This window comes from Leopardus geoffroyi, chromosome B4 (assembly GCF_018350155.1).
Source record: "Leopardus geoffroyi isolate Oge1 chromosome B4, O.geoffroyi_Oge1_pat1.0, whole genome shotgun sequence".
Lineage (NCBI taxonomy): Eukaryota > Metazoa > Chordata > Mammalia > Carnivora > Felidae > Leopardus > Leopardus geoffroyi.
In genome coordinates this window covers 43,916,385-43,987,106 of record NC_059341.1, presented here as the reverse complement: position 1 = coordinate 43,987,106, position 70,722 = coordinate 43,916,385, and the positions used below count along the sequence as shown (strand labels likewise).

General features: G+C 39.8%; 4 protein-coding genes across 14 annotated transcripts in view; 2 read left to right on the top strand and 2 right to left on the bottom strand.

Moving 5' to 3' along the window:
- The window catches only part of CLEC12A (C-type lectin domain family 12 member A), an 11,970-nt gene extending 1,040 nt beyond the window's left edge, over window positions 1–10,930 (bottom strand). The window contains exons 1-7 of one of the 3 annotated variants that reach the window (XM_045464144.1): window positions 10,719–10,832; window positions 8,831–9,064; window positions 6,012–6,110; window positions 5,528–5,716; window positions 4,455–4,606; window positions 2,735–2,841; window positions 1–221 (exon numbers count right to left, since the gene is read on the bottom strand). The exon at window positions 1–221 is cut by the window's left edge and continues 1,040 nt beyond it. In XM_045464144.1, coding sequence (XP_045320100.1) covers window positions 44–221; window positions 2,735–2,841; window positions 4,455–4,606; window positions 5,528–5,716; window positions 6,012–6,110; window positions 8,831–8,849 — 744 coding nt within the window. In that variant the 5' untranslated portion in view covers window positions 8,850–9,064; window positions 10,719–10,832 and the 3' untranslated portion in view covers window positions 1–43. Of the gene's footprint in view, window positions 222–2,734; window positions 2,842–4,454; window positions 4,607–5,527; window positions 5,717–6,011; window positions 6,111–8,830; window positions 9,065–10,718 lie in introns of all 3 variants that reach the window. The other 2 variants (XM_045464143.1, XM_045464145.1) reach the window with 2 other exon arrangements.
- Window positions 10,931–22,241: 11,311 nt separating this feature from the next.
- LOC123590905 (early activation antigen CD69-like) lies at window positions 22,242–32,562 on the top strand. Of its 3 annotated transcripts, none has more exons than XM_045464536.1 (5): window positions 22,242–22,400; window positions 22,927–23,016; window positions 28,520–28,707; window positions 29,586–29,692; window positions 32,385–32,562. In XM_045464536.1, exons 1-5 carry the CDS (start codon window positions 22,325–22,327, stop codon window positions 32,497–32,499), a joined length of 576 nt encoding a protein of 191 aa, XP_045320492.1. In that variant the 5' UTR covers window positions 22,242–22,324; the 3' UTR covers window positions 32,500–32,562. The 3 variants fall into 3 exon arrangements, with proteins under 3 accessions (XP_045320492.1, XP_045320494.1, XP_045320493.1); XM_045464538.1 differs by having other exon boundaries at window positions 22,897–23,016; XM_045464537.1 differs by lacking the exon at window positions 22,927–23,016.
- A 2,786-nt stretch (window positions 32,563–35,348) lies between these two features.
- Window positions 35,349–55,512, top strand: CLEC2A (C-type lectin domain family 2 member A). Of its 5 annotated transcripts, XM_045464336.1 has the most exons (6): window positions 35,350–35,539; window positions 38,058–38,139; window positions 46,362–46,436; window positions 50,368–50,537; window positions 52,912–53,015; window positions 54,996–55,512. In XM_045464336.1, exons 3-6 carry the CDS (start codon window positions 46,385–46,387, stop codon window positions 55,102–55,104), a joined length of 435 nt encoding a protein of 144 aa, XP_045320292.1. In that variant the 5' UTR covers window positions 35,350–35,539; window positions 38,058–38,139; window positions 46,362–46,384; the 3' UTR covers window positions 55,105–55,512. The 5 variants fall into 5 exon arrangements, with proteins under 5 accessions (XP_045320289.1, XP_045320292.1, XP_045320290.1 ...); XM_045464333.1 differs by lacking the exon at window positions 38,058–38,139 and having other exon boundaries at window positions 35,349–35,539; XM_045464337.1 differs by lacking the exon at window positions 38,058–38,139 and having other exon boundaries at window positions 35,510–35,539; window positions 50,453–50,537.
- Window positions 55,513–62,920: 7,408 nt separating this feature from the next.
- The window catches only part of KLRF2 (killer cell lectin like receptor F2), a 16,448-nt gene continuing 8,646 nt past the window's right edge, over window positions 62,921–70,722 (bottom strand). For 2 of the 3 annotated variants that reach the window (XM_045464625.1, XM_045464626.1), the window contains 3 exons: window positions 67,392–67,540; window positions 67,010–67,125; window positions 62,921–63,975 (listed from right to left, as the gene is read on the bottom strand). In XM_045464625.1, the coding sequence (XP_045320581.1) occupies window positions 63,858–63,975; window positions 67,010–67,125; window positions 67,392–67,540 (383 nt within the window). In that variant the 3' untranslated portion in view covers window positions 62,921–63,857. Of the gene's footprint in view, window positions 63,976–67,009; window positions 67,126–67,391; window positions 68,221–70,722 lie in introns of those variants that run through there. The other variant, XM_045464624.1, reaches the window with a different exon arrangement.

The window sequence follows — 70,722 nt, the reverse complement described above, 5'->3', positions numbered from 1 at the left end:
CGTGCAGTTGCCTAAATGGCAGCATAATAGCAAATTACTTGCACTAATCATATTTTTCATCTGGTATTTCACTCATTAGTGTGTTCTCAATCTTCACTGGGTTAGCCAGCTTCTCACATATAATATTCTTTGAGTCAGAGCAGAGTGTATAGGAAACATATATTGTGTCTATATATCCACAAAACATGGTGTCATCTACGTCCTGTGTATTTCGTACAAACCTAAAAGAGAAAAGAAAGAATGCGCTCAGCAAGTAGAAAGTTTGGAATGGATTCACAGGAAACAAAACTACTTTTCCAACACATCATTGCTCCTGGGTCTCCCTTGTCTAAAATACATTTTAATTATTATTTGGAGCATGAAGAGTATCCCGGCTACTCATATGTATCAGCAGATATGCAATAGCTAATGCTATCTTATTTCAGCCTGCCTCTTCCGGTTTTTTACACCTGAAATATTTGCTATCTTTTACTTCCAGATGGTACCGCCTCCTTTCTCCAATACTTAATATGATTTAGAGTAATACGATTCTATCAGATTCTCCAGTCTGGCCGCAGTAGTAAATCTTCGACAATGTCTTTTCAAATATTTTTCATAATCACTCAAATCAAGAATTAACCTAATATGTGACACCCTCAGTTCAACATCGTCTCCAAGTGACATTTCCCCCCAAGCCATTTTTCAGAGATTTTATTCTGAATAATTACCAGCTCCTAATATAAGATTACTGAGCAAGGACTATGCATCCAAGACAAACTTATAAATTGAAAATATTATCTTTTGGGAAAAAAATGTAGCATCAATGCTTGGGTCAACAAATAATGATCACCAATAATCATTATTAATGATTAATAAGTAAGCTCATCAGTTAATAACAAATAAATAAGTTCATCAGTTAAATTTTCAAAAGTGAAATTTCCTTATTGGAAGTGACATAATACAGATGTCATTGATCACAACCCCTTTCCAGAAATAAATCCCAAAAATAACATTATTAATAAAAAACAAAATGAAATATACATTCATATATACACATGTATATACATTCATATATACATACATATATGTATATTCATACATATTCATATACATACATATTCATATATATTCATATACATCCATATATACACATATATACATTCATATATAATTATATATTATATACGTATATAAGTATATAACGTATATATGTTATTATATACTTTTTTTTTGGTATTATTTCTTAATAATTAAAAATATATACTATGCTTTCTATTCCACCATAGATTATCTTCCCATTAGCAATAATAACAAATAAACTCACGGAAATTCTTCTTTTTCTAACGTTTATTTATTTTTGGGACAGAGAGAGACAGAGCATGAACGGGGGAGGGGCAGAGAGAGAGGGAGACACAGAATCGGAAACAGGCTCCAGGCTCTGAGCCATCAGCCCAGAGCCTGACGCGGGGCTCGAACTCACGGACCGCGAGATCGTGACCTGGCTGAAGTCGGACGCTTAACCGACTGCGCCACCCAGGCGCCCCAAAATTCTTCTTTTTCAAAACAAGATTTCATCTGTACTCTCTCCTGATGTACGCATTACCTTTACCGCTAGTCCTTTACCCCAAATGAGATTTTAAAAATATTTATCCTTCTGTCCTCCGTTTGTACACATAGTATCCCCCCTTTATTCTGTCATTGCAAACTCCCAAAGACACAGCTGCTTAGTCTTCCTGACCCATATTCTTACATCTACTATTCCTATCTGAAGGAAAAAAAAAAACAAAACAAATTCATCAATACTTGCATTTGCTTCTGGCCCACTGTGAGGAGTGTGCAGGAATCTCAGGGTATTTAGTGTGGCTGGACCTCAACATAACTGCCCTGCAGTCATACCTGCTTGACGTGTCCTCAGCCGACAAATATGAATAAATGTGTGGGCTTGTGGCAGTATACTGCAGGTTGACGTTCTGGTTTCTTTCTTTAGTCTAATCCTGTCTCTTTCCCAATTTTCAGGCATTATAAAATACAAATGGGAATTTTGACATTGTTTTTATATGTGCTTTGTCTGTCTCTCCTCCCCTCATTACAGGTAGAACAAATATATGAATCAATTTGTAACGGTATAGTTATAAGCACTTTCTTAATATATTACATGACAAAATATTTTATGTATGCCATATATATAATATACCATGCCCATGCTCATTTTATCCTCTTTGCTGGAAGTGTTCTAGTCTATCTCTAAATTTTTCGCTCAAAACGGCCATTTTAAACGTCATTTACAACACAAATTTCAGAGCTAAAATTTATCTTTGGTTGTTCTATGTATTCTTACTGAAGGATTTATCACATTATATCCTTTTTATATATAGAATTGTTTAGTCTGTGCATGTAATCAATGGTTAAGTAATGAAGGGAAGAATCAGTCTTTCTTTCACCTTTGAATCTCAGCACTTAGTCAAATTTTAAGCACGAGGGTAGAGCCCATTGAATTTTGTTGGCCTCTATAATTTTCTGAGTTAAAAGTCTCACAGGAATTCCCTTTTATTTTACTACTACAAATACGTTCACTAGTGGCCTGTCAAGATAATGAGAAGACGTTTGTAGCAACGTTTTTGCATCATTAAGCGCATTAAAGATGTTGAGGGTGCAATTTCAACCACAGCTCGTTTAAATTGTAATCTATAATGCTAATGGAGAGCACACCTTTACTCCAACCAACTACAAAAGTTCAAATAGAATAAAGACTTACCAGTCAGAGGAGAAAATTGTCTCATCCACCATCTTGTAATCTGCATAATATTTTCTGGGAGATAACCCCAGCCAGTATTTACGTAAGTTCCTGGATTTTACAAAATCCTACAAGAAATAGAGGTTGAAAACAAAAACAAAAACAATTGTCTCCCATTTCTGTGTATTACTTCACAACATAATTTGTGACAAATTACTGTTTTAAGGTAACATCTTTTGACATTATACTACTACTTTTTGAGGTCATTAGAAAAAAAATGAAACAAAGTGCCCCTTACTATAAGATTTCCTGCAACGCTTATATATCATTTACTGCTTCACATGGGAAAGTATCTACCGGTCCATGCATTACTTTAACTTAGGCTCTGTGAAGTTCACCAACTTCAAGATTCAAATATAGAGCAGTAGTCTAGGGGCAAAGGAGGTGGTTAACCACTAAAACACAAGTTAAGAGAAACAGAAAAAGCAGGGGAAAAACATCGCAAAGTCAGACGAGAAGTGGTTACAGACTAGAATTTAGATCCAGTCCAGACTTTTGTAGCCAAAGTAAGGTTTTCTCACTCATATCCAGACATTTTTTTTTTTTTTTTGAGTAAATAACTATGAGTGGATCCTTTGAGAAGGACGGGGTGTAGAAGTGACCGTAGTTTCCTTTCCCCTGCTGCTATAAAGGCGGACAAAGATTCTCACAGTAGGGAAGCCGAGACTTTTGGGAACATGAGTTTTTTTCCTTAAATAATATGTGAATATTATCCAAGAGAACAGAAATGCCGAGGAATAAGTAATGGTATGGAGACACCACTTAGACATTAGAGAAAAAGAAAATGAATAAATATAAATATATAAATACACACACACATCTTCTACAGAACTCACTTTTCCTGGAACCCAGGGAATCAGTATAACATATCCGCTTGGCACTTGCCTTTGACATCCCATCTTAATCCCTACTTTTTTTTTTCTTTTTTTTTTCTTTTATTTATTTTTTTTTAATTTTTTTTTCAACGTTTATTTATTTTTGGGACAGAGAGAGACAGAGCATGAACGGGGGAGAGGCAGAGAGAGAGGGAGACACAGAATCGGAAACAGGCTCCAGGCTCTGAGCCATCAGCCCAGAGCCCGACGCGGGGCTCGAACTCCCGGACCGCGAGATCGTGACCTGGCTGAAGTCGGACGCTTAACCGACTGCGCCACCCAGGCGCCCCATTAATCCCTACTTTTTTATACATATGTTATCCAACCTATCTTCTTATTGTAGGTTGTGGCGTTGACTTTTTCTCTTAGTTAAAAAAATACAAAATGGTAGAAACAAAGAATCTTCCTGATGTAAATTTTATGGAATTGTAACCCTTAAGAATGATTTCCAGGTCTTCTATTTTTTTAGATAAATTCTCAGAAATTGTGTTCTGAGAGTTGATTCTAAAGTTGTGGTTTGGAAAGCCTCACAACCCAAAAGATTTTGGGTACCCCAAATCTACCCATCTGCCCAACCTCTGAGATTCCATGGATGTTAAGGTCCTAAGCTACGGTTTTGGATCACACCCCAGATATACTACCTCGCAATAAACGTACTAAGTGTTAGTCACCTCATACCCTAATTAAAATAAGTGAGAATCATGTCTGGATTAGTACAAATTTTCTCCAACACGCCTCAATCCTCTCTATTCTATGATGGGAAAAGTGACTTCCTTCTTCACAGGCAGAGATACAGGGGATCTTACCAATACACTTTTGTTCTTAATCATCAATAGGCTGGCATTTTGAGCAGAACAGAACATGGCATTCTTTTGCCATGTTACATAATTCTTAGTTACTAGGTAACAGTTGTCCTCATGCCATATCCACTTCTTTGGGCAAGGTTTACATTTGTGCTCTGAAAGAAGAACGTAGTTTCATTTGGTTTGGGTTGATGATCTTCATTTCTCTCATTATTCCCATTGTCCTCTGTGTTGAATTTACCAAATTTACTTGCCTTTCTTGCTTTTACATGAAAGGTGAAGAACCTGAATCTTGTGTTCCAGGTCCCTGTATACCACCGCAGTGCATCCAAAACATAATCTGAACAATACATTTCAAATTAAATGTCCAGGGTATTCCAGTGTATTTTCTTAACTCCGGAGTCCAGAATAATGATGAATTAATTTACTTTTCTCTCTTTGCCGTTTTTTAAATTACTACATGGCAATGAAAGCTAATCACAAAAACATTGTGTGGTAAGAATCAACCCCGCAGCCTGCATCAACCCATCTCCAACTAGGGCGTTTCTGGCTGTCTGACATTGAATACTTGGGGAGTTTTCAAAAGCACAAAGAACATATTTTAGTTATAATAACTATAGGAACTTTAGAGATATTGAAAGACCAATTACTCCCAATTCGAATGGCAAGACTTAACTATTTCTTTGCTATTGATTCTCATCAAACATTGACGCTTAGGAACAAGGTCACCTATAAAGACCTTCTCTTCTATCCTTTAAGAAGGACATAAAGAGGTGACTTATCTTCTCCTCCTTATTTTCTATTGACCTCAGTGCCGAGAATAATAGTAAATTTCAGATTAGAGAAACTGTATGTGGTCTAATATTTTATTAGTTGTTATCCTCTGATAATTTGGGGCCTACAGTTGTTATTTTCTTATTTTTCTTTGCACAGTGAGTCCTTTGTCAAGTACGTTTAATTCCTCTCTCCAAATAATGGCATCCCAGGGAAAGGCTGCTAGCTTTTGATGAAATAATTCTCAGTGACTCCAAGGTTTTGTTCATTGTCTAATAGCTCACAGAGGCATATAGGATTACCTGGTTCTCTTTGGTAAAGCTCATGACATAATTTGGTGGCTATTTCTTGCAGCGTGAGAGATAGGTTCCTGATCATCTGGGAACTATTCATGCTATGCATCAATTGTACAGAAACATTTCTCTGAAGTTCTTCTTTGATGTTTTGTACTTTATTCAATTTTCTCATTTCTTTCTTCAAAGTTATGTAAACTTGAGGTAAAAAAAAAAAAAAGAAAAGAAATGACAAAATATTTTAATCCCTCAACCCACCCATCACCTTCTTTCTGCTGAACTAGTATTATGCCCATGGGTGATGGAGGGAAGGAGTCACTTCACGGGAGTGAGGGAAACAGACTACCGTATTTAAGTACCTAGCTGTCAATACCTTTTGTGGGTATCTCACCTACAACCATCCCAAAGCCTCAAATCAAGAGTATACTGTCTTGTGAAACTCATAGAATTCTAAGTGTCTTTCCCTTTCCGTCAAAACATAGGTAATACGTACATACGCTTCCTAAGATTCCTAGTCCAATCAGCAGCAGAAGGCATAGGAGAATCAGAGCCACGGCTCTCTGATGCCACACATGGGAAGTAGCAGCGGGTGCTGTGGAAAGCAAAATGAGGGAACAGGCCGGAAATGGTATGTATCTTCATTTGAATAATTCATTCATTCATTCATTCATTTTGCCTTTATTTCTTTCTGCCTCTGGAGTGAGTAAAAACTCCAGGCCATTTAAAAATAGCTTTTCAAAGAATAAGTAAAAAACATGTTGCTAATTGTTTTGCACGCAAACTCGTTCTCACAGGAGAGGCCGTTAATTGGTAGGCTGATCCAAGACACAAGGAGGCAAAGATGGGATTTAAAAAGGAGACTTGAGAAAACCAATGTATAATATATAATGTATCTTTTCTGTACAAATTTGGGGGAAAGGGGGAGCTGGTGACTAATAGAGAGGTCAATCAGAGCAATCCTGTCTTGAGTAGATGATTGTGACTGTCAAAGAAAATCATTTGTTATTTAGGTTCTTCCTCCCCAGATCCTGAGAATTTGGCTGTGGAACATAATTGATAGACTGTCTCTTGTAATGTCTCCGTGTGTCCTCCCTTCAGCCAAACCTTAGGCCAGATCGATATCATTGCTACATCCGAATTTCTTCATATTATTAACAACAAACTTCTGTCGGATGTTTCTCTTTTGCTAAACACAGAAACCCTCAAATAGATCATTTCCCTATTTAAAAAAAAAAACAAGAATTGCAAACTTTATATTATAAATTATTCATTATTAAATCACTACCTGATTTAAATTATCATCATTGGTATATACATGGATACTAGATGTTTCCAAAAATATAATTCAGGAATAACATGATAAGCTCATTATATTTCTGATCTGTGTTGTGTCCCACATCTCTTAGTTGCTGCTGTAACACTGTGAAGTTTAGAGAGAATTGAAAGTATAATGTAAAACAAATTTTTAGACTTTGAACAATAGTTAACGGTGAAAGAACTATACAGTCAAGATCTTATCTAAGGTGAAAAATATGACTTCAAGTGCTATCTTTCGTAAGAATTATGTTCTCGTCTATTTATGTATTCAACTAGTCAAAAGTTCTGTTCAATAGGAAAGGTTTAATGAAGAAAGGAAAATAATTGAGTTGTGTTTTGCTTGTTTGTTTGTTTTGGTTTTTTTTGGAAAGATCACTGTTACTGCCTCTGGACAACAAATTCATCATAGGGCTCAGTGTTGGAAGCAGGGAGAACAGCAAGAAAACTATTGTAGCATGCCATTTGAGAGAGGATAGTAGTTTGCTTTACTAGGAATAGAGAATGTGATGACCCACGAATCCATTAAGAATACATTTTGAAGTTAGAATCTATAGGACGAATTTATGAAATGTTTCCAAGACGTTTTTTCCTTGACAGAGGTGGTAGATAAGAAACATACACACTTAGAGGCAGTATAGTGAAGTAACAAAAAGAAAAAAAAATGCGCAGCACATTCCTAGGGCTAGGGTGCCTGGGTTTTTTTTTTTTTGTTTGTTTTGTTTTTTTAACGTTTATTTATTTTTGAGACAGAGAGAGACAGAGCATGAATGCGGGAGGGTCAGAGAGAGAGGGAGACACAGAATCTGAAACAGGCTCCAGGCTCTGAGCTGTCAGCACAGAGCCCGACGTGGGGCTCAAACTCACGGATGGTGAGATCATGACCTGAGCCAAAGTCGGACACTTAACCAACCAAGTCACCCAGGCGCCCCCCAAATGACATTTTTAAGGTTTTCTCTGTCTCTCTTTTTTCTCTCTGTTTCTGTCTTTCAGATACACACACACACACACACACACACACACACACACACACACACTTTTCCTCCCCTTTCCTTTCCTTTCCTTTCCTTTCCTTTCCTTTCCTTTCCTTTCTTCCTCTCTCTCCCTTCTTCCTCCCTCACCCTCCCTTTCTTTCTTTTCTTTCTCTTTTCTTTTCTTTTCTTTTTTTTCTCTTTCTTTTTTCTTTTCTTTTCTTTCTCTTTTCTTTTTTCTTTTCTTTTCTTTTCTCTAATAATTAGGCTTAACATACCAGAATTGTGGTGTGTGTATGTATATGAGTATTTTGTAGCCTCCAGTAAACATTGTTTTTTCCTTTTCTAAATGATGAGTTAGATTCTGGAAACATTAACTGCATCATATGGCTATAAAGTCACATTGAAATCAAGTATCAAACTATTAAGTTCTGCTGAACAGTTCAACCAAAGCAGTCACTTCTTTTTAAATTAAAAACATTTTTTTTCATGTTTATTTATTTTTGAGAGAGAGAGAAAGAGACAGAGCATGAGCGGGGATTGGGCAGAGAGAGAGGGAGACACAGAATCCGAAGCAGGCTCCAGGCTCCGAGCTGTCAGCACAGAGCCCGACGTGGGGCTGGAACACACGAACGGTGAGATAATAACCTGAGTCGAAGTCAGACGCTTAACCAACTGAGCCACTCAGGCGCCCCCAAAGCAGTCACTTCTTAAATGCCATATATAAAATGAGAAAATTTAATCCAAAATATAACCCATACTAGGGAAACTAAATTAAGTAAAGATTTATGAAAAAGAGCTCTATTCCCATTCAACCATAATATTCCCTGAGCTATTATCTCATCATTCAAAGAATGAATAGACCTAACAGTAAGCTAATGAGATGTGATATAATCTGATTTTACGAATAATATATCTAACAGTGTGGTAACACGTTCATTCACAAAATTCGAATTTGTAGATCTAAACACTATTATCTCACTCTTTATCTACCATTATAGTTTAATGTTAAAGAAAACTTCCTCACCTTTCAGTCTGAAGTTCATGCACTCCTATGTAATTACATATTGCTACAGAGGACTGCTTAACATCCTTCTCTGAACAAAATTTGATTTCTCAGATGGTAATGGTCATATTGGAGCAGTTAAAAGTAACAGAAGTTAAATTCCTTTTAATACGCCTTTCCAAAAAATCTTCTTGACCTTATAAATTATTGTCATTCTTTTTGAGAGCCTCTCATTTTCATTTTTGGCACCTGGAACTGAAAATATGGTTAACTTGGGGCACCTGGGTGGCTCAGTCCGTTAAGCGATCGACTTTGGCTCAGGTCACGATCTCACAGTTTGTGGGTTTGAGCCCCGCATCGGGTTCTGTGCCGACAACTCAGAGCCTAGAGCCTGCTTCGGATTCTGTGTCTCCCTCTCTCTCTGCCCCTCTCCTGCTTGCAGTCTGCCTCTCTCTCTCTCTCAGAAATAAGTAAACATGAAAAAACATTAAAAAAAAAAACAAGTGTGGTCAACTTTAAATATTAAAGAAATATGTACTAGGTTAAATGAATAAGCAAAAAATGATGAATGAAATCGTGGCCAAGAAGAAAACATTTTACGGGCACTTGGGCGGCTCAGTTGACTAAGCTTCTGACTCTTGGTTGGGGCTCAGGTCATGAACTCGCAGTTTGTGGGTTCAAGCCCCTTGTCAGGCTCTGTACCGGCAGTGTGGAGCCTGCTTGGGATTCTTTCTCTCTCTCTCTCCCTCTCTGTCCCTCCCCCCTTCTCGCTCTCAAAAAGAAATGAGCATTAAAAAAAGAAAACCTTTTATTGGTGTATTTCCCATCTTTATTTATCTATCTTTCATGGAAACCTCACAAAATAATCATTAAACATGTTAGCCTTTTTCAAAAGGGCACAATTAGCATACACTAAATTATGGCTGCAAGCTCATAATTAAGCAGGTATTGTTATCCTATTTTATAGATGAGAGCACAGAGCTTCAAAGGGTCAAATGAGTTATTCCCCTCTGATCAGTTCCGAACCCTCTCCTCCATAATTCCGGCAGGTCAATAAAGTAGAGAGGCTTCCCCAATCCCCAGACATACATGTGACACTCAAGCACACCCTGTCCTCACTGAACCCATGTTTCTCTGCTGAAAAACAGCGATGCCCAGGCTTATGTCATAAGACAAATAGGATAGTGCTTGTCACATGGCCGGGGGGTGGGGGGTGGGGGTGGAATGAGAGCCAGTTTTCTTATTGTATTTGTGACTAGCATTTTCTTAGCAAAAAGAAGAATATGCACGACCATGACTCTCCCGGGCAACATGGGCTTCTTGTTCTAAGACTTCATTTCACTGAGGAAAAAAAAAAAAAATGTTTCACCATCCAGTAAAATCAAAATACGAGTCTATCCCAATCATCTTGAGTGTGATGTTAAAACACAGAAAATTCGCAGAAGATGGAGGGTGGGTTCGATGCACTAATTAGCACCTTTAAGAAAAACCCTTTATAATCATTTTGTACATTAGTAGCTTTGGTCACAATGAGAGGCTTAATTTAAAATTTCATGGAGGGGCACCTGGGCGGCTCAGTCGGTCACGCGTCTGACTCTTGATCTCTGCTCGGGTCATGATCTCACAGTTCGTAAGTTCGAGCCCCAACATGGGCTCTGTGCTGACAGAGCAGAGCTTGCTTGGGATTAATCTCTCCCTCTCTCTCCCTGCCCCTGCCCTGTATATGCTCTCTCTCTGTCTCTCTCTCTCTTTCACTCTCTCTCTCTCTCTCTCTCGCAAAATAAATAAATAAACATTAAAAAAATAAATAAATTCACACTAAAGGATCATGGTCAATTCACTAATACCTAAGGCCTTCTACCCTTCCACTCCTATCAACCTGCAACACCTCCCAAGTTCAGCGTCTTACCTTTGATTCCAACTGTGTCAAACTCCTGGATACTTTTCTTTCCACCGGAGTCCTGAAAATTGAGGTCTGCGTAAGTAACCTCTTCAGACATTGAGGCTATGAAAAGGAATCCCCCCCCTCAAATTATTACTCTTTTAAAAAGATGAAAGTGAACTAACGGAGTTGAATGTTACACAGGAATTGTGGCTTTGAACTTCTGTGTGTAAACCAAAACTTACACTTAAAAGCTTACACTTCTCTTTTCGCTGTACCAATCCTGGGAGTCTACAGATGAGCTGCAGCCTATGAGAGGCCTTAGATAGATACAGACACAGTTGCAAGACTGAAAGTATTTTTTTTTTCTTATCTCTTCCTTTTTCTCATTTCTCAATATCTACCAACTACCAAAAGTGGCTTTCAAAATTGTTTTGGATATGATCAGGGCCATGCAAGGGGGCACGGATCACCAGCAACACAGGTGCAGATATACAGAATTATTGGAGAACAACCTTCCAGCAAAGAAATAACAAAAGGACACAGTCCTCCAACACTCATTGTTCTACAGCAATGGCCTGGCACAGACGTTCTCTCTCGGTCCCTGCCTAGGTCCTGATAGGATTTGCCTTTTTGGGAGACCGCACAAACCCAGAGCACCCCAGGGAGACACAGAGGACAAGCCCCACTCTGTAACTCTGTTACATAGGAATAGGTTAGCCTAAGAGGAGCGAGGGGACATCTAGTTTCTCTAGTAGCAAGAAATAGATTAAGGGATCTGGGGCCCAGGAACCACACCACGGGGTACACATGCTAACGGCCAAGGTGGGTATATCAGAGGCCCCAGAAATTGCTTTGTAGTCCGGGAAAACCGACGTCAGCCTTGCTGTCTCTCCACAGACTGGCTCATTCTTTTGTGAGCCAGCTCTCAGCTAACGCCTACTAAAAAGGAGATGTAAATGAGTCTCGGGGGTCATGCAGGTCAGGATCTCATAAGGTTGATGCAGTCTTCCTAGGAGGCGGGGGTCCATTCATTTACTGATCAAGTGTAGAAAGTGAAGGTGGAAGTCGGGGCATGATTGTTTCTGAGTAAGTTCTTTCCTCATTCTTATTAATAAATCTGATGTTTTCAGTCACATAATTGAGGAGTTGAGAGACCACAGTGAGACTGACATACTCAGGTTCAAAAAGGAGACCCACAGTCAGGATCCAAAGACAAAAAGCAAGTATATGCATTAAAAGGGGAGTTTGAAGAGAAGAAAATAAAATGACAATTTGTAAGATGTGGGTAGGCGCAAAAGAATATAATAATAACAATAATATTTATGTATCATATAATATATAAATATATTTATTATTATTATGGAATATATAAAATTATTATTATTATTATTTTCCCTTGAGTCTATCCACATCTCGCAAATGGTCCCTTTACTTGTATTTAATATTTGAATCTGTCACTGTGAACAATATTAACTGTTGCTTTAGGGGCGTGGGAAACACTGTCGCCAATAGTGACCTGCCTCAATTTCCAACTTAACAGAACCATGATTGTGCTCCTTCCACACACACCAAACACTCCAAACCCTAGTCTGGCGAACCAGCAGCAAAAATTCGTCTCGTGAGCTCTCACGTATAATACATAGAGCAGCTACTTCTGCTTCCAAATCAGTTCCCAGACAACACGCTGTGAATATAGGGCGTTGACCATATTCTGACAGGTGTTTTCAAGCATGTACAATAGGTTATAAGGGGGCGCTCCGAACCCCTACACGACCATCTCCCAGGCTCTTAAGTCTTCAAAAGCGTTCCAGTCATTTCTCCGTTCTACCAAGCTACCTGTTCTGAAGAAGTGGGCCATCCATTAAGTCCAGCGAGTTGTTATTCACGGCTCCCTTCCTTTGCCTTGAAATTAATTTCTTTGTCAGGAGGCATGTTGTAAGAAATGCCATGGAGATTAAGAAATTGATCTGTAAAGCCATGACTAATGGGGCTGTCTGATGCATTGACTAGAAGAAAGACAAATCTGGGTCTGCATCGGTGTTCCAGTTTTTTTTTTTAAACTCAATTTTCACTCGCTCCTCAAATATCCCACACACGCACGCACGCGCACACACACACACACCCTCCCTTTAGCTAGAGTCTCATCAATCCAGTCCAATCTGAATTCTTCTCTTTCATTTAACAAAACAGCAAAATGGATCTCATTAAGCTCATAGTTAAGATTGTATTTTCACTACATCCATCGAGTATTTCTCATATATCATCTTAACTTACAGGTAAGAAGTTTATCTGGCACAACATTTCCTAGGAAAGAGTATCACAGATAAGAAGCCATCGCAGTTCCTTAAATTTCCTTTCTTAGAAGTATTTGAAGCCAGTGGCTGCTCCTTTCTCTTTAAACACTTTTCTTTCTTGGATTCCATCTTGCCCTCACTTAATCCTTAATCAAATTATTCTTAATTTCAGTTATTATTTATTTCTATTCTAGGGTTTTCATTCGACTCTTGAATTATTTCCATGCGTTGACATTCTTTATATTTTTTTTCTCTTCACTTAAACACACTAACCATTTTTGTTTTAAACTTCCTGTCCAATATCATCACTATCTGAAAGCATTTGCAACTCATTTTTCTTTTTATTAATATAATTTATTGTCAGATTGGCTTACATACAACACCCAGTGCTCATCCCAACGAGAAGCTCATTTTTTCTCAATTTGGCTTGTCAGTTGGTGTTTTGCCAGTTAGCTTTTTCTTTTCTTTTTTTTTTTTTTTTAGGATGCCTCATATTTTTTTTTATTAAATGCCAGATATCGTATGCAAAACCAGCAGAGATTATGAATATTTTTTTTTTTATTAAAAGGTGGGTTTTGTTTCCTGTTTTCCTGGCAGGCAGTTACAATAGAAACAGTAAGCCTTGATCGGTTCGAGTCCCTCAAGTTCTGTCTTGTTGGTTCTTTTTATAAATTTTGTTCAACCTTTATAGTGATCATGTGATACCGGCCATGGTTCTATGGCCAGAACCTGAGATCTCCTGGTTGCTCACTGTGTAAAACCTACTGAACACACGTATAAGAACTCGTGGCCAAGCAATACATCTACTCCGTTTTTTTTCCGAAACGACCCATACTAGGGACAGTATCACAGATGCATTAGCGGTGACCGTACTTCCCTGTCACCTGTTACACTATAGGGTCATGCACAGGAATCTGGCAGGTCTGGACGTGTCAGACTCCAGCTGGGAGATTGTGACGCTGCGCACGGTTGTTACAGGTGCAAGGCTGGGGAATCCTCAGCCCCGCTGCGGGAGCCAATGAAATTAGCTAAGAAATTTGGTCACGACGTTATGACATCGTGGTCAAGACGTCTCTGACGCTGCTGCCTCAGTATGTTCACCACAGAAACCGCCAGCTCACTCCTTACGTCTGTAACTGGAAGAGGTGTCGTGATTCCTCCCGCCACCCACACGGACTGTCTTAATCACTCGACCGTAGCCGGTTAACTCTGCAGATTCGCGGGAGCTAAAACGGAAGCAAATCCGTATTGGAGGAGGGAATGCTTTCCTCTCCTTCTTGTCCTGACTCTAAAGGGTGGCTGACGTTTATTCCACCGCAGCTGAGCAAACATTTCAACCTGGAAAGGCTGCGAGGCTGGATCACTGGGACTGGCAGCCAGCCCCTGGAGGGGAAGACTCAGTTTCACTTAGTGTGTAGAAAGCTGGAAAGGGCGTCACTCCTGCTGTTACAACAGCGTCCGTCTGGATGATCTGCAAAATGCATAACTTCCCTGAAACCCCTCGGAGACCTGAGGTCAAGGGCGGACAGCTAAGCTAAACTTCTAAGAGGCAGGGCTTACTTACTTGGGGCAAACACTCAACTCGTCTAAGCTGATGTAAAGAATGAAGCTAAAGTTTTTAACAAGTTGCTTAAGAGTGTGGGTTTCTATGATTGCCTCAAGACACCAGGGTATGTCATACCCACGTGCAGGCACTTTACAGACCTAACCAGATGCTGGAACTTTGAGGACCGTTCCGGCAACATTAGACAGTTTCCTTCATGTTGAAATGTTGGGGGGAGGTGAACAGCCAGTCACCGTACAAAAGATGTGAAGTCCCATCTGGAAATGTCTCCCCTGCGGAACAAAAGCATCCCTCTCAGGCCACAAACTGAAACAAATATGTCTATGCTCCCGGGAGGGGGAGGGAACTGGAAGGAATCCTGATAGTATTCACACCCGCTTCTACACTTACTCTGCTAAATGACGCTCTAGGCTCTAGTTACTCACAGTGGCTGCTTGTTTGACACCCAATCTGTCTCACTTCCCGTTTCTTCAGTGTTTCTCTCACCTTCCAGAAAACACAGCCTGCGCCAGCTTCTTCGGGTCTCCTGTTGCCTTTTTCCACTGTCCCTTTCTGGGGCCCTTTCTACCTTTGAAGGGGCAGCAGCGCATCTTTCTTGCATAGTCCTCACCTATCCTCAGTCGCTGGGTTTTGTGTCCCTATGTGAGGGTTCCCAGAGAGCTGTAAGAAGGGAATCAAGAAAAACCCCACACCAAGCCCTGGAGCACCGACCCATTTCAAAGATAAGAAAAATCGTTGCGCCCTGAATAGGGCTGCCCGAAGAAAGGCAAGACCTCTAGTGCAATCTGAAATTCGGCCCCAAAATGGTTTATTTATGTCGCGTGCAGCGTTTTCATTTGTTGTGTTTGTCATATTTGTTGTTGATCTGAAATTCAAATTTGACCGGGAATTCTATATTTTAATTTGCTACGTCTGGGCACCCCTCCGTAAGCGGGGTGGCTAGAAAAATGGAGACAGACATGTAGAGGTTGTAAACATTCTTTCAGTGAGAAGGAAGGTTTATCCTGACCACTCGCCCTACGGTATGTTTTCCCTACACCCCTGCACACACTTATCAGTCGACCTATCCAATACCCGAGCCCGTGTTTTTTCATGGTATTTACCAAATACCTAGGTGTCCAATTAATATTTTCCGAGTCACTGAAAGGCCTCCAGAAATTACTGTGTTTTGTTTTGGTTTGGTTTGTTTTGTTTTAATGGAATGGCTTCTTGCTACTTTAGGCTCTGCCCTTCACAAGTCACAGAAAGCTTACTGAATGAGGGAGCCCCACAGCCACTGAGGTGTCTGCCCAGTCAGTTTTCCAGGAAGAGAAACTATGTAGCATGAACCTCTAAACCCAGCCTGTCACAACAAGTGGAATAAAATAGCGCAAAATCGAACCTTGCATACTTCTGTACCAGAGAGCTTTATCCGGTAGTGAACATCTCTACCTTCGCTGACGTCTCAAGACAACTGGGGACCTGGTGGGGGACAAGCACTCCGCAACTGCAGCGCAGAATTTGCTGGAGAGGAGACTGGCCAAGGGAATCTTGCCAGGCAACAGGCTGAAGCCTAGACCGTATTCGGATCATTACTCAGGAGACACTGGTCAAGCTCATTGCCTGGAAACACTCTCTTTGCCAATTTCACCCTAGCACCTGTTGCAACACCATCTTCTTGGTTCCCGCACCCCAAAGCAGGTGGATTCCACATTTCGCAAAATGTTGCCGTGAGTAATATAATTGCTTTCTCCTTTCTACTTGGTATCCAAAACGTTGAAATGCTCATTGGAAAGTAGCTCCGCTCAACACCCAGGACTGTAAACATGAGCGAAATGAGGAAAAAAGGTTTAGAAGATACGGTACTTTCTGAAAAATCTGAAAACACTTCCTTAAGGGAGAGTTAATGAACTAAACAGAAGAAAAACTCAGCCATGAGATTCCAGGAAAACACTGTGTGTATTTCAAATGTAATTTGTACGGCTGGGATATTTTCTTACGGTTCTGTCGGCCTTCCCTCCCGCCTACCAGGAACTGATCGCCAAGTTTATCGTCAAGGAGGAACCGTAAACCTGCAACCTTCAGCTACGTTCATGAAAATGGGAAGAATGTACAGACAGGGATCAGAGGCTAGGAAAACAGATGAATCTGGTGTTTTGTAAGAACTGTAGCTCTGCGTGTGTGCACAGAAATGAACTTCAGTCTTTCATTGCATAAAACTCTCGGAGACTTTTCTCCCCCCGCACCTGAACAGTTTGGGGTCAGTCTCGTAGCTTTTGTGGTTCTTTTCAGAAATCGTTAAAGAGTCTTATTTCAGAAATTATTATGTCCAGCAGAATCTCCAAACTCCAAACTCTTCTATTCAAACTTAAATGTAAACCTCATGTTAAAAACACTATTCTCCTCTGCCTGGGTGGCTCAGTCGGCCAAGCATCCAACTTCAGTTCAGGTCATGATCTCACAGTTCGTGGGTTCGAGCCCCACAGCGGGCTCCGTGCTGACAGATTCTTTGGATTTTCTGTCTCCATCTCTCTCTACCCCTCTCCCGCTCACACTCTGTCTCTGTCTCTCAAAAATAAATAAACATTAATTTTTTTTTTTTAAGCGCAGTCTTCGTCCAGCCTATACCACTTCAGACCTGGTAGCCCACAGGAGATGGGATGGGCTGTGTGTTTCCAACCTCACATGGTGGAAGAGAAAACTGAAGAAGCACAGATGTGTGCTGCTCAGAGCTACCTTACTGAGTGATTCCGTGGGTTTTTCAGAAATCACCGTATCCACCTGTTGCTTACTTCCTGTCAGAGATTTTTCTGCCTCACCTTTTGGAGTTTTATGGATTCTCATTTATGAGGGTTTCACTGCCTACAGTCCTCTTCGGTACCATTCTAAACATATTTGTGGCCAAATACACATAATAGAAAATTTCCCATCTTAACTGTTTTGAAATATGTAGTTTAGTACTGGTAAGAGCATTCACACCATTTTGCAACCAGTCTGCAGAACCTTTTTCGTGTTGCAAAACAGAAACCTTAAACGCCTTAAATAACAACTTTGCACTTCCTCCTCCCCACCCCCTCAGTCCCTGGCAACTATCATTCTACTTTGGTCTCTATGAATTAAACTACTCTACATACCATATACAAGTAGAATCACACGGTGTTTGTTTTTCTGTGGCTGGCTTATTTCACTTAGCATTACGTCCCCAAGTTTCATCTACATTGTCAGAATCTTCTGCTTTTTCGAAGCTGGGGAATATCCCACGGTAGGTATATATCACGTTTCATTCATTCATCCATCAATGGATCCTCGGGATGCTTTCACATTGTGGCCATTGGGAATAGTGCTATTATGAACATGGGGTTTACAAATATCTCTTCAAAATCCTGCTTTTAATTCTTTGAGAGTATATAGCCAGAAATAGAATTGCTGATTCAGATAATAATTCAATGTTTAATGTTTTGAGGCACCACCCTATTGTTTTCCCTAGTAGCTGCACCATTTTATACCCCCACCAATACTTACCATAGTGCATACATTGTTGTAATGCATCTTTAATGTGCCCTAATCATCAGATAAGTAGACAAAAATAAGCATAGATAGGAAATACACACGCGCACGCGCACACACACACACACACACACTCCATTATGGGAACTCTACCCCCATTATCTCATCTAAACCCAATTACCTCTCAGAAGCCTCATCTCCTAATACCATTACATTGAGGGGGTAGGGTTTCACCATATGAATTTTGTAAGTACACATTTAGTCCATAACATAGGCATAAAGTATATATGTGCATAATGTGTGTGTATATATATATATATGTATATATACGTATATATACATATATATATATATAATGTGGGTGTGTATGTGTATATATTTTTATTTTTATATGTACCTTTACAAGAGAATGTATGTATGTGTTAGGGGTGATTGTACATTACTTTTTACGGTCTGATAGGCACAAAATTCATCTATCATGGTTGAGTTAAATAACACCATGTTCTAGCTACATGTTTCAAATTTTAGTTTTTCAGTATAGTTATGCATATTTATAATATATGCATGGTATATTTACTCTAATTGTATAAAGTACAAACTTCACTGCTCGTCTTTCAGCCTGCGAATCACGATGTATAAAGTAGATATGCATGGTGATCAATGACCAATCATGTAATGTCCTTGTAAGTCTGTCAATGACTAATTAATGTGCATCTGTTTTTAGTTAGCACCTAGACAATTAAGTGTCATGTTACGTTACCTCTTCACCTCATAATGATAAACTCATGTGATATCTTACAAAAATAAATAAGCAAAAGAGGGAACTGGTCAAAAATCATTAAAATGTAGCCAAGAAACGAAAAGTGATAGTGCTGAATGAAAGCCAAAGTCAAGTCAAAAACAGAAAGTCGAGTAAAAAAAAATAGTTGATCATGAGCATATTAATACTTCCACTTTTGGAGAGACTCTAGACATGCAGCCAGAGGAATTTTGTTCCAGATGCAAAAAAAAAAAAAAAAAAAAAAAAAAAAATGTGGAAATCCCATACTTAGAAGTATGAAAGTTTAAGAAAGCATAGAAAAGATGCTTGGACCATGGTATCGGTTACACAGCAAGAAGGCAAGACTGTTCAACTTTTGTTTTAATGCAAAACTTTTTTTTTTTAATTTTGTTTTTTAATTTAAAAAAGCGTATTGAGGTATAGTGGGCATACAATATTATATTAGTTTCACGTATACAATAGATGGATTTGACAATTCTATAAATTATCCAGTGCTCACCACGACACGTGTAATTATCATCTGTCACCATATCATTATAATATTATTGACCATATTCCCTATGCTGTACTTTTCATCCCTGTGACTTATTTATTTTATAACTAGAAGTTTGTACCTTACCAACAGCAACCCCCTTCCCCTCCCCTCTGGTATCCCCACTTTATTATCTATATTTATGAGTCCATTCCTGCTTTTTTTTGTTTGTTTATGTGGTTTGTTTTTTGGGCTTTTTTTTTTTTTTTAGATTCCACATATAAGGAAAACGATACGGTATTTGTCTTTCTCCATCTGACTTCTTTAAAAAAATATTTTTAATGTTTATTTATTTTTGAGAGAGAGCAACAGAGTACGAGCAGGGGAGGGTCAGAGAGAGAGGGAGACACAGAATCTGAAGTAGGCTCCAGGCTCTGAGCTGTCAGCACAGAGCCCGACGCGGGGCTGGAACCCATGAACCATGAGGTCATGACTTGGGCCAAAGTTGGGCGTCTAACGGGCTGAGCCACCCAGGCACTCCTCTCCGTCTGACTTCTGTCATTCAGCATAATACTCTCTAGGTCCATCCATGTTGTCACAAATGGCAAAATTTCATTCTATTTTATGGCTGAGGAATATTCCATTGTGTATATGCTATATCTTCTTTATCCATTCATCTATCTATGGACCCTTCGGTTGATTCCATATCTTGGCTATTGTAAATAAAACTACAGTGAACATAGCACTGCACATATCTTTTCAAATTAGTATTTGCATTTTCTTTGCATAAATACCCAACAGTGGAGAGGCACCTGGGTGGCTCAGTCAGTTAAGCCCCTGACTTCGGCTCAGGTCATGATCTCACGACTTGCGGGTTCAAGCCCTGAGTCGGGCTCCGTGCTGACAGCTCAGAGCCTGAAGCCTGCTTCGGATTCTGTCTCCTTCTCTCTCTGCCCCTCCCTGGCTCACGCTCTGTCTCTAAATAAATAAATAAATAAATAAATAAATATTAAAATTTTTTTTAAAATGCCCAACAGTGGAACTACTGGACTGTATGATATTTCTATTTTTAATATTTTGAGGATCTTCCTTCCACACTGTTTTCCACACTAGCAACACGAATTTACATTCTTACCAACAGTTCACCAGAGTTCCTTTTTCTCTATGTCCTTATCAATACTTGCTATTTCTTGCTTTTTTTATACTAGCCATTCTGACAGGTGTAAGCTGATATCTTATTGTGGTTCCGATTTGCATTTTCTTGGTGATTAGTGACACCGGGCATCTTTTCATGTGTCTGTTGGCCATCCGGATGTCTTCTTCGGGAAAATGTCTATTCAGACCCTCTACCCGCTTTTAAAAATATGATTATTTGGGGGGTTTTGGTGTTAAGTTGTATGAGTTTTTCATAGGTTTTGGATATTAGCCCCTTATCAGATATATCACTTGCAACGATCTTCTCCCATTCAGTAGGTTGTCTTAGCATTTTGTTGAAGGTTTCCTGCGCTGTGCAAAAGCTTTTTAGTTTGATGTAGTCCCAATAGTTTATATGTGCTTTTGTTTCACTTGACTGAGTAGGCATATCCAGAAACATGTTGGTAAGTCTAACGTCCAAGAGATTACTGTTTACATTTTCTTTTAGGAGTTTTATGATTTTAGGTTTTACACTATGTCCTCAATCCATTTTGAGTTTATTTTTGTGTATAGTGTAAGAAAGTGGTCTGGTTTTATTTTCAAAGTACTCTTCAAGCGGGCGTTGGTGGTATAGTGGTGAGCATAGCTGCCTTCCAAAGTACTCTTCATAAGTTTTTAGGCTTTTTAAAAAAAAAAATGAAACAAAAGACTTGAATTCTCAATGTTTCTGATGTTTTTTTTAAAAAATTTTTTTGATTTTATTAAAAAAATTTTTTTTAATGTTTATTTATTTTTGAGAGAGACAGAGGCAGAATGCGAGTGGGTTAGGGGCAGAGAAAGAGGGAGACACAGAATCCGAAGCAGGCTCCAGGCTCCCAGCCGTCAGCACAGAGCCCGATGTGGGGTTCAAACTCACAGAGCTGTGAGATCATGACCTGAGCCGATGTCGGATGCTCAACCGACTGAGCCACCCAGGCGCCCCTTAAAATTTTTTTTAATGTTTATTTATTTTTGAGAGGAGAGAGAGACAGCGTTTGAGCGGGGGAGGGGCAGAGCGAGGGGGAGACACAGACTCTGAAGCAGGCTCCAGGCTCGAGCTGTCAGCACAGAGCCTGACGCCAGACTAGAACCCACGAACCACAAGATCATGACCTGAGCCAAAGTCGGATGCTTAACTGACTGAACCACCCAGGCGCCCCTCAGTGTTTCTGATGTTTTAAATACAGTGTTGTAAAAAAAAAAAAGCTTTATAGGTTTTATTTATTCCCTGTATGTTTTTGAGGGAGAGTAACAGAGTTTTCAATATTTCAAAAAAAAATTTTTTAATTGAGGAACAATCATAATTTCCCCCTTTGATTATCAGAGTAATATGGCTTGGTTTTTGCCTGTGTGTCATTTTTTATCATCCCATTCCACTGTGGAAAAGGAAGACTGCCTATACATGAAACTAATTTTCATTCAAGCACTAAAATTTATCGAATTGTTCCTAAGCAGTCCATAGGGGGAGCTGGAACTCAAAAACTGAAAAGAATCGGGGGGGGGGGGGGGGGAGGGGAAGTATTTGAAAAAAGTAGGAGGGATAGCAAAGCCACTTTGTGGCTAGGTTTCAGGCTGTCGGTCCACATGTTATAAAATTGTCTCAGATTTGAGATTTTAGGGTGACTATATAAAGCCGTCCAAAATGAAGGGAATCGCCCTCCCCCTGCCCAGCTGGGGGGGTTAGCAGGTGGGAGGGAAGGAGCCAATCAGAGACTGAGTTCTCAGAGTCGTCTCTGTGGTCCAGCCAATCCCAGGCTGTTGAGCCCTGGCCCCTGGGGTAAAGGTAGCGGTTGATGCCTGCCCGCAGGCCGTTACTTCCCCAGCCTCATAACAGAAGAGCCTTGTCCGTGAGCCTCGGAGATGGAGAGCAGTAGGGCTGAGCATAGCGATGGTACTGATGGGATGCAGGCCATGGAGCAGAAGGTCACGAGGCCAGGTAAGGGGCGCCACGGAGCTTGACCTTGGGTACAGGAACTGAGCTCTCCCATGATTAGCCTACCATCCCTTCTGGTTCCCAGCTTGCAGTCCGAGCAGTGTTTCCTTAATTGTCCATAACCTGGCCCTGAAATAAAAGCAGGCATCATTAATAAAGCAAAGGATTCAAAGAAACGGTGGATCCACCGCTCTGCACCCGATTTTTTCCTTCTTAGAAGAGGCAGAAATTCATTAAAAAGTCCCAGGATGAAGTTTGGTTTTCTATTCTGGAAGCGGGGCAAGAGCACTGAATCAGTAAAATAATGGTCAGAAATGGCGCCAAAAATGGCGCCAAGCACTGCTGAGACTTTTGCTGCTGAAAAGGTCCAGCTCTTAGTACCCTTTCTCATTCCCCCATTTTCCAGTTGCTGGGTTGTAAAGCACCTAGAGCAGGTAGAGAAAAAGACAAATCTCACGCGAGTTTTCTGTTTGTTTGCTTGTTGTTTCTTTTTCTCTAGAAGATAAACAATGATATGCATCTTCCTTAGGTATAGTAACAAAGAAAATGCTAGTCATATCAAGTATATGTGGAGGCATCGCTTTACTTCTGTGGGTAATGTTAGAATTTCCTAGAAAATGTAAGTAAACAATTTCTGCTAAAACTATGTTCATTGTATTATCATTGATTCAGTCTGGTACCAGGGACTACTAGCCTGTTTTTCTTCCCTGACATTGAACAATTGGAATCAGAAAGCATTCTCCTTGCCAGAGCATCTGATTGTTTTTCAAACCCAGTCATCTGCTTTGCCTTCTAGAATGTTCGTTGTCTTAATATCTATTGAACTTCAGGCACGGTGCTAGGTGATGATGTTACCAAGATGAAAAAAAAAAAAAAAAAAAGAGAAAGAAAGAAAGAAAGAAAGAAAGAAAGAAAGAAAGAAAAGAAAAGGTGGTGGGGGGGGGTGGTGGATTTTGGCCTGAAAGGAATTAATACTTGATGGAAGAAACAAGCATCTATGCCAATAGTAACTGTAAAATAATTGTTAAATACAAGTATGTGCAATGTGAAGAGGAAGAAAAAGAGATTATGAATCTGCACTCGGTAGGTAAGACGTTATGAAGGTAGGGGTATTTGCGCTGAAACTTAAGGTCAAGTAGGTATTTAGGAGGGAGTGCCTTCGATGAGAGAAAGAACACGAGTGTTAGAGAATCACACCAGGAATAACTGTGATAAGAGTTCAAAAAATTGGAGTGAGGACTGGCAGTCGTATCACGTTTTCGCTACTGCGTTAACTCTCTCCCATACATGATTATTTTATACTTTCTCTTTTCTCTCCAGACCTTTCATGCCTTTTTCTTCATCTTCACTCTCGAGTCTATGTTTTGCTTTTCGTTTTACCTCATCAGTTATAACAATTACTAGAAAACTCCCAAAGACTCCCATGACCACATCTACTTTTTTTTTTTCAACGTTTATTTATTTTTTGGGGGACAGAGAGAGACAGAGCATGAATGGGGGAGGGGCAGAGAGAGAGGGAGACACAGAATCGGAAACAGGCTCCACGCTCTGAGCCATCAGCCCAGAGCCTGACGCGGGGCTCGAACTCACGGACCGCGAGATCGTGACCTGGCTGAAGTCGGACGCTTAACCGACTGCGCCAACCAGGCGCCCCCACATCTACTTTTTTACCTCTATCCCTACCCATATACCCTAGATTCCTAGTACTGTAAATGGAGTATTCATGCCCCACACTAGATTCTATAGCCTCTCACGGATCGGTTATATTACTCGGGTAATATTCCCCTCTCTCCTACATTATAGTTTTTTCACACTCAACTGAAACGTCTCCATCAGCAATACATGATGGTGATATCTCTCTTACCTTGAAAATAAAATTCAGGGGCGCCTGGGTGGCTCAGTCGGTTAAGCGTCCGACTTCAGCTCAGGTCACGATCTCATGGTCCAGTCCGTGAGTTCAGGCCCTGCATCGCGCTCTGTGCTGACCGCTCAGAGCCTGGAGCCTGCTTCAGATTCTGTGTCTCCCTCTCTCTCTGACCCTCCCCCGTTCATGCTCTGTCTCTCTCTGTCTCAAAAATAAATAAATGTTAAAAAAAATTTTTTTTAATAAAAATAAAAATAAATTAAAAAAATAGAAAATAAAATTCATTAGCCCTTACTCCTTCTTTAGCTACCAATTTCCTTCTTTTTTTTTCTTCTGTTACAGCAACCACGTTGAATTTTTTGCTAATTTTTTTTCTAAATTCTATCTTCCCATTTTCTGTTAAACGTACTCTGGTCAGGTTCCACTTCCTTTTCTGTCTACTGAATTTGTCTTTCAAGTTCATTGGCAACTTCTGTGTTGCCGCAAGGTATGCTTTCTACCTAATTTACTGGCTTCTTCCAGCTTTACTTTGCTTATTCTTTCTTCTCTCCCTGACCTCTTAACTTTGGGGTGCCTTGGGACTCAGTCCCTGAGCAGGTCCCCTCTGTATCTACCCTTGCACCCTGGGCAATCTGAACCATGCTTACAACTCTAAATGTCATATAATTCTGATCGCCTCCAAATACACATCTCCAATCTGGGTTTCTTCACTGAATTTCAAATATTTCGATCCACCAACTTGACTGTCTAATACATTACCCAAGTCGAAGTCTTAGTCTGTCTCTCTCCCATAACCTCTTCTATCTGGGTCTTCCTTACCTCAGGAAATAGCAACTTGGTCTTTCCAATTTTCAAACCAAAAATCTTTTTTTTTTTCCAGTAAAATTTTTATTTATTTATTTATTTATTTATTTTTATTTTATTTTATTTTTTTAATATATGAAATTTATTGTCAAATTGGTTTCCATGCAACACCCAGTGCTCATCCCAAAAGATGCCCTCCTCAATACCGATCACCCACCCTTCCCTCCCTCCCACCCCCCATCAACCCTCAGTTTGTTCTCAGTTTTTAAGAGTCAAACCAAAAATCTTATAGCCATGTTTGACTCCTTTTTCCAATCCACTAGCCTCCAAAATAATCGGCAAAGTCTTCCTGGTCTTTCAAAATATAACTAGTATCTGAGTCCTTTTCCCCACTTCTACTGTTACTACCGCGTACCTTGCCAGCATCCTCCTTTCTAAATGTTCTTCCCTCTCCCACCCTTTCCCTCTGAGAGCAAAGTTATCCACTGAAAATGTGATAGGGACCACAGACGACATTTATATTTTAGAAGCCCCACTAAGAAAGTCAAAAACAAATGAAAATTGGTTTAATTGCATTTTGTATTTAACCCAGTGTGAAAACTGAAATAATATGGGGTCATTTGTGTCAAGGTGTTTTAAAAGGCATCCAGGAGGTCATTAAGGAGGCGGGCCTTATGCACGTCCTCCTGAACAGCTGAACTGGGCCAAACCCCAAATAGTCCAAGGACTCCACCAGAACACCTGCGATGTGCTACAGTAATGGACTTTTGTTCAGTGACAAACCACCTGTGCTTAGCCAAGATTAATTTTTAGCTACCAGCACCAATTAAAATTCTTCGTAAGCAATATATGCTCTCGGGGCGCCTAGTTTGTCATAAAATATATCAGAGTGAAGGCGATTAGGATTATTGGTGGAAAGACTTGCAATTTTAACGCTGTAGTCAGGATAAGATTCAACCAGAGGTTAATATTTACTAAAAGTTTGAACCAACTGAGCTAGTGAGGAATATGCACATATAGGGGGAGATTTTCCCAAGCAAAGAGGAAAAAGAAAAAAAAAACAAAACAGTACAAAGGACCAAGGTGAAGTGCCTGGCTTGTTAATAAAAGGGTGCGGGTGCTTGAAGGTGCCCGGATGGCTCAGTCGGTTGAGCGTCCGGCTTCGGCTCGGGTCACGATCTCACAGTTTGTGGGTTCGAGCCACGCATCGGGCTCTGTGCTGACGGCTCAGAGCCTGGAGCCTGTTTTGGATTCTGTGTCTCCCTCTCTCTCTCTCTCTCTCTGCCCTCCCCAGCTAGCACTCTTTCTCAAAAACAAATAAACATTAAAAAGTTAAAAAATTAAAAAAAAAGAGAGAGTGAGGATGCTTGTACAACTGAAGACGACTGAGTGAAGAGGCAAGTAAGTAGCAGGGGATGAGATCACAAAGGTAATTGGGTGACTGAACCCAACAGAGCCTGGAGGCCATCTGCAAGAATGTGGCATTACTCCAACTGAATGAAAAACCAATGCAGCATTTTAAAGAGATCTGATTTGTTTTTTAAAAAAATGTGTTTAAAATATATTGTAGAAGCGTACTGAGCAGTACGGTGGCCACTAGCTACACGTGGCTATCAATCATTTGAAATGTGGCCCGTCCAATTCCAAATGTCCCAGAAGCATAAAATACACACGGAATATCAACAACGGACTACAACAATTTTTTAAATATCATGAATGATTAATCTATTGATACGTGGTGAGGTGATAATATACTGACCATACAGTTGTTAACCTGAATTTTTCAGGAGGCAATAATCAAGCAAAAGCATTGTTGTGGAATCAAAGAGTTGCAATTCAGGGTACACAGACTTGAGTACAATCCAAAATAGCATCCCACTTGGGAACAAAAGTCAGGGGTTCTTTAAGATGAGAGAGCAATGTTTTTTGCTTTTTTTTTTTAATATTTTATTTTATTTTATTTTATTTTATTTTATTTTATTTTTGAAGGAGAGAGAGAGAGCACGAGCAGGGGAGGAGCAGAGAGAGGGAGACACAGAATCCAAAGCAGGCTCCAGGCTCTGAGCCGTCAGCACAGAGCCCGATGCGGGGCTCGAGCCCACAAACTGTGAGATCCTGACCCGAGCCAAAGCTGGATGCTTAACCAACTGAGCCATCCGGGCACCTTCAAGCATCCTCACCCTTTTATTAACAAGCCAGGCACTTCACCTTGGTCCTTTGTACTGTTTTTTTCTTTTTTTTCTTTTTCCTCTTTGCTTGGGAAAATCTCCCCCTATATGTGCATATTCCTCACTAGCTCAGTTGGTTCAAACTTTTAGTAAATATTAACCAATGGTTGAATCCTATCCTGACTACAGCGTTAAAATTGCAAGTCTTTCCACCAATAATCCTAATCTCCTTCACTCTGATATATTTTATGATAAACTATATAATTCAGTAGACATGCAAGTCCCATAAAGCAAGGATTTTCTTTTTTGCATGTACACTGTTGTATTCCTAGAGCTACAAAAATATCTGCCACATGATAGAAACTCAACTGATAGTTGTCGAATGAATGAATGAGTGAATGAATGACAAAACTTGGTTTTCTGGTGACCCAGGTTCTGAACCAAACACTTGAGTTTTGCACAAGCTTTTTATTTCAACACCAAACTTTAACATCATTTTGAGCTTGATACTTTCCGTTAATTTTGGTGACCTGATTTTTCCACTTGGTTTTTATACCGGGGCTCATATGAATAGTCCTACACTGCTGTTTTCTTTCCCATTTGAAGATTCTCTCATTCATAGGCCTGACTATATACCCGTCATATATTTCAGATGTGAAGAGGTGTCCTTTTGGTGAGGCTTCTGTTTCTCAGGGCTATACCTTAACAAGTAACCTCATCTATCTAGTTGCAGCAAGTTGGAAAGTAAAAAGTGGATGGTAGAAAGCTCGTAAAATCCTGATCTTTATTTCCCTGCATTCTTTTGTGCTTAAGAACAAAGGAACACCTCCAACTCCTGTGGGAATGTTGTTCTTGAAAGACAGTCAAGTTTCAACTAAGTCAGCAATAGGAAACCACCCCTCTGATGCTATGGATATAGACAATTGGTTTATTTACAGTGGAAAGGAAGTGGATAAATAGGAAAGAAATGGATGAATAGAGAAAATGCCAGTAGTATAAAAAATGGGAGGAAACTGGCTAAAGATTAGTTTCTGGATGTTTATGTGTCTATTATTGCTAATCTTAAATTATACATACACCTTCGTTCTTCAATGCCGGTTTCTTTCATTCTATGTTCTTGATCTTTTCTTTTTTTGAGCTGAGGTTTGAAGTTAAATCGTTTGAATTGAATATGGAAGTAAAATACATTTTCGCAATCTGAAATATATCTTTTACCCTAAATGTGAGACTCTTCCTTTGTCCTATACTTTCTTCATTTTTTTTTTCTACCATTGTGTTAATTTTAGTTAAAAAGCCAAAGATACTTAATGACAATACATGCTCTGAGGATGAAACTATATGTCCACAAGACTGGAACCAAATCAGTAATAATTGCTTCTTTCAATCTGAACGTGAAAAAACTTGGATAGAGGGTCAAGAAAACTGCATAGCCTATCATGGATCTCTGGCCATATTCAACTCCAAGAATGAAGTGGTTAGATTTCTCTTTCACAATACAAATCTCATTTAATTTATTGACTAGCTATTATATGACAAGTATACTTCAAGGGTGTGATAGATCAGTCAACAAAACAAAGACTTTTGCCTTTATGGAGCTTAGATTCCAAAGGAAGCGACAGGGAATAAAACATAATCGTAATAAATATATTAAATTACATAGTATTTTAGAAGGTAGTAAATTTTTATATACATATACATGATTTATGGATATGATATATATGAATATGATATGATATATGGTATGATATGATATAGATATATAGATATAGATATAGATATATAGATAGATACATAAGCAATATTATGAGTGTCCTAGGTGGATAGGCTGCAAGTAAGATAGTCTTATTTCATTGAGATGATGGCACTGAGCAAAACTGTAGTTAAGAGAGTTGGTTAGAGGAATATCTGGGGGATAAGCTTCCCAAGAAGAAGAAACATCTGGAGCATGGACCTTAAGGTAGCTGTATGCCTGGAATATTCAAGGACCAGAAAAAACAAAACAAAACAAAACAGCCAATGTGCCTAGCATGAGGGAGTGAGTGAGGACTGTGGATGATTAGGGTCTTGGAGGCTATTGTAAATACTTTGATCTTCCTCCAAGTAAAATTAGGGAGATATTGCAGAACTATGAACAAAAGTGAGACATGATCTGACTTGAGTTTTAAAAGAATCATTTGCTTTGCTGTGATGAGCTAATGAGTGGCAAATACAAAAGCAGAGTGCCATGCTACAAGGCTATTGGGATAACCCTAGCAAGAGGATAATGGGTCCGAAGAAGGACTATAGCATTAGAGGTAATGAGAATGAGAAAATTAGGAGAGATCCATTATAACACCCTGTATTTCATAAAAGGAAATGTTGATGCCCCATCTGGGAACTTCTTCCTATTGGATTGGACTGAAAAAACTCAATGCAAGCACACCCTGGATGTGGGTAAATGGAGATGCATTCGGCAATTGGTAAGCCTTCATGGCATTTATTATTGAATGTGTTAAGTATAGTAAGGATTCTGAGTCTATAATCAGCTACCCCTATAGTTGCCTCCACATTATGTCCCCAAAGACTGTCAATATATGGATGCCATATTCAGACAAATATACAGTCTTTAGTCGGGGTTTGGCATTAAATATCAACATCTACTTCTATAAAGTAAGGTGGACTATATATACGACATGTGTACCCCAAGTATTGTTTTTATCCTAGACTAGAGAAAAATCAAACTAGTTTGATCCTTGACTATTTCCTCTTGGGGTTTTGCCTTTGTTTGTTGGGGGTCTGTCATTGATAGGGGAGTCTGAGAAAGTATACTCAAGCTTACACTTACCACACACACTAGTGGCCTGAAATGGAAGGGAATGAGTGAGAAAGAGAAAATGTACGCTCTAATTTTTTTTTTTTATTTAAAAAAATCTTTTTAATGTTTATTTATTTTTGAGAGAGAGAGACAGAGAGAGACAGAGTATGAGCCAGGGAGGGGCAGAGAGAGAGGGAGACACAGAATCCGAAGCAGGCTCCAGGCTCTGCGCTGTCAGCACAGAGCCCGACATGGGGCTCGAACCCACGAACTGTGAGACCATGACCTGAGCCAAAGTCGGACGCTTAACCGACTGAGCCTTGCAGGTACCCCAATGTATGCTCTATTTTTAAATAATAGACCTTTGTTTAAAATTCTTGAACTTCTCGGGGCACCTGGGTGGCTCAGTCGGTTAAGTGGCCGACTTCGGCTCAGGTCATGATCTCACGGTCTGTGAGTTCGAGCCCTGCGTCGGGCTCCGTGCTGACAGCTCAGAGCCTGGAGCCTGTTTCGGATTCTGTGTCTCCCTCTCTCTGACCCTCCCCCGTTCATGCTCTGTCTCTCTCTGTCTCAAAAATAAACAAATAAATAAAATTCTTGAACTTCTCTATGTTCCTTAGCTTGAAGAACTGATTGTACCTCTTGAGTCTATTTTTGCTTTTGAAACACTTAAGACATTTTCCAACTCAGAGAGGAGAAAGGAATAGAATATTGAGTTCCGCATGGAGGGAACTTCTAGCTACAGTTTATTTAGCACCTAGTTAAATAGGTACTGTACTAGTTTTATGACATACTGTGCTAGATATGATAAGAGGCATATGACATGATAAAGAAAACAGCAGGACTTTCTAAATACAGAGGAACTTCTCCTGTTATCATTGTATTTATATCCAATTTGGGGTGAAAATACCCACACAATGATTTGAGGATAAAAATATAGCCAACTTTGAAAAATGTAAGAAAAGGTAGGATATAAATGCAACTTTCTGACTTTCAAATCTAATACTTATTTTCTGGAGAGAAAATATTGGCAGTTTAACATGATATTATATATTATATATAGTCCCATTAAAAAAAAAAAAAAAGGTGAGGAAGGAGTAAAAATAGAAGTTGGTTAAAGATGGTGTATTAGGGATGCCTTGGTGGCTCAGTTGGTTGAGCGTCTGAGTTCAACTCAGGTCATGATCTCACGGTCCGTGAGTTCGAGCCCCGCGTCGGGCTCTGTGCTGACAGCTCAGAGCCTGGAGCCTGTTTCGGATTCTGTGTCTCCCTCTCTCTGCCCCTTCCCTGCTCTGTCTCTCTGTCTCTCAAAAATGAATAAACGTCAAAAAAAAAAAAAAAAAAGAAATTAGGAGAATTTACACCAGTCTTACAAAGTTCCTCAAAAATGAAGGGCTAAAAGCATTTCAGTTGCCATATACCCAGGTATTTATCCTAACAACATTCTCTTTTTCTTTTTTCTCATTCTGAGTTTTCAATTTCGTATGTTTTATGTGACCTAAGATAAGAACTTAGAAAACCCTTTCTAGATATTTTATTTATGATTATTTACATCTGTCATAGTCCATCAAGTGAAGAATCCTTATTTCACTATTACTACGGTCATGGCTTCAAAAAATGGATCAGGGAACGCTTATTTCGGCCTTCAGTGTTTTAAATGTGTGCAGGGGAATTCAATAAAATATCAGTCACACTCTCCCTGTATGTGATCTTTAAAAGCCTGAATATATTTATTTACTTATTCTTATTTCAGTGTATAAAAAGAAGAATTTAACCCTTCACAAAGTGATTTTCCATGTCTACTACATTATAAAACAGCATAAAGTTCCAAGATTCTTTGTTGTTATTGCAGTAAAGTTGCCTGGTGTTCGTTTCTTCCCACCCTCCCATCCTGGGGAGAAGTTTGGAGGTTGAAATAGAGAGAAGCAGCTCCTTTCATCCCTCTATTCCTTTTGCATTGCGCATTTTGGTTTGGTCTTTCTTTCTTTCTTTCTTTCTTTCTTTCTTTCTTTCTTTCTTTCTTTTTTAGTGTTTATTCATTTTTGAGGATGGAAATCTGTTCGAGAAAACAGAGAGATACAGAGGGCAAGCAGGGGATAGCAGAGAGAAAGGGAGACACAGAATCGGAAGCAGGCTCTGGGCTCCGGGCTGTCAGCACAGAGCCCGACACGGGGCTCAAACCCATGAACCGTGAGATCGTGACCTGAGCTGAGGTTGGACGCTTAACCAACTGAGCCACCCAGGCACCTCTACATTGCACATTTTGAAACATAATCAGCAAAGTTACATATTTTAGGCTGTGCCCAGTTAGTTTTCATGAGGTTCGGTAAATAATTAATCTCCTCATTTTGTTCCAGGTTCAATATTGAAGGAAGTGGAACGTGTGCCTTCATGCTTCACAAGAGAATAAGCAGTGCCAATTGTGATAACACAATGAAATATATATGTGGCAGAGAACCCCGTTGTCCTTAGACAAAGGGTTCCCCAGAATACAGCGAATAAAGTAATGAAAGACAAACTTTTTTATTCATTGTACATTCATGTATATACGTTTTTCTTCTTATCAGACATATGTTTTAAGTTGCTTGGTGAAGTTTTCAATGACTTCTCTTCATTTAAATGGTAATTTAAGAAGTCAAGAAACTACGCTGAGGTTTTACATGACGCTGCTAAGCCACATAAGCTGGTGTGTCTAAGCCTATGGGTACGATGGTGGTCGTGTTCATAACTGATTCAACAGCACGCCTCAGGGGAACAGATTGGAGGGTAAAGAGAAGGCAGTGAAAGATTCCTCTACTCCTCTGAACTTAACTACATCTGCCTACAAGAGATAAGACATGAAGCATGGAGTGAGCATTGGGTGTTCCACTCAGCCTCCAGTGGTATGTTAACGCATTTAGAATTCGGAGAGAAGGCCACGGGAGAGGTGTTCAGAGATTAATTAGGGTTTCTGACTTTGCATCACCGTCAAAGACCAAATCCCCTGAAAATGAATTTACACTGAGCCATGTACACTTTTTCACGGTTTCCTAGATCTTTATTCAGATTACCGAGCTGAAGAATTGTATCACACGGATTTGTTGTCGCTGAAACCACGGAAGGAATCAGGCTTTGGGATGTGGGTTGTGGTGAGCAAAACATGAATATTTAGAGAGCAGAATGTGAGGGAAGATGCCCTTGTGACTTGAAGAAATCATGGAAATCTATCTTTCACAAATCTATGGGATTTAGAGCCCAGATCATACGTATTTTTTAAAGTTTATTTTTGAAAGACAGTGCAAGGGTCGGGGGGAGGTGCAGGAGAGAGGGAGAGAGAATCCCAAGCAGACTCCTAACTGTCAACACAGAGCCCACCATGGGGCTTGAACCCATGAAACCGTGAGATTGTAACCTGAGCTCAAACTGAGAGTCAGACGCTTAACTCAGTGAGCCACCCAGGTGCCCCTAGATCCCAGATCATATTTAAATAGGAATCTGAGGGGCAGAGGGAGAGGGCCAACATTCTAGTTTTCATTATAAATCTGTGCACATCTTACTATTTTAGTCTATATTTTCTTTCCTTTTACATTTACAAACGCAATGAGTGATGAAATATTCTCAGAAGAAATTTTCTCAAATTTTTCTTAAACAAATGAGCAAATGAAAGCTTAGATTATTTGTAGGTTTTGTTAAACTACTCAATTGCCTCTGTCAGGCTTGGAGGAGAAAAAGAAACAGTAATTGCAAAGCAAAATGTGAGGTGCTTTAATGTATGTGTGTGCAAGGTTGAAAGGGAGCATGTACGGGGAGAAAAGTTGTTCAAGTTCACTGAATGTCTACCATGGCCTTTCTGTGTCCAGTATACTTTATGCCATCTCATTTAATAGCCTTCCAAGCAAAATGAGGAAAGTATGTGTTTCCACAAGACCTATAAAGGAAGCCAATGAAGGGAGCTCGTGTAACTTTCCAGTAGCCAAAACAACTAGCAAATTCTGGACCCAAGATTAGAATCAGGTCTTCATGATGCCAAAAATGGCTCTTTCCAAAAGTCCAGAAGGCATGGACCAACCATGCTGAAGGTATTCAAGCCTCCAGCGTGATTAAATAAAACTGAGGAGATGTCTGCTAGTGTCTGTAGATAAGGTTCTCAATCTTACAGGAATGAACACAGGAATGGCTCTGCACAGAGAGCTGAGACAGGCACACATTTTGGTTGTCATAATTGGGCAAATTTATATAACAAATCCAGAGAAACATACTGACTCTAACCAGTAAGTGGATCAGTGCTCCAACCAGTGAATGACTTCAAGGTATAAATTTTTAAAAACATAATACAGCTTCATACACAAAATCTTCGAGGAATATATAGTTCTATTTTAGTTCATACATATGCTATAATTCATAAGTAGGTTTTAAAGTGATACACGTACCAGAATGTGTGTATGTGTGTGTGTGTGTGTGTGTGTGTGTGTGTGTATGGATGGGTAGATAGAAATAGATGATAGATAGATAGATAGATAGATAGATAGATAATAGATGGATAGATAGATAGATAATGGATAGATAGAAATAGATGATAAATGATAAAGAGAGAAAGAAAGAAAGAAAAGAAAGGGGAAGGAAGAGAAAGAAGGAAAGAAGAAAAAGAAAGAAAAGAAAGAAAGAGAAAGAGAAAGAAAGGAAGAAAGAAAGAAAGAAAGAAAGAAAGAAAGAAGAAAGAAAGAGAAAGAAAGAAAGAAAGAGAAAGAAAGAAAAAGAGAAAGAAAGAAAGAAAGAAAAAAGAAAGAAAAAAGAAAGAAAGAAAGAAAGAAAGAAAGAAAGAAAGAAAGAAAGAAAGAAAAGAAAGAAAGAAAAATGCCAGGCATAATGCCAGGCAATGATTATTGTAAGCATTCTCCATGTATAACCTCATTTGATCACTGTAACATTCCTACAGGTAAGTAGAATTTTGCTCTCAATTTTACAGAAGGGAGAACTGAGCATCGGAGTTTAAATAGCTTTCCAAATGTCACACAAGTAATAACTGCATTTGAACCCATATAGACTGAATAATGTGTGTGTGTAGGTAATTACTATTAATGATTTGGCTTTCTATAAAGATGAGAAATGAGATAATTCCAAGAAAGAAATATAGAGTGCTATAAGGCGATGGATATTATTTTCCATGTGTTCCACTCAATATGCCACATAGGATATTTTTATTCTTTTTAAGGACAAAAATATTTTGCCAATTTCATGACACTCCTTTGCTTATTATGGATGAGTCAACTTCCCACTTATCCTAATGAATCTATTTTTATCTCTGGTCTGAACTGGTTTGACAGTTTACTCATACCACTTCTCCTTGGTTCAAATGAGCATTGCCAATTTTTCCACTACAGTTGGACGTCAAAGCCTGCTGATTCTTTTTCTTTGTTAGCGATGTATGGAGGTAGCCTTCTAGTTCTCTCCTGTTGATCTGGATCAATCACGGATGCCATGATCACCCCAGAGCTGCGTGATGCGAGGCATGGTAACCGGATATGCAGGAAAAGTAAGTTTCCTTGGGTGACGGAGAATGAAGGGAAAATCAATAAAAAACAAAATATAGGACAGTCTAAAAATTCCAAACTCTTTCCTAAGGGAGGAAAACTACTCAAGTTTATGAGGTAGAGGAAGCAGCTCTGTAAAGTAATGCAAGATTGGAGAGAATGTGTGGAGTTTTGTATCTGTAAAAGAGTGAGCATAAGCTTGTGAAAATGAAAATATTTGGGGTGAATTTTATGGTGTGTGCATTATATGCCAATAAAAAGGTTTTTTTTTTAAATGTACTCTTACAACAGAGAAAAGTTATTTGCCACAGTTTTGCCCAATCCTGTAACGGAGATTGCATTCACTCTCTCAACTAGCACAGACCACGGATGGATTGAAGTAGCTGATGTCTTGCTAAAGTGAGTGAAGATATTTCTAAATGTTTCTGCTTGGGTCAGGTGGATTTTCAGAATCGTTCAGTGTCCAGTGTCTTTATTGTTTCCCCAACATCATCTGGATAAAAGTTGAGAAAATCTGGAAGATGGCTTGAAGATGCTTATTAGGGCTGAAAAGGGCTTTTGAAGTGTAAGGATTGACTGAGCCTAAAAATTATGCTAATTTTAACTGGATTGAAATGCAAACAGGCAAACTAACAAATGACAATGAGCCACAATGAAACGAAACAAAACGCCACCATTCACGACAATTGATAGGGTTTCTGTTAGACAACATGAGTGAACCATTTTTGCCAAATTACATGATCAGAATAGGAAACCTTTCAAAACTTCATGAGAAAGACAGTGACGAGAAACAAATCATTTCTGCAGTTTACCGGTATGAATTCCGATAGCAGCTATCCAGCGAGTCTCTTAATAAACAAATCTAGTAATCTTAAAAGTGGAGGAGAGGGCGCCTGGGTGGCGCAGTCGGTTAAGCGTCCGACTTCAGCCAGGTCGTGATCTCGCGGTCCGTGAGTTCGAGCCCTGCGTCAGGCTCTGGGCTGATGGCTCAGAGCCTGGAGCCTGTTTCCAATTCTGTGTCTCCCTCTCTCTGTGCCCCTCCCCCGTTCATGCTCTGTCTCTCTCTGTCCCAAAAATAAATAAACGTTGAAAAAAAAAAAATTAAAAAAAAAAAAAAAAAAGTGGAGGAGACTTCAGTAGTCACTTAATAAAACTTCTCACTTCGTGTAACATTTCTAGCTACAACACTTCTAGCAGAAATTTCTACGCCAGAATACTTGTAGTGATAACATCTCTATCTTACAAAGCGGTCTGTTTCAATTCTGAGCAATTTTAATTAGAAGTGTCTTTAGCAAATGCAATGTATTATTCACTTAAAAGCAGGTCAAAGGCTAAATTTTATTTTGTTTTCTACCACAATAAAATAAATTCAGTCTTTTCTTTTCAGCATGGCTTTTGAGCACTCATCATGCACACTCGGGAGGCCTGGGTGATTTCTTGAGCACCAGAAAATGTAATAATTGTCCGAAGGCCAGAGGGAAGGAAGCAAAAGCAGAAATCCAAAACTTGCCTTGAACATATTTTCTTTTTTGTAGCCTCACGCTGCTGTATCTCCCAAATGCAAGCCCTGAGCCTTATCACTCTTAGCATTCGTGCACACTCATGCACACACACAACGCTCACAGGTATAAACTAGCCTTAGATCTCCAAAGGGCTTTCTAGCAGTCCCTTATGTTGATTTCCCAAATCTCTGTCTTTCCCCTACCTCCGAACTTTCCTCAGTTACTTTTTTAAGGATGAAAGCAGATACCTGCGGATGGCCATTGTCTCATCCACTAAGGAATTTGTTCAAGAATGGATTGCTAATAGAATGACTAATTTTTCTTATCAGATAGAATTTGTGTCCTTATGACACTGAATAATTCTCTTTGATATCGTTGAAAACTAACAAAACAGGGGTGCCTGGGGGGCTCAGTCAGTTAATCGTCAGATTAACTTGATTTCGGCTCAGGTCATGTCTCACGGTTCCTGAGTTGGAGCTCCGAGTTGGGCTCTGCACTGACCCTGTGGAGTCTGCTTGGGATTCCCCCCCGCCGCCCTCTCTCTCAAAATAAATTTAATAAAAAAGAGAGAAAGAAAAATAGTGGGACACGTGGATGGCTTAGCTGGTCAAGCGTCCGACTTAGGCTCAGGTCATGATCTCAAGGTTAGTGAGTTTCAGGTCACTGTGCTGACAACCCAGAGCCTGGAACTTGCTTCAGATTCTGCGTCTCCCTCTCTCTCTGCCCCTCCCCCGCTCACACTTTGTCTCTCTCTCTCTCAAAAATAAGCATAGCACAACAATAAATGTAAGTGATAAGTAGAAAGTTTAGGGGCGTGGTATACAGAGGAGTCCCAGAAAGAGTGAAGTATAAAGGGACGGGGTTATTTTTAGCAGTAGCAGAAGAAAAAGTATCATAACAGAAGAAACCTATGCTCCTCAAATTGGAAAAAGCATGCACAGTGATGAGCAGAAAGATTAAAAGGATGTTTTTGGTAATTTGATAACTGTTGCTGAATTGCAAAACATCAAGTACAAAGAGGAAATCTTGGAAGCCTTCAAAGAGAAGGAAAACACACAAACCGGATGAACCCTAAGAAACCGAAAATCCTCCTCTGGATGGTAAGTTTCTCATCGGCGACAGCAGCTGCGTAAAGAGAATAGTGCAACTTCTTCGCGTGCATAAAGGGGTTTTCATTCAGGTTTTTCACCCAGTCTAGCAGATGTTTGAGCAAATTTGCAGATGTAAAAATTTTTAAATGATTGCGACGCGTCTCCGGAAATGAATTCACAGGAAACAAAATCAAACAAGAAAAATACAAAAAGAAGTAGGGCACAAGAACGATTAAAAAGCCAGAGGACCGAAAATACTAAGTACAAATAAGTGATTTTTTTTTTCAACGTTTATTTATTTTTGGGACAGAGAGAGACAGAGCATGAACGGGGGAGGGGCAGAAAGAGAGGGAGACACAGAATCGGAAACAGGCTCCAGGCTCTGAGCCATCAGCCCAGAGCCCGACGCGGGGCTCGAAATCACGGACCGCGAGATCGTGACCTGGCTGAAGTCGGACGCTTAACCGACTGAGCCACCCAGGCGCCCCAAGTGATTTTTTTATAGTACTGCAATGACCTCGGATGAAATTATTAATCTCTCTGAGCATCAGTGTCTGCATTTATAAAATAAGGATAATTCATCTTGTCTCACGGACGTTGTTATGAGGAATGAGTCAGGTTTTCCGTGAAGAGTATCTAGTTCATTGCCTGATAAGTATTCAGTGCTTAGGAAAAGGTAACTCTGCGTATATATACACACTTATGCATATTTGGCCTTACACACAGATGGATGAAGCAATACACTGAAATCTTAAGCACTCTCCCATGCTACCTTCGTATCCCTGATTATCTTCTAGTTAGTGATCTTTAACATAGATATGGCACATGTAGAAGGGATGCTCTCCCAACGGCCATGTGAAGCTAACAAAACGACTGTTAATATGTAATTGGATAGACTCTGAATTCAGAGAAAACATACATTGAAACATAATTCATTGTTAACATGAATTAACAGCCGAAGTTTTGTTTTCCCTCATTCTTGCATGTCCCTACCGGGACGAGATTTCTGCAGTCTGCTGTCCTCATCTTCTTCCAGTAACCTCATCAGAATCCTTCATACCTTAACTCTTTCCATCGTGCAGCGATAGGAATCTTTCTCCTCTTTACCCTCGTTAAACAGATCTGTGACCATACGAAGCCGACTGATTTATTTGGCCAAATGTATTGCATTTTATTTATTTATTTTTTTGTAACACTGATGTCCAGCGATCCAAAATTCAGAATCATTTTGAAAATTCTGTCAGTGTTTGCTTCCTATATTTTGGATATCTGGTGTCTGGAATGTATATGTTTATAATTTGGTTAGATTGCATTTTAAAATGGTACCCTTGCAGGCTAGCCAGGAACCTTATTATATTAATTCTTCTATTTCCTCTCCTCACAAACCCCATGGATTGGGATTATAATGTAAAAAGATGGCCTTGTCCAAGTACTGCTTTTTTCATAGCCTTTAAGGTTGAATTCTGGACCAGAGAAGCTTTCCTGTGAGGTAGAAACAGAAAGGGGCTGCCGACAGTAGTCTGTTGTGTTTATAACTCACAGTCTTGCACTCCAAGGTCATGATGTCTCCTCAAATTAAAACATTGGCCTTCAGGGGCGCCTGGGTGGCTTGGTCGGTTGAGCATCCGACTTTGGCTCGGGTCATGATCTCACGGTCCGTGAGTTTGAGCCCCGCGTCGGGCTCTGTGCTGACAGCTCAGAGCCTGGAGCCTGTTTCGGATTCTGTGTCTCCCTCTCTCTCTGCTCCTCCCCCATTCATGCTCTGTCTCTCTCTGTCTCAAAAATAAATAATGTTAAAAAAAATTAAAAAAAAAACTGGCCTTCAGTCATGATACTATATGAGGTCACTGATGCCTGGAGAACATGTAAAGTAGCTGGGGACCTGAAAAAGGTAACCCCTCTAAAACACAATAATTCCTAGAATATTCCAAGAAGAAAAATCGAAGAGTTATTATGAGAATTAAAACATAATAAAAACACTCAACCAGATTAGGAAAACCAAGTGGAAATATTAAGTATGGAAATATATTTGAAATAAAGGACATTTTGTAGAGTTAATCAGTAGAACTGATGCCATTAAGAATGAATTAGTCTAAAACACAGTAGAAAAGAAAACGAAATGGAAAATACAAAAGAAAAGCAGAGCGATATGAAATGCAAGAAGAAATGCCAACTCAAGATAGTAAGAGAAGGAGGATCTGAGAAGGAGAGAGAGATGGAGAGAGAGAGAGAGAGAGATGAAATGGAGGATAAATTAAAGAAAGCCAAACACAGAATTATGGGGTGCCTGGATGGCTCAGTTGGTTAAGCATCCATTCGGCTCAGGTCATGATCTCACTGTTTGTAGGTTTGAGCCCCACGTCGGGCTCTGTGCTGACAACTCAGAGCCTAGAGCCTCCTTCGGATTCTGTGTCTCCCTCTCTCTCTGTTCTTCCCCTACTTTCACTGCCTCTGTCTCTCAAAAACATGAATAAAGGTTAAAAAATAACAAAAAAGAGAGGGCCAAACACAAAATTAAAATTGGTATTAGGGGGTGCCTGGATGGCTCAGGCAGTTAAGCATCTGACTCTTGATTTCAGCTCAGGTCATGATCTTACAGTTCGTAGGTTCAAGCCCAGAGTCAGACTCTACACAGACAGCACCGAGCTGCCTGGGATTCTCTCTCTCCCTCCCTCTCTACCCCATCCCCTGCTCTCTCTATTTCTCTCTCACAAATAAATAAACATTTAAAAACCATAAATATTAAAATTTAATAAAATATTTTGAAAATGATTCATCAGTTGTTACAGGTTGAATTCTGCCCCCCACAAACTCATAGGTTGGCGTCCAAACCCCCAGTATCTCAGACTGTGATCTCATTTGGAGATCAAGTCTTTATTAAATTAAAATGAAGTCAGTGGGAGTGGACCCCAATCCATTATGACTGATGTCCTTATTAAAAGGGGAAATTTGGAGATAGACTCACATATAGGGATAATGCCCTATCAACATAGTGATAACTATAAGCCAAAAAAAAAAAAAAAAAAAAAAAAAAAAAAGCCTAGAACAGATCCTTTCCTTACAGCCCCCAAAAAGAACCAACCCCACCAACACCTTAGTTTCAGACTTCCAGCCTCCAGAAATGAGACACAATAAATATCTGTTGCTTAAGCCACTCAGTCTGTGGGGCCTCATTAGGGCCGTCCTAACAAAGTGAAATACCCATGCATTTATCATGCATTTATCAACTTAGATAACAGAGAATCAATAGATTTGGGGGAGAGATAAAATGTCAAAACAAAACGTGAAAAAAGAAATAATTAAAGTAAATGTGGAAAGGGCACCTGTGTCCCTGGGTTGAGCAACCAACTCTTTTTTTTTTTTTTTTTTAATTTTTTTTTTTCAACGTTTATTTATTTTTGGGACAGAGAGAGACAGAGCATGAACGGGGGAGGTGCAGAGAGAGAGGGAGACACAGAATCGGAAACAGGCTCCAGGCTCTGAGCCATCAGCCCAGAGCCTGACTCGGGGCTCGAACTCACGGACCGCGAGATCGTGACCTGGCTGAAGTCGGACGCTCAACCGACTGCGCCACCCAGGCGCCCCGAGCAACCAACTCTTAAATTCGGCTCAGGTCATGGTCTCACGGTGCATGAGATCGAGCCCCGCTTCCGGCCCTCGCTGGCAGCACGGAACCCGCTTGGGATTTTCTCTCTCTGTCGCTGCTCATCCTCCACTTGTGCTCTTTCTCTCTCTTTCTCTCAGAAATAAGTAAATAAGCAGTTTTTTTAAAAAGACACCTTTCCCCTTTTACTGTGATCATGAAACTGAAGGAAACCAGAATGCGTATCCCCAAACATGTCTCTTTGACATAAAAAAATATTCTGGACCGAAAGCAATCAGGAAGCAATGAACACGGGAGAAACTCACCCTACTCCACTGTTTCCACCTAAAGATATAAATTCTCCTTTCACTACACCAATTCTTTTTTTTTTTAATTTTTTTTTTCAACGTTTATTTATTTTTGGGACAGAGAATGAACGGGGGAGGGGCAGAGAGAGAGGGAGACACAGAATCGGAAGCAGGCTCCAGGCTCTGAGCCATCAGCCCAGAGCCCCACGCGGGGCTCGAACTCCCTGACCGTGAGATCGTGACCTGGCTGAAGTCGGACGCTTAACCGACTGCGCCACCCAGGCGCCCCTCACTACACCAATTCTTATTGGCCCCTGGAAAGCAAACCGTACTCCATTAGCTTCCCACAGAACGCCACCTTTGGAAGAAGATTGAACCTGCTTTTCCTTCCGCTGTTACTTCTCTCCAAAAGTATTGTTCTTTGTGGAAGATGCTAAGTAGGCTGGCTTTCTAAAATCCCCTTGGATTTCCTCTTCGTTTTGGCTTCTCCCATGTGATGGGTCAGTACCTTGTTTTTCCCTTATTAATCTTTTTGTTGAAAAGCCCAGCCGAGGGGTGCCTGGGTGGCTCAGTGGGCGAAACCTCCGAGCCTGGAGCCTGCTTCCGATTCTGTGTCCCCTTCTCTCTCCGCCCCGCCCCCACGTGTGCTCTGGCTCTCTCTGGCTCTCAAAAATAAATAAATGTAAAAAAAAAAAAATAAATAGCTTTCATTCTTTTTATGCCACTGTTTTCCAGAGTGGCTGTGCCAGCTTGCATTCCCGCCAACCCCGTAAGAGGGGTCCCCGTCCTCTGCATCCTCGCCAACACCTGCTGTTTCCTGTGTTATTCATTTTAGCACATTCTGACAGAGTGAGGTGATATCTCATTGCAGTTTTGATTTGCATTCCCCTGGGGATCATTGATGCTGAGCATCTTTTCATGTGTCCGTTTGCCATCTGGACGTCTTCTTTGGGAAAATGTCTATTCATGTCTTCTGTCCATTTTTAAAATGGATTATTAGGGGGTTTTTTGGAGGGGAGGTTGAGGTATATAAGTTCTTTGTATATTTTGGAAGCATTTAGTCTACTTACATTCAAAATAATTATTGATAGATATGTATTTATTGCCATTTTATTACTTGTTTTGTAATTGTTTCTAGAGAGTTTTTCTGATCCTTTCTTGTCTTTGTCACTGTTGGTCTCTCCTTTGCATTTAAAGCGTCCACTTTAGTATTTCTTGCAGGGCTGGTTTGTGGTCTTGAACTCCTTTAGTTTTTGTGTATCTGGGAAATCCTTATCTCTCCTATTCCAAATGATAGCCTTGCTGGATAGAGTATTCTTGGCTGCAGATTTTTCCTAGTCAGCATGTGGAACGTATCATGCCCTTCCTTTCTGGCTTCTAAGTTTCTCCTGGAGAGATCTGAATCTAGCCTTAAGGTTCTTCCCTTGTAAGTTAAGGACTTCTTTTGTCTTGGTGCTTTTAAGATTTTTTCTTTACACTGTATTTTGCGAGTTTAATTACAATGGGCCTTGTTGTTGGCCAGCTTTTGTTAATTTTGATGGGATTTCTCTGTGCCTCCTAGATCTGGATGTCTGTTTCCTTCCCCAGATTAAGGAAGTTTTTAGCTGTTATCTCTTCAAATATGTTTTATGCCATCTGTTCTCTCTTCTCTGGGACTCCTATAATACAAATATTACTTTTGATGGAGTCACTGAGTTCCCTAAGTCTATTCTCATTTTCCATAATTCTCTTTCTCGCTATTGTTCAACTTCATTATTTTCCATTATTTTGTCTTCTAGGTCACTAATTCAGTCCTCTGCTTCTTCCAGCCTGCTGTTCATTGAATCAAACCTGTGTCCAATCTTGCGTATTGCACTCTTCATCTCTGATACTTTTTTGACTCTTTGATTTCTGTGGCAAGGGTCCCACTGATGTCTTCCTTTTTTTTTTCTTCTCAAATCCAGTTGAATATTGTTATAGTTGTTGCTTTAAATTCTGTATCAAGCATGTTACTTATATCTGTTTCACTTAGATGTCTGGCAGTGGCCTTACCTTGTTCTTTCATTTGGCATTTTGTCTAAGTCTCTGCTTTCTTCTTTGTGTTTGAAAAGCCAGTCATGTCTCCTGCTCCTCAAAGTAGTGGCTTTATGAAGAAGGAGTCATGTAATGTCCAGGGCCTGATGCTTCAGGGAGGATCCCTGGTTTGTGCCGCATGTGCTCTGCTGTTGTGTTTTGCAGGGGCTCTCCTTGCCTACTGTGGGCAGTGTTGGGTCGCTGGCCTGAATGTGGTGAGTTTTAACTATGTGTGCTCTAGTCTGCTGTGAAATGAGACCTGTCACCACCCGCACCAGAACGGAGGCCCTGCAGAACTCTCTGGTCAGGAGATGTGGTCTGGGCAGGCATTTGTGCTGATCTTCTATAGGAGGGGACCAGTGTCCTGGGACTGATGCAAGCATGACTAGGAAGGGCACCCCTGCCAGAGTTCAGGGGTGTGGGACTTGATGTAAATAAGTCAGGCGGACAATGTTGGCATTGCATTGTTTCTTGCAGATGGCTCTGTCTTTATGCTGAGGGGCTGGGGGGGGGGGTGGGGGTGGGGAGGGGCACACACCAGCATCTTTGTTCCTATGAATGTTGACTCTCAGTAATGAGTTCTGAGAAGTGTAAATAATCTCCCCTTTGTGTGCCCCGGCATTCTTACAATCACAGTTTCAACACTGTCTTCCTCCAGATTGTCTGCCTGCCTTGTCTCCAGGAGCAGCGCAGTGCCCTCAAGGCTCTATTCCGGCCAAGCCTCCCGACCTTTAAAAACCCAGGCTTTGGGGCGCCTGGGTGGCGCAGTCGGTTAAGCCTCCGACTTCAGCCAGGTCACGATCTCGCGGTCCGGGAGTTCGAGCCCCGTGTCAGGCTCTGGGCTGATGGCTCAGAGCCTGGAGCCTGTTTCCGATTCTGTGTCTCCCTCTCTCTCTGCCCCTCCCCCGTTCATGCTCTGTCTCTCTCTGTCCCAAAAATAAATAAACGGAAAAAAAAATTAAAAAAAAAAAAAAACAAAAAAAAACACAACCCAGGCTTTAAGCCCCACTGGTTGCAAGAACTGATGAAATTCAGCCCCTCTCATTTTCCAAGCCAATGTCTTTGGGGAGATGTTCTCCTTGTGCATTCTCCTATGTGCTCCCCTCTCTCTCCCTCCCTTTCCTGTGACCAGTACTCCCTCCCCTCCATAGCACCCTCCATCTATTTCTCTCTTAAAACATGTCTTCCCACCTTCTTCAGTGTGGCCTCTTCTCTCCCTTTACTCGTGGAGTTTGTTTTGTCAGTCTTCAGGTCAACTTCTAAGGTATGTAGGACAATTTGACAGTTTTCTTTTTTAAACTTTTTTTTTTTTTAACGTTTATTTATTTTTGAGAGAGAGAGAGACAGAGCATGAACGGGGGAGGGTCAGAGAGAGGGAGACACAGAATCTGAAACAGGCTCCAGGCTCTGAGCTGTCAGCACAGAGCCCGACGCGGGGCTCGAACTCACAGACCGTGAGATCATGACCTGAGCCGAAGTCGGACGCTTAACCGACTGAGCCACCCAGGCGCCCCTAATTTGACAGTTTTCTAGTTGTGCTTGTGAAATGAGAGGAGCCTGTGGCTCTCCCACTTCTGCCACGATCTTCCTGACTCCCCAAATCCTTTTTCCTGATATTTAAATGCATGTGAGTGAAAAACATTCTTTCCAGATTGTTTCTACATTTGCTAAGTAAATGTCAGAGAAGATCACTACTAAAAGTATTACTGTTTGTTTTAATCTCTTAACATTTCCATGAATGCCAAATCGCCTCTCTAATTCATTCTGCTCACCACAAATTACTGCTTTTATCTTGACATTTCCTTGCTTAAATGCATTAAATTTCTCCCTACTGCTTACAGAATAAATAAAAACATTTATCTTAAGTTTTCTACTGTCATATGATCCTATGACTGTCCTTTCTCTCCTATCTTTGATTTTGTTGATTTATGTTGTCTTTTATAGTCACTTGTCTGATCATAGCCCTTTTGTTGAACCTTGGACTTTCTTGATTACCATCCACCATTCACACCATTTCTACCTTTTGAAATAACCTTGCATTTCCTCCCTCCTTCCACCAAGTCTAAGTGACCTCTCCACTGCTGATGCCCCATCTGAACAGCTACAGCGGTCATTGGCACTTCTCTTCTTTGCACTTTATAAGGTCATTGTATCCTTTATTACTTTAAGATGTAGATGCTCTTAATGAGAGTTTTTAAATTGATTATCATAAAGAGGGATAAACGAAAATAAATATTCAGGCTAGGTTTCTCTGGACATTTTACAATAGACGTTTATTTGTTTTGCAGTTCACAAATTGAAAAAAGGCTGGATGTTACACCTTTGTATGTATCTCTCGCTCATACTGACCAGTGCCATACTAGGTGAGTAGCTTAGCTCATAAATTGTCTATGCTTCTCCATGCACGGTAGGGCCAAACATATCTCAGACTTAATCTTGGATTTCTCAGTCCTGGAGTAATAAAAAGGTCTTGTAGAGACAAGGCCTCAGATTCCTACCAGTTTGGCAGGTTTTACCACATTCCTTGCCTTTCTCAAAAATGCTCTTGGGGCACCTGGGTGGCTCAGTTAGCTAAGCATCCGACTCTTGGTTTAGGCTCAGGTCATGATCTCATGGTCATGAGACTGAGCCCCACACCAGGCTCGGCTTTGACAGCCTGGAGCCTGTTTGGGATTCTCTCTTTCCATCTCTCTCTCTCTCCCCCTCCCCTCCTCTCAAAATAAAGAAACTTAAAAAAAAATACTGTTGAGTCTTTTCTTCGTGCTATCCATTCTGACTAGGAGAGGTGATATTCCATTGTGGTTTTGATTTACATTTCCCTGATGATGAGTGATGTTGAGAATTGTGTCACATGTCTGTTAGTCATCTGCACATCTTCCCTGGAAAAAAAATGTCTATTTAGGTCCCCTGTTTATTTTTAAATTGGATTATTTGGCTTTTTTTGGTGTTATGAGTTATTCCTATATTCTGGATATTAACTTCTTGTTGGATAGATCACTTGTAAGTGAATAAATAAAGAAGATGCGGCGTATATACATAATGGGATATTATTCAGCCATAAAAAGAATGAAATCTCCCCATGATGATGACAAGGATGGACTTAGAGGGTATTATGAGAAGTGAAGTAGGCCAGAGAAAGACAAATACCGTATTATTTCACTTCTATGCAGAATCTGAAAAATAAAATAAGCAAACAAAAACAGACACAAACTCAAAAAATACAGAGAACAGCCTAGTGGTTGCTTGCCAGATGGAGGGAGTTCGAGGAATGAGCAAAACAGGTGAAGGGTATTAAGAGGTACAGACTTCTTAGTTATTAAATAAATAATCATGGAGATTAAAAGTACAGCATAAGGAATATAGTGAAGAATATCATAATAACTTGGAAGGTGACCAGTGATAACTGCATTTTTCACACTGAGCATTTTCTAATGTATAAAACTGTCAGATCACTATGTTGTACACCTGAAACTAATATATGACCATACCTTAGCTAAAAAAGTGAATTAAAAAAATTAAATAGGGTCACCTGGCTGGCTCAGTCTATAGAGCATGGGACCCTTAATCTCAGGGTTATGAATTTGAGCTCCATGTTGGGTGTAGAGATCACTTAAGAAAAAACAACAACAACAAAAAAAACTAAATATTCTAAATATCACAATACAGTCATCTTAATCTCAAAATACAGTCATCATCTTGAATTATAGTTCTTAGTCTTTTTTTTTTTTTTTTTTAACGTTTTATTTATTTTTGAGACAGAGAGAGACAGAGCATGAACGGGGGAGGGGCAGAGAGAGAGGGAGACACAGAATCGGAAGCAGGCTCCAGGCTCTGAGCCATCAGCCCAGAGCCCGACGCGGGGCTCGAACTCACGGACCCCGAGATCATGACCTGAGCCGAAGTCGGACGCCCAACCGACTGAGCCACCCAGGCGCCCCTAGTTCTTAGTCTTTGAGTAAGATAATTATACATTTTCAAATGACCACCAGATAACATCACCAATAGTCATGTTTTTTTTCCAATGTTTGTTTGTTTTTTATTTTTTTAAATTTACATCCAAATTAGTTAGCATATAGTGCAACCGTGATTTCAGGAGTAGATTCCTCAGTGCCCCTTACCCATTTAGCCCATCCCCCTTCCCACAACCCCTCCAGCAGCCCTCAGTTTGTTCTCCATATTTATGAGTCTCTTCTGTTTTGTCCCCCTCCCTGTTTTTATATTACTTTCGTTTCCCTTCCCTTATGTTCACCTGTTTTGTCTCTTAAAGTCCTCATAATAGTCCTGTTTTTTTTAACTGAGAGTACTTTGTGCAAGTTAAAGAACCAATTTTAGTGACACCTGGGTGGCTCAGTCAGATGAACGTCTGACTTTTTGGTTTCTGCTCAGGTCATGATCTCACGGTTTCATGAGTTTGAGCTCCGCATTGGGTTCTGCACTGACATTGCGGACCCTGCTTGGGATCCTCTCTCTTCCTCTCTCTCTGCCCCTTCCCCACTCATTCTTTCTCTCTCTCAAAATTTTTTGTTTAAAAAAGAACCAATATTACATACACTATGCTTATTACTTTTATTTAATTCTCACAAGGCCATGACATAAGTATAATTATGAAATCCACTTACAGGCACAGAAATAGAAGCCAGAGTGAATAAGCTGCCTCTCACAAATGACAAATTCCAGAGCCAGAATGGAGACTCTTGTCTGTCTGGTTCTAATTCCTGATATTTTAACCACCAGGCAATATTGTCTTTATAACTTCAGTATTTCTTTGCTCTAATTTCTTTTGGATCAAGATTAAGTTATATTACTAACAGTTGTTCTAGGAAACATTTATGATGTAAAAAAAAAATGTCATAATGGCACAAGTGATTCGTTGCAAGATTTTCTCTGTTGGAGCAGCTTTGTGAAAATGAAGATTTTCACAATTTTCTTCTGGACACTGTTGGTTCGTTTTGTGAAAATAAGTCAAAGGTAGATTTTTAAATTCCTGAGCAGTGACTTAATAGTCTCAGAACTTGATTTTCCATTGAATGCTTTGCTTAATACAGCACTTAATTTAGGACTTAAGTTAAAGTAACACTTAGCACCCTTGGGGCACCTGGGTGGCTCAGTTTTTTGGGCATTCAACTCTTGATTTTGTCTGAGGTCATGATCCCAGGGTCATGGGATCAAGCCCTGCATTGGACTCTGCTGATTGTGGGGCCTGCTTAAGTTTCTCTCTCTCTCCCTCTGTCCCTCTCCCCTGCTCACACTTTCTCTCTCTCTAAAATAAAAACATAAAAAAACCAGTAACACTTAGCACTCTTTATTCTTGTTTTCTTTGTCATTCACAAGAGTACTGATATTCTTTTTTTGTATAGCTTTCTGTCATTATTAGAGTCCTGGGAGTGCAACGTTACTGGTATTTAATTATCTGACAGTTAATATATTTATAGAGAAGTGTTTCTATAAGAAGTCTTTACATTCATTCATTAATTATTTCAAAAAATTAAAACACAATATATTTCATTACCTATCTGTGGTAGCCTGACTCTGCCTCTAAGTATTACCAAAACAACAACAACAAAAAAAATTCATGGCAAAGTGAGGAGAGAAGGCTTTGGATTTGGCCTGACATTTAAACATTTACTTGGTTCTTTGCCAGTTACATTAACTTATTCAACCATTTGGAGGGCAGGGACTTTATCCTTTTCTGATTACTCATCACTTACCTAAAACCTTGAAACATAAAATTCTCAAAATATTCTGTACAGAAATAAATTCACCATTATTCCAGCTTCTTTGGCACTGAATATTGGTGAAGGAGAAAACATATTTACTAACTCATATTTCAGTGATTTGTTGTCATTTATGGTGAGTTTTACTTCCCTGTCTTGGATGTCCTTTTATGTCTAGGACCATTCATTTCTGTAAGGAAAGACAAGCCTTCCTTTATTACCCTGGTCCGTGAGACCGAAATGGTATTCATGTCTCTAGGTCTCTGTCGAGTGCTAAATTTTATGCATTATTTTGGGAGGACGTCAATATAGACTATGAGAGGCTGGTAGTTCCCTTCTTCAGAGTAGAAGCCAGGGAAATCAGATGAACTATGGACTGCTCAACCCTTGAATGGTTTTCTTTACAGACAGCAAGGACTGAATTCATCCATCATTCCATGAGTGAATTTAATTTTAGAGACTGCAAGCTGTGGGGGTAAAAGTGAAACTGATTCATCGGAACGAATAGAAACTCTCTTTAACTTATTTTTTGATACTTTCTTTCTTTCTTTCTTTCTTTTTTTTTTTTTTTTTTTTGTAGCAACAAAACTTTCAAAGTGTTCCCGAACTATGGCGTGTGAGGATGAATGGATTGGATTAAGAAAAAAGTGTTTCTATTTTTCCAGTGATACCAAAAATTGGACAGCCAGCAAAAGATTCTGCAGTTCACAGGGATCAGAACTTGCTCATATTGATACACGAGAGGATATGGTAAGAAAAGGAGAAATTTCTCAATCGTTTCAGTGCTTAAGTGTTACTAAGAGAGAATTAAAATGATAAAAGTGAGTACTCTATGATGATATATACCAGACAGTGTTCTAAGCACCATAACTATAAAAACTCATGCGATCTTCAATCCTGGTCTATGAAGTAAATATGTAAGTGCCCCTATTTTAAATTGTTTTTTTTCAACGTTTATTTATTTTTGGGACAGAGAGAGACAGAGCATGAACGGGGGAGGGGCAGAGAGAGAGGGAGACACAGAATCGGAAACAGGCTCCAGGCTCTGAGCCATCAGCCCAGAGCCCGACGCGGGGCTCGAACTCACGGACCGCGAGATCGTGACCTGGCTGAAGTCGGACGTTCAACCGACTGCGCCACCCAGGCGCCCCAGTGCCCCTATTTTAAAGATGAAGACAGTGAGGCACAGAGATGTTGTGTAACATAGCCTTTGTCACAGAGCCATAACTTGGTGAACTGGGATTTGAACCCACACAAATTAGCTAGTCATGCTAGGTCCTTAATCACAATGCATATTGTTTATATAGCTAAATGTCTTTATTTAATGTTTTTAGATTATTAAATGGATTGTTTTCATACTTTTACATTTTTATTCTGCCGAGAATAGCCTGGAAAAATTAAAACAAATAAAAAAGATATGGCTCTTGGAATTGAGGATAAGGATCTGAAGGAAATAGCACAGTTTGAAGAAAATGAGACAATGAAAAGAAGTGAAAGAGGGCAAAGGAAGGGAAACTTGAGCTACAGGAGCACCGAGTGAGGGAAAGGGTTTGTTTATAAAGAAAGTTGACTAATGGGTTTGTGGTCCAATACCAAGGAGCCAAAAGAAGAGAAACTAAATCCATCACTCAATATATTTTGTTGCAATAAATCATATTCATCCAGAAGTTAGTCTGATTTCTGATTATATGAGAAAGCATACAATAGCAATAATATTCTCATTCTGGTATCTACTCAAAGGACAGTTGACCCTTGAACAACACAGGTTTGAACTATACAGGTCCGCTTACATGCAAATTATTTTCAGTCATTACAGTAGGGCACTGAAAGTGTATTTTCTCTTCCTTATGATTTTTTAAATAACAGTTCCTTTCTCTAGTTTGTTATAAAAAAATTACGTAATATATATAGCATACGAAATGTGTCAGTTGTTTCCATTAGCAGCAAGACTTTCTGTCAAAGGTAAGCCATTAGCAGTTAAGTTTGGGGGGAATCAAGAGTTATACTTGGGGGTGCCTGGGTGGCTCAATCGGTTGAACAACAGTCTCTTGACTTCAGCTCAGGTCATGATCCCAGGGTCATGAGATCAAGCCATGCATTGGGCTCTGTGCTGAGCATAGAGCCTGCTTAAGATTCTCTCTCTTTCTCTCTCTCCTTCTGGCCCTCCCCTGCTCATGCTCTATCTCTAAAATTAAACAAATAAATACATGGGGCGCCTGGGTGGCGCAGTCGGTTAAGCGTCCGACTTCAGCCAGGTCACGATCTCGTGGTCCGTGAGTTCGAGCCCCGCGTCGGGCTCTGGGCTGATGGCTCAGAGCCTGGAGCCTGTTTCCGATTCTGTGTCTCCCTCTCTCTCTGCCCCTCCCCCGTTCATGTTCTGTCTCTCTCTGTCCCAAAAATAAATAAACTTTAAAAAATAAATAAATAAATAAATAAATACATAAATACGTAAAATTGAAAAAAGAGTTACACTTGGATTCTCAAGTGCATGGTGCCGTTGTTCAAGGATCAACTGTAGTTTATGACGGAGTTTTCCATTTTAACAGTACTTATACTCTCCATTAAACTCTTTCCCCCTGAAATCCCTCCTCTGGTTTTTGAGAAAGGACCTGTGGATAAAACAAAATAGAAGCGTTAGTTCTCTGTCACCCTTAGAGAACATTCTGTGCCGGTTCCTACAGAAAGTGCTCACCTCCCAATTTTGTTATCCAAACAGACATAGCATCATATCAGTTTATGGGCTTTGTCATTCACTCTGGAGCTAAAACGTACTGGTGGTCTATGCGTTCAAACTTGAAAGAAAGGAATTAAAATATGTTTTCCTCCTCAATAATGAGAAATAGAAATCACCCCTAAAGATGACCCAAGAGAGTGTAGCTCAGAGGATTTCAATGACTTTGTGGAAATCAGTCTATCGCTTACAAACATTTAGGAAGTACAAGAGCAAAGTGAAAATCTTGCTGATAAAACTAACCTCAATATCCCTACCTGTTGCTATAGAAGCAGGAGGGCATGCAGATTAGGAGGCCAATCATGAAAGATGGGATAGTGGGGGTGAGAAGCATGTTCAGCAATATGCTCGAAAATATTCAGCAGCAGATAATGCCCTGACTTTTTGTGAAAGGATTTTTTGAGGAAGCACGCAGGAACTTCTATGCACTGGATCGGATTGAACAGAAAACAAGGAGAGTCTTGGAAGTGGACCAATGGCACCATATTCAATCCTTGGTGAGTTTCCAATTTAGTAGGAAAGGCTTTATGGTGGTGTTGTATACAAATTTAGATCATTTTAAGTTGTATTATTACAAAGAAATCTTTCTATTTGTTACGTGCAACTGCCTTCGTTAGTGTCCACCCTGTAACATGTGCCCTTTCACACTGAAACATACCTTAGAGCAACCCATATCTCTTCCGCCTTGTTAAATGACACACAGTGAGGGGGGCCTGGTGGCTCACCAGCTAAACGTCCAACTTTGGCTCGGGTCATGATCTCACGGTTCGTGGTTCGAGCCTCACGTTGGGCTCTGTGCTGACAGCTCAGAGCTGGGAGCCTGCTAAGGATTCTGTGTCTCCTTCTCTCTCTGCTCCTCCCCTGCTCATTTTCTATCTCTATCTGAAAAATAAATAAACATTAAAAAGTAAATAAATAAATGACACAGTGAATTTTTTTGTTATTTTATTTTATTTTATTTTATTTTATTTTATTTTATTTTACTTGTATTGCCAGAGTCTTGCTAATAAACACTTCTCTTGATAATGCAAATTCAACTCATTTGCAAATTCTATTTTTTTAACGTTTATTTATTATTTTTTTTTTTAATTTTTTTTCAACGTTTATTTATTTTTGGGACAGAGAGAGACAGAGCATGAACGGGGGAGGGGCAGAGAGAGAGGGAGACACAGAATCGGAAACAGGCTCCAGGCTCTGAGCCATCAGCCCAGAGCCTGACGCGGGGCTCGAACTCACGGACCTCGAGATCGTGACCTGGCTGAAGTCGGACGCTTAACCGACTGCGCCACCCAGGCGCTCCTAACGTTTATTTATTTTTGAGACAGAGAGAGACAGAGCATGAACGGGGGAGGGTCAGAGAGAGGGAGACACAGAATCTGAAACAGGCTCCAGGCTCTGAGCTGTCAGCGCAGAGCCCGACGCGGGGCTTGAACTCACGAACCGTGAGATCATGACCTGCGCTGAAGCTGGATGCTCAACTGACTGAGCCATCCAGGCGCCCCAGCTCGTTTGCAAATTCTAAACCAAACCACAGGTATTACTTGCACCTTTTGAGAATTAATTGTATTTATACAAGATCTCTTTGTTTTAAAGAATTAGTGATCACATAGTTGTCTTTAACTTTCCATATGTCCATCATAAACAATATTATTTAGTTGGGTAACCATTATTGAGTGAATGTTGCTTTCTTACTTATGTACTATTGCCCCTGGAAACAAGGGCTGTGTGACTCTTGTAGCCATGTACTCCTGCCTTAGCATTTCATTAAGTTCTAGATAAACAATGGAATGAATTAAACAAATACTAAAATATGTGAGACGTGACAAATTACACTTACTACAGAAAATGGAAAAATCGATCATCAGCAGAGCAAATTAATAGAAACGATTGCAATTAGTCTTTTTGGGTTCTATCTCAGTATGTTTCAAAGGCATCAAATGAATATAAAACTTATTCCTTACCTTCAAAAAGGAACATCAGCTAAAAATATGCCAAGAAAATGCTTTAAGAAAAAGACTCTAGAGATCTTTGGATTTAGCAAACACAGTCTCTCCTGATAGATGGATAGAAATAGACATAGATAGATAAATGTAGACAGATATAGATATGGATATAGATATAGATATAGATGATATAGATATAGATGATATAGATACAGATAGATAAATGTGGGTAGATATAGACTTATATCTACATCTATGGCTTATCCATGTCTGTCTATATCTATATGTATATCTGCCTTTCTACTTATTATCTTAAATAAGGTTACAGTTTATACTAATAATTATAATAATTAAGTATTTACCTTCAGTCTTCTATTCCTTTAATGTAGCAGATATTTTTGTATAGCATATAGTGATGGGTGAGTACGGAGCTGAATGTTCTGTATAAAACGTCCTGGATCACTTGAATCTTAATTTGATTTTTGATTACAGCTGTCAGTGGTTCCCAAACTAATTGTAATTATTCCTTTTCAGGTTTGAAATTAGTGGGAATGGATCCTTTGCATTTCTGAATGCTGACAGAGTCCGTAGTTCTAGGGGATTTATTGATATCAAGTGGATTTGCAGCAAACCTAAGTTTTAATAGAGCAAAGAACTGAAAAATGACTGTGGTACATCTAATGGCTATACCGTGGATTAGGAGATGATAGGGAATGCATTGCAAAGCAGAACACTGCTTTCTGGCCATGCTGAAAACAGTTTATCTAGTTAATGTATATCCAGGGGGGACACTACACTTTTCTCATCTAGTTAATGTATATCTAGGGGTTAAGTCCTGCGTATGCTCAAATTCTTTAGACCATGGTATCGCACGGAATATTTTATCCTATCTTGGCTTGTTTTCTGCACATTTTTGATATGTTCGTTCTGGCACGTAGCCCACTGATGTATTGCACATTGTTTCCCTGAATGCATGCTTAATAAATATGGGAGCTTGAGAGCAGCTCCAGGAGACTTCCCTTAGTCTTCCTGTCACCTCTTTTGATTTGCATGGAGTCTTGAGTAATCCTTTCTGCCGTCTTCCGTTTTGCTGGACGAAGCCAAAACCCAAACCCACAAATGACTATCACACTTCAGAGTTAAAGGAAAGGCCTAGATAGGCAACATTTACTTCTCACTTGTTATGCTATTGAATACAGAATTTTGTGGGGCGCCTGGGTGGCTCAGTCTGTTAAGCATCTGACTTTGGTTCAGGTCATGATCTCAGTGTTCATGAATTTGAGCTCCGTGTTGGGCACTGTTGACAGATCAGATTCTGGAGCCTGCTTCAGATTGTGTCTCCCTCTCTCTCTGCCTCTCCGCTGCTCATGCTCTGTCTCTCTCAAATATAAATAAACATTAAAAAAAAGAATTTCAGAATCTTGAAAATATTAAACAAAGACACTAAAAACTGTTGAATAAATGAACCTCATCGATTCAAGACGCATAGCTTCCCATGACAAGCCAGGAAGCTTCCACTAAAGAGAACCAAATACGGGATAGAAGGAACATACTTAAAGATCATAAAAGCCATTTATGAAAAGCCCACAGCTAACATCATCCTCAACGGGGAAAAACTGAGAGCTTTTTCCCTGAGATCAGGAACACGACAGGGATGCCCAACTCACCGCTGTTGTTTAACATAGTGCTGGAAGTTCTAGCATCAGCAATCAGACAACAAAAGGAAATCAAAGGCATCAAAATTGGCAAAGATGAAGTCAAGCTTTCGCTCATTGCAGATGACATGATATTATTCATGGAAAATCCGATAGACTCCACCAAAAGTCTGCTAGAATTGATACATGAATTCAGCAAAGTTGCAGGATACAAAATCAATGTACAGAAATCAGTTGCATTCTTATACACTAACAATGAAGCAACAGAAAGACAAATAAAGAAACTGATCCCATTCACAATTGCACCAAGAAGCATAAAATACCTAGGAATAAATCTAACCAAAGATATAAAGGATCTGTATGCTGAAAACTATAGAAAGCTTATGAAGGAAATTGAAGAAGATTTAAAGAAATGGAAAGACATTCCCTGCTCATGGATTGGAAAAATAAATATTGTCAAAATGTCAATACTACCCAAAGCTATCTACACATTCAACGCAATCCCAATCAAAATTGCACCAGCATTCTTCTCGAAACTAGAACAAGCAATCCTAAAATTCATATGGAACCACAAAAGGCCCCGAATAGCCAAAGGAATTTTGAAGAAGAAGACCAAAGCAGGAGGCATCACAATCCCAGACTTTAGCCTCTACTACAAAGCTGTCATCATCAAGACAGCATGGTATTGGCACAAAAACAGACACATAGACCAATGCAATAGAATAGAAACCCCAGAACTAGACCCACAAACGTATGGCCAACTCATCTTTGACAAAGCAGGAAAGAACATCCAATGGAAAAAAGACAGCCTCTTTAACAAATGGTGCTGGGAGAACTGGACAGCAACATGCAGAAGGTTGAAACTAGACCACTTTCTCACACCATTCACAATAATAAACTCAAAATGGATTAAGGACCTGAATGTGAGACAGGAAACCATCAAAACCTTAGAGGAGAAAGCAGGAAAAGACCTCTCTGACCTCAGCCACAGCAATCTCTTCCTCGACACATCCCCAAAGGCAAGGGAATTAAAAGCAAAAGTGAATTACTGGGACCTTATGAAGATAAAAAGCTTCTGCACAGCAAAGGAAACAACCAACAAAACTAAAAGGCAACCAACGGAATGGGAAAAGATATTTGCAAATGACATATCGGACAAAGGGCTAGTATCCAAAATCTATAAAGAGCTCACCAAACTCCACACCCGAAAAACAAATAACCCAGTGAAGAAATGGGCAGAAAACATGAATAGACACTTCTCTAAAGAAGACATCCGGATGGCCAACAGGCACATGAAAAGATGCTCAACGTCGCTCCTCATCAGGGAAATACAAATCAAAACCACACTCAGGTATCACCTCACGCCAGTCAGAGTGGCCAAAATGAACAAATCAGGAGACTATAGATGCTGGAGAGGATGTGGAGAAATGGGAACCCTCTTGCACTGTTGGTGGGAATGCAAATTGGTGCAGCCGCTCTGGAAAGCAGTGTGGAGGTTCCTCAGAAAATTAAAAATAGACCTACCCTATGATCCAGCAATAGCACTGCTAGGAATTTATCCAAGGGATACAGGAGTACTGATGCATAGGGGCACTTGTACCCCAATGTTCATAGCAGCACTCTCAACAATAGCCAAATTATGGAAAGAGCCTAAATGTCCATCAACTGATGAATGGATGAAGATATTGTGGTTTATATACACAATGGAATACTACATGGCAATGAGAAAAAATGAAATATGGCCTTTTGTAGCAACGTGGATGGAACTGGAGAGTGTGATGCTAAGTGAAATAAGCCATACAGAGAAAGACAGATACCATATGGTTTCACTCTTATGTGGATCCTGAGAAACTTGACAGGAACCCATGGGGGAGGGGGAGGAAAAAAGAAAAAAAAAAAAAAGAGGTTAGAGTGGGAGAGAGCCAAAGCATAAGAGACTCTTAAAAACTGAGAACTGAGGGTTGATGGGGGGTGGGAGGGAGGGGAGGGTGGGTGGTGGGTATTGAGGAGGGCACCTTTTGGGATGAGCACTGGGTGTTGTATGGAAACCAATTTGACAATAAATTTCATATATTAATAAAAAAAATAAAATAAAATAAAGAGAACCAAATATAATAATCACAAACAAAGCGATAACCTGTACCTAAAATGATGGTTATAAGCAACTTTAAAAAGATTGATATCAGTAGGCCAGCCAGCATTTACACAGCTTAAAAGATAGACAAATACATGTGCTCTATCTGTGTAAATATTACAAAATATTGACAATGGTAACTCTGGTTTAAAGAAATGTTACAAGAGAAACACCCATGAAAAGACACTTATTTCAATAATATCCTGAAAATAAGGAAAGACCCACCAAGAAGGATCCTAGTTCTATCAATATGAATCACTGATAAATGATCAGAATTATGCATTAAATTGTAAGGCTTTCTCAAAGTAATCTACAGATTGAATGCAATCTCCATCAGAATACAATGGCATTTTTCATAGAACCAGAACAAAGAACCTTATTTGTATGGAATCATAAGAGACCCCAAACAGCCAAAGCAATCTTGAGAAAGAAGAACAAAGCTGGAGGAGGCATACTCCCTGACTTCGAACTACACTGCCAACCTGCAGTAATCCGAACAGAGAAGTTCTGGCACAAAAACACATGGATGAGTGGAATCGAATAGACAGCCCCCAAACAAAAGCCATGCTTCTATGGCCAATTAATCTAGGACTAAGGAGACAAGAATGTACAATGGGGAAAAGACAAGTCTTTCAACAGATGATGTTGGAACGGCTGGACAGCTACATGCCAAAGAAGGAAACTGGACAACTAGCTTACACTATATACAAAAATAAATTCAAAATGAATCAAAGACTTACCGGGGCGCCTGGGTGGCTCAGTCGGTTAAGCGTCCGACTTCGGCTCAGGTCATGATCTCACGGTCCGTGAGTTCGAGCCCTGCGTCGGGCTCTGTGCTGACAGCTCAGAGCCTGGAGCCTGTTTCGGATTCTGTGTCTCCCTCTCTCTCTCTCTGCCCCTCCCTCGTTCATGCTCTGTCTCTCTCTGTCTCAAAAATAAATAAACATTAAAAAAAATTAAAAAAAAAAAAGACTTACCTATAATACCTCAAACCATAGAACTCTTAGAAGAAAACATAGGCAGAAAGCTCTTTGACATTGAATTTTTTTTTTTTTTTGGACCAATCTCCTCAAGCAGAGGCAAGAAAAAGCCAAAATAAACAAATGACATTACTCAAACTAAATAGCTTTTGCACAGTGAAGAAAACCATCAATGAAATGCAAAGACAAATTACTGAATGAGAGACCTTTGGAAACCATACATCTTGTAAGGTTAATATCCAAAAAACATAAAGAACTTCTACAACGTAATATAAAAATGATTAAAAAATGGACCGAATAGAAATTTTCCAAAGACACTCAGATGACCAGCTGGCACATGAAAAGGTGCTCAATATCACTCATCATCAGGAAAATGCAAATCAAAACCACAATGAGATAGCATCTCACACCTGTCAAATTGGCTATGATCAAAAAGAAAAACTAACAACGTAGGAATTATGTTGGCAAGGATGTAGAGAAAAGAGAATCCTTGTACACTGTTGGTGGGAAGGTAAATTGGTGCAGCCACTATGGAAGACAACATGGAGATCCCCCCCCCCCCCCATATTAAAAATAGAACTACCGTATGACTCATCAATTCCACTTTGGGGTATTTTCTGGAAAAAAAACCCCACAATTCAAAGAGATATACGTACCCCTATATTCATTGCAGTATTTACTGTAGCCAAGATATGGAAGGAACTTAAGTGTCCATTGATAGATCAATGAATAAAGGTGTGATATATATATATACTATTACTCCATATATATATATATATATATATATATATATATATATATATGGAACATTACTCACCACATAAAAGAATGAAATCCTGCCGTTTGTGACATGAGTAGACCAGGAGGGTATTATGCTCAGTGAAATAACATGACAGAGAAAGACGTATACCACAACGAGTTCACTTATATATGGAAGAAAAAACACTTTTTTTGTTGTGTCTGCAAAACAGAAACAGACTTATAGATACAGGAAACAAACTGTTGGCTGCTAGATGGGGGAGATATGGGGGGGGCAGGTGAGATAGGTGAAGGAGATTAAGAGGTACAAACTTTCAGTTATAAAATACATAAGTTATGGGGATGTAGTGTACAACATAGGAAATAGAGTCAATAATATTGCAAGAACTCTGCATGGTGACAGATAGTAACTAGACTCATGGGGATCACTTTGTAACGTTCAAAAATATTGTCACTATGATATACACCTGAAACTAATATGATATTGCATGTCAATTATATTTCAATTTAAAAATTACAGAGATTAGACAATAGAATATAAACTAGAAAAATGACATCAAAAGTGACCAAACAATCCAAGGGATACAGGTGTGCTGTTTCAAAGGGACACATGCACCCCCATGTTTATAGCAGCACTATCAACAAGAGCCAAAGTGTGGAAAGAGCCCAAATGTCCATCGATGGATGAATGGATAAAGAGAATGTGGTATATATATACAATAGAGGATTACTCAGCCGTCAAAAAGAATGGCATCTTGCCATTTGCAACTACGTGGATGGAACTGGAGGGTATTATGCTAAGTGAAATTAGTCAGTCAGAGAAAGACAAATATCATATGACTTCACTCATATGAGGACTATAAGACACAGAACAGATGAACATAAGGGAAGGGGGACAAAACAGAAGAGACTCGTAAATATGGAGAATAAACAGGGTTACGGGAGGGGTTGTGGGAGGGGGTGATGGGCTAAATGGGTAAGGGGCACTAAGGAATCTATTCCTGAAATGATTGTTGCACTACATGCTAACTAATTTGGATGTAAATTTTAAAAAAATAAATAAATAAAATAAAAAAAATTTTAAAAAGTGACCAAACAATAAGTTATTAAAAAAAAGAATCAGTTTCCCAAGTAAGGCAAGGAAACAGGATGGGCTTAGGACATATTCCTGAGTGAGGTCATAAAATTCAAATTCTGCAGGGCATTTGAAAGACTATATCAGAACCACCTATGTTACATTAGCTTGAGTTTAAATTCTTGCCTACGTAACTAGGAACTACTATGAGTAACTAGGTAACTATAAATGACTCATAATCTATGAGTGCAAGAAAGAATGTGAATGTAGGCAAAAGATAAACTGTTAGAGTAGAGAGGCTGGGAGAAAAAGAGTATCTACATTACAAACACATTACAAGCATACAAACAAGTTCTCCTCCCACATCTTTAACTGAGGAATACTTCTTCAGTTAGATACAGTTGGAACTTTCTGATAAATTAAAAGGAGGGGCGCCGGGGTGGCTCAGCTGGTTAAGAGTCCGACTCTTGGTTTCAGCTCAGGTCATGATCTCACGGTTCCTGGATTTAAGCCCTGCATCAGGCTCTGTGCTGACAGTGCATAGTCAGCTTGGTATCTATCCTCTGTCTCCCTGTCTCTCTCTACCCCTCCCTGCTCTCCCTCTCTTTCTCGCAAAAATAAATAAACATTTAAAGGGAGATTTAAATGTGAGTCTACTAGTCAATGTTGACCCCAGTACCATATGGGAATACAAATGATTTGGCAAATATCAGCATGTTTTCAAGTATGTTGTCACCAAGAAAAGTGGAAAATAATGAATTTTGGGATGCCATTGTGTATTAAAATTGGATGTATTAAATTCTGGCTCAGTCTAAGTTCCAGTTTTCCTTGATTCATAATACAGGTTTTATTTTTAGTGTTGGTTCTTGGTTACAAATTAATTTTGTAAATTGCTTAGCAAATTAGCATAAGCCATCTCCTTTCTTTCATTTTGATTCACAGTTATTAGGGTATAAATTCTCCATGGCTTATAATTTACTATAGGCATCTTGGAGGAGTTAAGTAACTAACTACCTCACTTACCTGGTGGACACAAACTGTTGCATTTATTTTGAAATAAAAATGTGTTTTATTTTTCACTTTTTATTTGTTTTTATTTTTATTTTTTATTTATTTATTTTTTTTGAGCGAGAGAAAGAGAGCACAAGCAGGGGAGAGGGACAGAGGGAGACGGAGAGAGAGAGAGAGAATCTTAAGCAGGTTCCCTGATGTCAGGGTGGAGCCCCATGCAGGGTGGGGCTCGAACTCAGGAACTGTGAGATCATGACCTGAGATGAAATCAAGACTGAGACACCCAGGTGACCCTACAAATGTGTTTTAAATAAACGAGAGGAAGGGCGCCTCGGTGGTTCAGCTAGTTGAGCATCTGACTTAGGCTCAGGTCATGATCTTGCAGTCAGTGAGTTCTGAGCCCCGTGTAAGGCTCTGTGCTGACAGCTCAGAGCCTGGAGCCTGCTTCGGATTCTGTGTCTCCCTCTCTCTCTCCCTCTGCCCCTCCCTGCTTGTGCTTCATCTCACTCTCAAAAATAAACATTATTATTTTTTTTTAATTTAAAAATAAATAGGGGCGCCTGGGTGGCTCAGTCGGTTGAGTGGCCAACTTCGGCTGAGGTCATGATCTCGCGGTCCGTGAGTTCGAGCCCCGCGTCGGGCTCTGTGCTGACAGCTCAGAGCCTGGAGCCTGTTTCAGATTCTGTGTCTCCCTCTCTCTGACCCTCCCCTGTTCATGCTCTGTCTCTCTCTGTCTCAAAAATGAATAAACGTTAATAAATAAATAAATAAATAAATAAAGAGAGGAAAATAAGAAACTTCAGTTTGCATAGAACTTCAGTTAGAAAAGAAACGGAATGAGATCATTCATAGCATAATAAGTTTAATGTAAATTTGATTAAAGGAAAATAAATTGTGGAATCACGTTGAAAACAAGATTGTGTATTACCTCAAATAGACATCTCATGCTTACAACATCTGAGTACTTTATCACCAGCTGAAAGTTTGTTTTCTTTTTGATAAAAATTGAAAAACAATCTTGGGGAAAAGGCCCACCATGAAGGAAAAAAACGGTATATCTGTCTGCTTAGGCTGTTTCTTCACCAAATGCTCAGGATTTCAAACCCAATAGGGCACAGACAACGAATAAGGCAGGATTACAAGTTGAAATTTAATTATCTTTTTAGACATTGAAACAATAGGAAAGAGTGTTTTCTTGTTTAAAAATAAGTTATATTTCCTTATTTTGAAGTTTATTTCTATATGGAATATTTGAAAATTTTATGTTTGTACTGTGAAAATAGAGACAACAGGCCCAAAATGGAGTCATTCATGCTAAGCACCTGTCATGAAACCAAAACTTAATACCTAATCTAACTGCAGTTTTGATCTCCCCAAGAATACAATCTTAACTGGTCAGTCAAGAATGTTCTGGTCAACCCTAATAAGGCAATCCACCTGATGGCCCATTTTCATGCCCCAAAGAAAGGTGACCTTGCCCCAAATAATCTTTTTATTGTTTCTGATTTCCTTCTGTCACCCCTGTCTGCCTTTAAAAAACCTTTCCTTCTCTGTAGCTCATTGGAGCTCTTTTTTTACTTGCTTGGTGGGATGCTACCTAGTTCACGAATCATTGAATAATGCCAATTATATCTTTAAATTTCCTCAGTCGAATTTTGTTTTTTAATAGTATAGAAAGGAAACAAATTTGCATTCCGCTAAAAAAAAAAAAAAGATAGGCACTATTATCCATATGCATTTGCTTCAAATCTTTGTTTAAATGCATAGATTTGTTTTTGTTGTTCAGACAGCGTCTCTTTGGCAAATGCCATTAAAGTTGGAGTTACAGTCTTCAGAATACACCTGATTTCTTGTTGCGACAGCACAGCTTGTGTGATCCATTGGTCCAATCATGAGAAAACTAGGAGATAAAGCATAGACATTAGAGCATTTCTCTTAAAATAACGGTCCCATTTCTTTTTTTTTAATTTTTTATTTTTAAATTTTTTTTAACGTTTATTTATTTTTGAGACAGAGAGAGATAGAACATGAACGAGGAAGGGTCAGAGAGAGAGGGAGACACAGAATCTGTCAGCACAGAGCCCGACGCGGGGCTAAAACCCACGAACTGCGAGATCGTGACCTGAGCTGAAGTCGGACGCTTAGCCGGCTGAGCCACCCAAGCGCCCCTGTGCTCCCATTTCTTAACGTTTCCTCCAGCCCAACTTGTATAGGCAGCCGAGATGGAATGTTCCAGAGGTTTTAGAATGGACCCTTCTTTTGTGGTCAATGGTTGCATTTGGGCACTCTTGATTTGCATACCCTCCACACCCTCTCTTTTGGGATGTCTCTCTTACCAGAGGAACATTACCACAGAACCTCAAGCCCAAAGATTAGAAGCATCCCTGTCTCTTCCCACCCTCTCACCTTTTCAAATTGCATGTACCAGCAAATTCTGGTATTCTACATCGAGATTGGTCCTTATACCCATTCACTCCCAGCCTAGGCTGCGATTGCCTCTCCCTTGTCTCTGGTCACAGCCTTCCGACTGAACTTCAGTTTCAGTTTTGCTTCCTATCTATTCCTTCTCCACACAGCAAAATAATTTTCTATAAAAGGTAATTAGACGTTAAAATGTAAGTTTTGGGTAATGACCGCAAGGTGATAGATATCTTATACCAATGGGAGTTACAAACAGTAACCCTCGGGGGAAATGGCTTTTAAGTTAAAGTAAAACCTGTTTAGATGACTTAAATTCTTCCTTACCTTCAATAGTATGATGAGGAACATATGTCAAGAGAATATTTTTGGAGAAAACTATTTCCTTACCTATACTTTCTAGTTGCTGGTTAGTGTTTAAAAATAAGAACCAAACACTATTATAACCATCTACATATAGTTTTTCCTTATATAATTAAATGAAAGCTTTTAAAATTATTTTAGAGAGAAGGAGAGCGTGTGTGTGTGAGCGGGTGAGAGGAACAGAGGGAGAAAGAGAGAGAGAGAGAGAGAGAGAGAGAGAGAGAATCTTAAGTAGGCTCCACACTGAGGGTGGAGCCTGTCCCCAGGGCTCGATCTCACAACTTTGAGATTAGGACCTGAGCCGAAATCAAGTTGGACACTTCACCAGTGTCCAACCGAGCCACCCAGGGACCTCTAAATGAAAGCTTTATATAATGCTCCAATAATATGTTGGTTTCCAAAAAAAAAAAAAAAAAAAAAAAAGTCTAGGTATTCCTTACCAATTTTTGTCTTAAGATCGCTAGCAAAGCAGGGCCCAAGAATAAATACTGCTTCATACTTTAGTTTTATGTTCAGGAAAGATGATACTCTATGGAGAATGGAAGTGTCTAGGAGTACATAAATAGCCAGACCAAAATGGCCTATTGCTCCATGGCCTTTGTTTCAAACTTGCCACAAGCCGGGCGCTCTAGTGATGTGTAAAGAAAACAGGGGCGCACAAGGGACAGCGTAAATATGTGTGAGAGTTTTAAAGCACCCTTACATGCATTACCTTCTATTGGTCACACAAGAACATTGTGAGGGAAGCTTTGCTATTCTTTTCATACAGATGAAGAAATTGACGTCAACCAATTGGGAGAACACGCAGGGAGCAAGCTTTCAAATTCACACTTTCTCACTTCTGAGACATTTGTATACATTCTGGTTGCTTTTATTTATAGGGGCATTTGATCTGCGCATTTACTATATACAATAAAAATTATTTTATTTTATTTTTTATTTTTTTTTTCAACGTTAATTTATTTTTGGGACAGAGAGAGACAGAGCATGAACGGGGGAGGGGCAGAGAGAGAGGGAGACACAGAATCGGAAACAGGCTCCAGGCTCTGAGCCATCAGCCCAGAGCCCGACGCGGGGCTCGAACTCACGGACCGCGAGATCGTGACCTGGCTGAAGTCGGACGCTTAACCGACTGCGCCACCCAGGCGCCCCATTATAAAAATTATTTTAAATGAGATTTAACTTGGCTTAAAAATTATAAAGTCGTTATTATTTCCTGACCGTGAAAATTTCCAGACGTCATCGTGAGCACTTGCTAGTCTTGTTTCTCATTAGTGCATGTTAAAAGAAAAAAAAGGGGAGGCAAAAAGAAAGAGAAAAAGGCCTGAAAAAGAGAGATAGGAAAGGAAAAGGGGAGGGGGGAAGAAGAGAGGAAAGGAGGAAGAAATATAAAAAGACTGGAAAGTATGGAAGCTTATTAAAAATACTTGGGGGCACCCGGGTGGCTCAGTTTGTTGAGCACCTGACTTTGGCTCAGGTCAATATCTCACAGCCCATGGGTTCAAGTCCTGCGTCAGGCTCTGTGCTGACAGCTCCGTGCCTGAAACCGGCTTGGGATTCTGTGTCTCCCTCTCTCTGCTCCTTCCCTGCTTGTGCTCTGTGTCTCTCTCTTTCTCTCAAAAATAAATAAACATTTTTAAAAAATTAAAAAAAAAAAACACCTTTGTAGGGGCGCCTGGGTGGCTCAGTCTATTGAGCTTTCAACTATTGATTTCAGCTCAGATCATGATCTCAGGGTTCGTGGGATCGAGCCCGGGTCAGGCTCTGCACTGAGCTCAGAGCCTGCTTGGGATTATTTCTCTCCCCCGCTCTCTGCCCCTCCCCCCTCGAAATAAATAAGTAAACATTTTTAAAAAATACTTTGAAACATACTATCCTATAGGGGAGTCTGTGTGGCTCAGTTGGTTGAGTGTTTGACTCTTGATTTTGGTTCAGGTCATGATCCCACGTTCATTGGATGGAGCCCCATGTTGGGGTCCTTGCTGAGTGGAGCCTGCTTAAAATTCTTTCCCTTTATCCTTCCCAACCACCCCCTACCCCCACCCTATGCTCCCACATGCTCTCTCAAAAACAAAAACAAAAACATAAAAAAGCCTGTCTATAAATAAGGCAACGTGGCTGCCACCATTCTTTCCCCCCAAATAATTACTTACTTGTTTTCTTCCACAAAAAGGTGTTTATTTATCCACATCCATTGTTTTCCTGGGGATGCAATATATAGTCCAATCCAAGCAGGATTTCCAGGTTTTAAACTCTTCTGTATGAACTCCTATCAAGGACATGGTGTATTTATTTATAAATTTATTCAAAAAAATTTCAATGCCCTCTATAGACTAAGGCACTGTGCCAGGCATTGATGGAATGGTAAATAATCATTTATTTCATAAGTGATAGGGTTTTTTTTTAGATAAACAATAGTAATTATATCATGGCTACCGAACGTTCAAAAGCAATGATTGTAAACCACCCACACTTCTTATAACTGCACCTAGAAAGTCTTCCTTGGGTACTTAGATCCTGTTTTTGATTCCTCACCAGCTCTTTCAAACTTTGGATCACCGGTAAATGTGCCTGTAGGTATGCACAATCATGTTGACTCTCATTCCAAGTTTTGGAAGGCATTGAAAACCTGTAGCATTTCCCTTGGTTCAGTAGCCAGTCTTTTGGGCACACATGATTATTTCCTGAAGGAAAATGTAGAGAAAAAATTAGACTCCACCCTGAATAAAGTGTGAATAGTATCCTGTATGATTTAAAGGCAGTTCTATTAACAGAACGAGAATGAGATTGATTCATTAATATGTCTATTTCTGGAACGGGGGCAGGATACTGGGTGAGGAGTTGGGGAGAAAAAAGCACGCGAATTCTGACCCCCACAATTACAGGATACCAATATGTAACATTTTGCTTATTCATAACTAACAGAAGTGAGAGCCTGTTGTTTAAATCTCTCTACTGTCTGGTCTATTTCCTTTTTCTTAAGGTCGTCCTTACAACCTGGATTTCATTTCTATGAGATTACTTACTATTGACATTACTTACATGATTGCACTGGATAGTTTGATCCTCCTGTGCTTTTCATGGACATGGTCTCCCTAGTCTCGAATAGCTTTCTCTTCCTTCTTCTTCATCCAAATTATACTTATATTTTACTGTTCAATTGCATTTCCACCTCAAAAGCAAAGCCTTTAACCAGTCATAATTTCTGCTTCCTATGGCCTAGTCATTTGTGAACATCTCCTTCCTTGTCTTTTATCTGCCTGGAAGGTTGTTGAAGTGACTGTCTTTGACTTTCCTATCATCTAACCCTTCTTAAAAATTTTCTTAATATTTATTTTCGAGAGATAGATAGAGACTGAGCACCAGTGGGGGAGGGGCCAGGGAGGGAGACAAAGAATCAGAAGCAGGCTCCAGGCTCTGAACTGTCAGCACAGAATCTGACACAGGGCTCAAACTCACAGACATCGAGATCATGACTTGAGCTGAAGTTGGCCACGTAACCAACTGAGTCACCCTCGTATAACCCTTTTGATTTAATGGCTGATTTAATTGTTGATCGGTGATGACGGAATTAAATGCCCATACGTTAAAGCATGTCATATTTTTCATTGCTAATATTTTAGTCTGTGATAGATAAGCCTAAATCTTTGTAAAAAAAAAATTATTGTAGGAAATTGAATGTATATTGTCCAGCTAAAATGGAAAATAAAAATAACATCAGGAAACACGACTTAAAGAAAACTATCCAGGAATAGTTTTCTATATATACAACTTTACATATATTCTTAACTCATTAATACATTCTGTACCAGGGCAAGTATTGCCAATCCTGAATAATTACAGTTTTGCCAGAATATTTGAAGACTCAGGATAACTGGAGTCTCACTCAGTTCTACCCGTACATAGTCGTGTGTTTAAAAAGTATAAGATGACCTCAAGTATCCTTTCCAATTTATGATTTGAAAGGGGGCTATCTATTCATTATTATTATTGAGAAAGAGGCATTAGGACTAAGTAATTGCATTACGTGGCGATTGACAAAGTGGTCAATAAAGTACAGTAGAGTTCTACAGCTGTAGAACTACAAAGACCCTCTAAAAATGCTCCAAATGATCAGTGTCAATGTTGAAATATCAAAAAAAAAAAAAAAATGATGCAAAATGTGGATATTAATTGTCGAAAAGAGTTCTTACAGTTAATTCAGATTCAAGTGCCATCTTCTAAAACAAGAAGAGGGGCGCCTGGGTGGCTTGGTCGGTTAAGCGGCCGACTTCGGCTCTGGTCATGATCTCACGGTCCGTGAGCTCGAGCCCCGCGTCGGGCTCTGTGCTGACAGCTCAGAGCCTGAAGCCTGTTTCAGATTCTGTGTCTCCCTCTCTCTGACCCTCCCCCATGCATGCTCTGTCTCTTTCTGTCTCAAAAATAAATAAACATTTAAAAATGATAATAATAAAAAAAATAAAACAAGAAGAAATATCCTAGGGATCAAGATGGAGTAAAACATTTAGTGAGCGACACTTTGTATCAATTCCTGTATCAGATGCTTTACATAATAATAACAACAGACCCATAGAGGCACTATAGTGGACCAGGCAGGTTTCTAAGCACCTAACATACTTGGTTTTTAAAACTACTTGATAAGACAGAGGAACATGTTAAATGGACACGAACATATGAATAAATACCATGGCCATATGAACAGAAAAATCCAGAATATGAGAAATGATACATAACCACAATCCGTTTTTTTTTTCCTAACAAATAAATGACAAAGAAACTATAAAAGGGAGGTAAAGAGGACCTACAGATTAAGTGGCTGAAGAGACATTTTAATCAAATGCCAATTATGGTCTTTGTTCTGAGTCTGATTCTAACAAATCACATGAAAGAAAAAAAGACATTTAATTTAAAAAAAAATTTTTTTTTAATGTTTATTTCTTTTTGAGACAGAGAGAGACAGAGCATGAACGGGGGAGGGGCAGAGAGAGAGGGAGACACAGAATCGGAAGCAGGCTCCAGGCTCTGAGCCATCAGCCCAGAGCCCGACACCGGGCTCCAACTCACGAACCGCGAGATCGTGACCTGAGGTGAAGTCGGACGCTCAATCGACTGAGCCACCCAGGTGCCCCGGCATTTAATTTTTTAAATGCTTATTTATTTTTTCCGAGTGAGAGAGCATGAGTGGGGAGGGGCAGAGAGAAAGGGAAACAGAATCTGAAGCAGACTCCACACTGTCAGCGCAGAGCCAGATGTGAGACTCGGTCTCATGAACCACGAGACCATGACCTGAGCCGAAATCAAGAGTCTGATGCTTAACCAACTGAGCCACCCAGGCGCCCCAAGAAAAAAAAAAAAAAAAAGACAATTTAATGATGATTGGATCGTAGATGATCTTAAGAAGATACCGATGATTTTGTCTTAGGAATTAATGGCAGACAGAAGTCAAACATTCTTAGGGAAATTTTAAAATCTCCCCAAATTCCTGGCGTACCTGCTGTATGAAATTCGCTTTCTTTGGGTGTGAGTCAACTCTCTGAATATGATCGGATATCACTCCCATGATTAAGTTATATCGTAGGATAAGATAAAAGAGTCTTGAAGACTAGAGAAGGATCCCCAATCAGTTGATTTTGAGTAAATGAAGAGATTATCCCATGTGGGCCTGTTTTTTTGTTTTGTTTTGTTTTGTTTTGTTTTGTGCGTGTGTGTGTGTGTGTGTGTGTGTGTGTGTGTGTGTTTATTTTTTTAGAGAGAGGGAGAGACCATCTCAAGCAGGCTCAGCAACAGAGCCCAACGTGGGGCTTGATCTCACAACGCTGAGATCATGACCAGAGTGGAAATCCAGAGTTGAGTGCTCAACCAGCTG

Coding starts and splice junctions, on each gene's coding strand:
- LOC123590905 (XM_045464536.1), top strand. CDS start 22,325: ATGGAGAGCAGTAGGGCTGAGCATAGCGATGGTACTGATGGGATGCAG. Junction 22,401..22,926: donor GCAGAAGGTCACGAGGCCAG/GTAAGGGGCGCC, acceptor CATCTTCCTTAG/GTATAGTAACAAAGAAAATG. Junction 29,693..32,384: donor GGAGATGCATTCGGCAATTG/GTAAGCCTTCAT, acceptor ATTTTGTTCCAG/GTTCAATATTGAAGGAAGTG.
- CLEC2A (XM_045464333.1), top strand. CDS start 35,485: ATGATCACCCCAGAGCTGCGTGATGCGAGGCATGGTAACCGGATATGC. Junction 50,538..52,911: donor TTGATACACGAGAGGATATG/GTAAGAAAAGGA, acceptor TTTTTGTGAAAG/GATTTTTTGAGGAAGCACGC. Junction 53,016..54,995: donor GGCACCATATTCAATCCTTG/GTGAGTTTCCAA, acceptor ATTCCTTTTCAG/GTTTGAAATTAGTGGGAATG.